Here is a 72,089-nt window from a genome sequence, read left to right as displayed (position 1 = left end):
GAAAGCCCATGTTTCTTTGATAGCAGTCTTCAGCTCATCTGCATTCTTGGGTCTGGTGTCTCTCATGTTCCTTTTGGTCAGGCGAGTTTGCTGGCCAATCAAGCACAGTGATACTGTTGTTTTTAAACAGGTGCTGCTAGAGAATGAAATTTCCATCTCCAAAAAGCTTTTCGGCAGAGGGAAGCATGAAGTGCTCTAAAATTTCCTGGTAGACGGCTGTGCTGACTTTGGTCTTGATAAAACACAGTGGACCTACACCAGCAGATGACATGGCTCCCCAAACCATCACTGATTGTGGAAACTTCACACTAGACCTCAAGCAGCTTGGATTTCGTGCCTCTCCACTCTTCCTCCAGACTCTGGGACCTTGATTTCCAAATGAAAATTGGAACTCTGGGACCTTGTGGAGTGTGTCAATGACTGCCTTCTGGACATCTGTCAAGTCAGCAGTCTTCCCCATGACTGTGGAGCCTACTGAAATAGACTAAGGGACCTTTTTAAATGCTTAGGAAGCCTTTGCAGGTGTTTTTTGTTAATTATTTTAATTTACTGAGATAATGACTTTTGTGTTTTCATTGGCTGTACGCCATAATCATCAACATTAACAGAAATAAACACTTGAAATAGATCACTCTGTTTGTAATGACTCTATATAATATATGAGTTTCACTTTTTGTATTGAAGAACTGAAATAAATTAACTTTTTGATGATATTCGAATTTAGTGAGATGCACCAGTAGGAGACAGCCTAGGGATCTCAGTAAAAATGAATCAAAACTAGACAAGAATTAACCACATAGCTCTCTGAATTAATGGCAACAAAAGTCCTAGGAATAAAACAGGACTGTCGCTGTTACACGTTGCCCGCAACAAAGGTGCGGCGTCACCCAGTGGCTGAAGCTGAAACAGAAGAGTCACGAACTAGCACAGATGTGCCAGGAGAAAATGAACTTATTTTTTCCCGGGTGCTTACAGATGCCATGAGCGGTGACTGTAGCCATACCATATACACCTCCATTACTGAAAGCCGGCAGCTCCTTGGAGGAAATAAGTCGATTTTCTCCCAGTAGCTGCACTTTTAGTAAGGCGGCCAGGAAGCATTGTAACACTATGTACCTGCAGATTAACCCTATATCTTAAGGTAAATAGCATTTTCCAAGGTGGCAGGTATTCTGTAACATGCATGTATTCGGGCCTTTAGTCTTCCTACGTGGGTTGTGGGTCTGTGAATCCAGTGACTGATCTTGTAACTTATTCTGACTCTTCCCTATATGTTGTGTCTGGAGGCACACATCAGTCAATGCACGGCTTGTGATGCAGTACTGGAGTGAACATTGCTTACAATTGTGGATTTGACAAGCTGTAGCATTAAGAATAATATTCATCGTCATGTTAACAAAAGAAAGAGAATGGGTTGGGGCCAAATTGGGCGTCAGGGATTCTGCAGCTTCTGTCTAAATAAAGCTCAGTAGGGAAGGGTGAGAAAACCTTCACATGTTAAGTAACCAGTTACTTTTATAAGGGCAGAGAAAACTAGTGGCAGCCTCAGTGATATGGTCCGTGCAGACGGCTGTAGTTTCAGTCCGAGTGCGATCTGTGAAAACATCGGATCGCACTTGGACCAGATGTTCGATTTTTTTCCTTCAACTGAGTGGTCTAAGCTATAGAATCACAGCAGCACGATTTCCCTCTGATGGCTCTCGACCATTCAAGTCTATGAGTCCTTGGAAAACTTTGGGCCGCACTCAGATTTTTGAGGACAGACTGAATGGAGAAGATGGAGAAACTTTTTTTTTTTTAATTTTCCACATCCAAGAAATATGGATCTCATTTTGATCAAACTCTGATCAGTGTGATTAGAATAATCTGACCGAGAGAACATACGGTCGTCTGCACCTGCATCTTGGCTTACAAATACCGAGCTAAAAAACTCACCAAATACTCAACATGTGCACGTGACCTTTGGCTTCCTATACCCAAGATTTTTTTTTCATTGATTTTTCTTCAGCTTTTTAAGGCACCATGAATTTCATACTTTTTTTTAAGTGGTTTTTAGATGGCCTTTTTATTCAGACATATTTTTCTTGTCTTTTTAAACTCTTATAAAACACATGAAAAAATGCCATACCCAGAACCACATCATGTTTTTTTCTTTATTTTTTGAAAATAGCAATAAAAATACCATGAAATGTCACCTTTACAAAAAAAAAAAAGCAGCATATTGTATCAGTTGTTAAAATATTTAGAAAATCATGTTGGTCCATTCAGGATTTTCATTGCTATTTTTTAGGATTTTTTTTTCCTTTCGTTAATATTTTGGATACTCCTGCTGTCCAAATATGTTGATCTGAAAAAAAGAAAAGAAAGGAGCACAGAAGCCAACGGATACAGAGCCATCTGTTAGCAGAATGGAATGGACATAAGATGTGTACATGTGTAACAAGTTAATACGATCTATATGCGATAATAATGGAAGAATCTCAGCAGAATTCACTATGGATTTAGATTAGATCAGTTTTATGCAAAAGTGGAGAATTTTTAGAGGCTTATTCCTGCTGTCAAATTTTAATTCTATTAAATTGCTAGTAATATCAATGATACCACATATGGAGAAAGACATGTCCAGCTTCATTTTCACATGTAACCTGATTTACTGTATTGGTTACTTTTTTCAGCAATAATCATCTATTCATATGATAAAAGGGGGTCACTCTGTACTGAAATGGGCAAAAAGGGGTCCAGAGTATAAAAGGACAGAAAACAAAATTACATGGCTATAGAATTGAGCTCCCAAATTTTTAATTATTTCCAGAATCAACGTTTATTCCCTATCATGAGGAATGAAGATAACTTACTAATTGCTGAGGGACTATCTGCTAGAACCAGTTAGTTAACCATCAGTTTAATAGCCTGGAGCGACCAGCATGCTGGCTCAGTGGTTAGCAATGTTCCCTTGCAGTTCTGGGGTCCTGTGGGTTCAAATCCCACCAAGGACAACATCTGCAAGAAGTTTGTATGTTCGCTGTGGGTTTCCTCTGGGTTCTCTGGTTTCCTCCCACACTCCAGTTACTGATAGGGAATTCAGATTATGGACCCCAATTGGGACAGTGATGATAATGTCAGTGTGATATGAAGGTGCTATACAGGCAAGCGTAATAAATAAATGTGGCTCTAGTTTCCACTAAATTAAAATCCACTTTTGAAATAGATTGTACCATAATAATGATATGTAGCCTCCATGCTTCCTGGATGAGTGGTGAAAATATCATTACAGGGGTTGTTCAAAATGCTATGTTTCCCCTTGTAAAATCAAAACTCCTTATACTCACGCTTACCCTCAAAGCACTCCATGCTTCAGCACCCCCCTACATCTCCTCCCTTGTTTCAGCCTACCATCCTACCCGTGACCTCCATTCAGCCAATGACTTAAAACTAAAATCCTCCATAATCCGAATTTCCCACTCTCATCTCCAAGATTTCTCACATGCTGCGCCAATTCTTTGGAATGCACTACCCAGGACAGTTCAATTAATTCCCAATACCCACAGTTTCAATCGGACCCTAAAAACCCATTTCTTTAGACTGGCGTATCGCCTCCACACACTATCTGTCCGTCCCAGTTTTGGCCCATATTAAAATCTTCTTCAATTTCAGGTTCATACCATCCACGTACTTAATAGCCTCGGTCAGGACTGTACACATACTGGCAGGTGACCAGTCCATGTATTATTTATCCTATTTAGTATATCAAGGCTGCATTATACACTATATGTACACTTTACCTTTTGTGTCTCCCCCATTTCCTCATAGACTGTAAGCTTGTGAGCAGGGCCCTCACTCCTTTCGATATGAGATATTCTTATTCTGTATTGTCTGTATAAGTCCCCCCCCTAAAATTGTAAAGTGCTGCGGAATATGTTGGCGCTATAAAAATAAAAAAATATTATTACTCATCTCTCCGGTATTGATGCCGGCACCCTATCTCCCAAGGATTGTGTGACATTGTTATGCCACGTGAGCCCTGCAGCCATTCAGCGGCCACTATTGAAATGCTGTGCTCTCACTTTCATTGGACCAACCTCAAATGTCCGGGGAAGGTATGAGAGTTGCAGCCCATTAGTAGCAGGTGTGCTCACGATGCATTTTAAAGTCATGCTAGTCTCGGGAGACAGGGTGCCGACATCGCTGGAATGGCGTCGTTGTGGGAGAAATGAGTACAGAGTGTTTTTATTTAATAAGGGGGAATATAATATTTAAGAAGGAATTGTCCTGGGAGTGAACAATCTCTTTATAGGGAATCTGTCAGCAGGTGTTTGCTATGTAATATGACAGTAGCTGGATGTAGGGACTGAGAGCCTGATTCCAACATGTCACTTCCTAGGCTGTGTGTTGTTGTTTCAATAAAATCAGTGTTTTATCAGCAGGAGATTATCTACAGGACTAGGTCTTTCGTGCCTCCTTGTCAATTGGTTATACAGCTCTCCGCATTTAGAGAACTGCTATATATTCAGCAGAAAAAAACTGTATATCAAAGTGACAGCATGCAGAACAGTTAGAGACACATCACTGGAATTGGGGTCTCAACTCCTACATCATGCTGCTCTCCGATTACATAGTAAAAACCTTCTGCCGGATTCCCTTTAATGTTGGATCCTACATTTGTATGTATTAGACCAGGCATCTATAATTATTAGGTATTGTACAGCAATGAAATAACAAACCAAGAGTTTCTTTTCTTCTACAATCATCTCAGCAAACATTTACCTGAAACTGAAGAGTAATGAAGTTGAGCTCATTTAGCACTTCTGTCATCTGACCAGCACTCTACGAAGGTACTGACATATCTCAAGGCACATGGGGCTAAGGTCACTTCCTGGCAAAGCCGTATCACTTGTCGACACATTCCAAACAAGTTATTAAAACCCCCAGATAGCATCCGCAGCCAGGAGCCCACCAGCCAGTGGCCACAGACGGTACGTATTGAAGGTGCTTGTGCTTTACACTGATTTTCTTTTGTGATGTCGCTTTTCTGTTGTCCATCATGTGGAGTCATTATGTGCTGGTCAGTTAGGAGTATTTATATGACTCGGTAATGAGCGGCATCAATGTATAACGTGATAAAAGTGTCCAGATTAGGGGGGACAAAAATAAGACGGTAGCAGCGAGGCTTTTACTTTCCCTTGAGGCTTTTTAATGCCTGTCCATGGCAGGCAGTACTTAATAAATCAGCAAGAAATTGAAGATTCGGAAGATAAACATCGGAGGGTCCATGTCGCTTTAGTTCCAGGCTGTATAATATATCAGAAAGGGCACAGTTAGAAGTTACAAAACTTCTTAAGAGAAATAATCAAATGATTCTCGTCAGTTTCCTCTCCCCGGACGCGGATGGCTTTGTGCAGCAATTTAATCAGAGTTATATGGCTAGGACAGCTTGCAAACAAGATCCTGAAGGGTTTCAGCTTCCTTCCACTGATATCATTATTCCCGTCTCCAGACTGTCTTCTCCGCTCGGATTTTCTACAATATTTTCTACAATAAACAGAACAAACTGTTTCCTATTTCTCGCACTGCAATTGATAGAAATGTATTCTGACTATTCAGATACTGATCAGAACAAAGGACGGGAATATGTGTAGAATTATCTCAGTCTATTAAAGGGGATCTGCAGTTTGGGCAATGTCATCCTTAATTACGGGTTGTCCACTAAGTCATATGCCCAAATTGTCTAAGGGTGTGCTCCCTTTTAACACTGATCTTCGTCACCCTCATCGATTTTGAGAGACAGGAGCCCTGGCTGAATGGCGCAGAGATCGATCATGTGCAATGCCTCTCCATTCATTCTAATAGGAGTGCCGAAGATCAGCAGAGCGCTGCACTTGTCAGTCTCCGATGCTCCCATTAAGAATGAATGGAGTGGTAGTGCTCATGATCGACCTCCGCTCCACTCATCCGGGGTTCTTCAGAGCCCCAGTTCTCAGGATCGGGGGGCCATGGTGGTCGGACCCCTAGCAATTGGAAGGCTAGCCCTCATTCTGTAGATATTGGTGAATAAGGCTATGATGAGGTGTTGGTGAGTTTTTGATGTTGCAGATTTTCTGCATAATTTCTGCAGCCATTAAGTAAAATAGGTTACTTGAATTTTTTCTAAAATACACAGCGTAAAAAACTCATCATGGGAACGTAGCCTAAAGCAATTGGTATCCTTTACACCCTGATGTGCTGCTGTCTGACGGGATTACTGGGCCAAGACCTCTGGGGCCGCACCAGGTCTCACTGCTTCCTTTTCTATATTGTATATTCATAGACACAGTCACAAGACTAATCTCATGGTTTCCAGTGTCTTGTTGGGTGGGTTCTGGAAAACATTATTTAACACGTCTATGGGTAGCTGTCTTCATATCATTACAGAAGCATAGTTATGTGTTTAATTAAAAATCTGCTATTTCTGGAAAAATTCTTGTCCTGTTTGGATGAAGCTTCTCTACCCCACGGCGATCAGCTTATCGCAGGGTGAAACTGTGTATATGCCGCTGCTGGGAAAGGAAGCATTTCGTGCCCACCATTCCCAACCACTGGGACGCACTGCTAATTCTATTAACCCCATCCGTTGCCCTATATAATTTCTAACTACTTTTTCTTTACGTTAGTTTTTTAAAGATCTATTCCAAAAATGTAAGTTATTCCCAGGGATCCTGAAAACGGGATTCTGCAACGCACTTTCTTCAATGGAGTAGAGGTGGGCACGCTCAACCTCCACTCTATTCATTGTATTTTGGACTCCAGAAGAAAGAGTGTGCGCACCTCTACTCCATTCAAGGCAGGACAGTAATACTGCAGCTTACAATGCAGCGGAGGCACTGTGGCTGGTATGATGGCCGTCACACTGAGGCTTACACTATAATGGAGGCACTGTAGCTGGTATGATGGCCGTCACACTGAGGCTTACAATGTAGTGGAGGCACTGTAGCTGGTATGATGGCCGTCACACAGAGGCTTACACTATAATGGAGGCACTGTAGCTGGTATGATGGCCGTCACACTGAGGCTTACACTATAATGGAGGCACTGTAGCTGGTATGATGGCCATCACACTGAGGCTTACAATGTAGTGGAGGCACTGTAGCTGGTATGATGGCCATCACACTGAGGCTTACACTATAATGGAGGCACTGTAGCTGGTATGATGGCCGTCACACTGAGGCTTACACTATAATGGAGGCACTGTAGCTGGTATGATGGCCGTCAAACTGAGGCTAACACTATAATGGAGGCACTGTAGCTGGTATGATGGCCGTCACACTGAGGCTTACACTATAATGGAGGCACTGTGGCTGGTATGATGGCCGTCACACTGAGTCTTACACTATAATGGAGGCACTGTAGCTGGTATGATGGCCGTCACACTGAGGCTTACAATGTAGTGGAGGCACTGTAGCTGGTATGATGGCCGTCACACTGAGGCTTACACTACAATGGAGGCACTGTAGCTGGTATGATGGCCGTCACACTGAGGCTTACACTATAATGGAGGCACTGTAGCTGGTATGATGGCCGTCACACTCAGGCTTACAATGTAGTGGAGGCACTGTAGCTGGTATGATGGCCGTCACACTGAGGCTTACACTATAATGGAGGCACTGTAGCTGGTATGATGGCCGTCACACTGAGGCTTACAATGTAGTGGAGGCACTGTAGCTGGTATGATGGCCATCACACTGAGGCTTACACTATAATGGAGGCACTGTGGCTGCTATGATGGCCGTCACACAGAGGCTTACACTATAATGGAGGCACTGTAGCTGGTATGATGGCCGTCACACTGAGGCTTACACTATAATGGAGGCACTGTGGCTGGTATGATGGCCATCACACTGAGGCTTACAATGTAGTGGAGGCACTGTAGCTGGTATGATGGCCATCACACTGAGGCTTACATTATAATGGAGGCACTGTAGCTGGTATGATGGCCGTCACACTGAGGCTTACACTATAATGGAGGCACTGTAGCTGGTATGATGGCCGTCACACTGAGGCTTACACTATAATGGAGGCACTGTAGCTGGTATGATGGCCGTCAAACTGAGGCTAACACTATAATGGAGGCACTGTAGCTGGTATGATGGCCGTCACACTGAGGCTTACACTATAATGGAGGCACTGTGGCTGGTATGATGGCCGTCACACTGAGTCTTACACTATAATGGAGGCACTGTAGCTGATATGATGGCCGTCACACTGAGGCTTACAATGTAGTGGAGGCACTGTGGCTGGTACGATGGCCGTCACACTGAGGCTTACAATGTAGTGGAGGCACTGTGGCTGGTACGATGGCCGTCACACTGAGGCTTACAATGTAGTGGAGGCACTGTGGCTGGTACGATGGCCGTCACACAGAGGCTTACACTATAATGGAGGCACTGTAGCTGGTATGATGGCCGTCACACTGAGGCTTACACTATAATGGAGGCACTGTGGCTGGTATGATGGCCGTCACACTGAGGCTTACAATGTAGTGGAGGCACTGTAGCTGGTATGATGGCCGTCACACTGAGGCTTACACTACAATGGAGGCACTGTAGCTGGTATGATGGCCGTCACACTGAGGCTTACACTATAATGGAGGCACTGTAGCTGGTATGATGGCCGTCACACTGATGCTTACACTATAATGGAGGCACTGTAGCTGGTATGATGGCCGTCACACTGAGGCTTACACTATAATGGAGGCACTGTAGCTGGTATGATGGCCGTCACACTGAGGCTTACAATGTAGTGGAGGCACTGTGGCTGGTACGATGGCCGTCACACTGAGGCTTACAATGTAGTGGAGGCACTGTGGCTGATATGATGGCCGTCACACTGAGGCTTACAATGTAGTGGAGGCACTGTGGCTGGTACGATGGCCGTCACACTGAGGCTTACAATGTAGTGGAGGCACTGTGGCTGGTACGATGGCCGTCACACTGAGGCTTACAATGTAGTGGAGGCACTGTGGCTGGTACGATGGCCGTCACACTGAGGCTTACAATGTAGTGGAGGCACTGTAGCTGGTATGATGGCCGTCACACTGAGGCTTACACTATAATGGAGGCACTGTAGCTGGTACGATGGCCGTCACACTGAGGCTTACACTATAATGGAGGCACTGTAGCTGGTATGATGGCCATCACACTGAGGCTTACACTATAATGGAGGCACTGTAGCCGGTATGATGGCCATCACACTGAGTCTTACTCTGTAATGGAGGCACTGTAAGGATATGTTCATATGACATGCAGATTGAGTAGATGCTACACCTAAATCTATGTGAAATCGCAAGTTTCTGCAACCCGTTCACATACACAGGTTCACATGTTGTACTTCGCTCTGTATTTCTCATTGAATCTTCATGGAAAAAGCAAGTTATGGCACCATTGTAATTCAAGCCTCATGTAGATCTTTGTTGGTGAAAATTGCAATGTACAGCACAAACAAATGGTCAGCATCAGATTTATGCAGAGAGAAATACATGTTGGATTTTATTCTGTTGTGTGAACATACCCTAATGGGGACATGGTGGCTGTAACTATAGTGATATTGTCACGCCACTGTTACTGGCCCACTGTGGCGGCACTGTTACTGGCCCACTGTGGCGGCACTGTTACTGGCCCACTGTGGCAGTACTGTTACTGGCTGACTGTGGCGGCACTGTTACTGGCCCACTGTGGCGGCACTGTTACTGGCCCACTGTGGCAGCACTGTTACTGGCCCACTGTGGCAGCACTGTTACTGGCTGACTGTGGCGGCACTGTTACTGGCCCACTGTGGCAGCACTGTTACTGGCCCACTGTGGCTAAACTGTTACTGGCCCACTGTTGTGACACTGTTACTGGCTGACTGTGGTGGCACTGTTACTGACCCAATTTGGCGGCACTGTTACTGACCCAATGTGGCGGCATTGTTACTGGACCACTGTGTGCAGACCTGTTACTGACCCACTGTTGTGACACTGTTACTGACCCACTGTGGCGGCACTGTTACTGACCCACTGTGGCTAAACTGTTACTGGCTGACTGTGGCGGCATTGTTACTGACCTACTGTGGCGGCAATGTTACTAGTCCACTGTGGCAGCACTGTTACTGGCCCACTGTGGCAGCACTGTTAGTGACCCACTGTGGCAGCACTATTACTGGCCCACTGTGTTGGCACGGTTACTGATCCACTGTGGCATCACTGTTACGGGCCACTGTTGGTGGCCTGTTACTGGCCCACTGTGATGGCACTGCAACTGACCCACTGTGGCGACACTGTTACTGACCCACTGAATAGGCACTGTTACTAGCCCACTGTTGTGGCACTGTTACTGGCCGACTGTGGTAGCACTGTTACTGACCCAATGTGTGGCACTCTTACTGACCCAATATGGCAGCACTGTTACTGACCCACTGTGGCGGCACTATTATTGAATCACTGTGGCGGCACTATTACTGGCCCACTGTTGTGGCACTGTTACTGGCCCACTGTGGCGGCATTGTTACTGGCCCACTGTGGCTTAATCACACTAAAAACATCAGACTTCAGTATACTGGCAGCTGTGGAGTTGTTTGATAATGAAGCACATAACAATCAGCGCGTTAATACATTATACACACCAGTAATTACCGTCCCAAGAGGTAAAGCCCCAGTTATACACAGATGACTGGTATTCTGGGATGGTAATGTAACCCAGTACAGAAGCCGAGTTACCGGACCCCCTATTTCAAGGATAATAATCCCCTCTTCCCCTATAGTCGTTCACTATCCGAGGTGCAGGCTACATTTGCACTTCAGGGGGCTGCTTGGTGTACTATTTCTGCATACCTCTCAACATTTTGGATGTCCAGAGGGACTGTGAAGTTTTGATGTGTAAAACACCTGCTTTTCCATGCAATACCACACCGCAGCTCGCCCTTCAGCAGCCCTTCACTACACACCCCATAAAAGCCTGCTATTCTGCAGAGGAGAGGCGCCGGGCAGACAACTAGTTACTGATGTGTGAGTACAGGTTTACTAACCAGACCCAAGAACCCCGGAGAACAATGGCGCTGAAATCACACACGTAATTCCATGTCCCCAGCCAGTTGTTATGGCAAATTATTAAAAATAAATCTGCATACACTGTTTTTATATTGAAGTTTTATTTTTTTCCCATTTTTCTCATAGTTCCCTCTATAGGAATTGAACTATGCCGGAAATAATTGTACATTTTAATATTCTATGCATTTAAAATGTAATATTTAATAAAAAAAAACCTTACCAAAAATGATTGCTAAAAATTGAGATGAAAAATTCAGTGGCGGTGCTTTGAAAATGCTGAAGGAGCTGTGAGATGACGGGGTCCATACTAATACAGCCATATGAGATGACGGAGCCCATACTAATACAGCCATATGAGATGACGGAGCCCATACTAATACCGCCATATGAGATGACGGAGCCCATACTAATACCGCCATATGAGATGACGGAGCCCATACTAATACCGCCATATGAGATGACAGAGCCCATGCTAATACCGCCATATGAGATGACAGAGCCCATGCTAATACCGCCATATGAGATGACGGAGCCCATACTAATACAGCCATATGAGATGACAGAGCCCATGCTAATACAGCCATATGAGATGACGGAGCCCATACTAATACCGCCATATGAGATGACGGAGCCCATACTAATACCGCCATATGAGATGACGGAGCCCATACTAATACCGCCATATGAGATGACGGAGCCCATACTAATACAGCCATATGAGATGACGGAGCCCATACTAATACCGCCATATGAGATGACAGAGCCCATGCTAATACCGCCATATGAGATGACGGAGCCCATACTAATACAGCCATATGAGATGACAGAGCCCATGCTAATACCGCCATATGAGATGACGGAGCCCATACTAATACCGCCATATGAGATGACAGAGCCCATACTAATACCGCCATATGAGATGACGGAGCCCATACTAATACCGACATATGAGATGACGGGGCCCATACTAATACCGACATATGAGATGACAGAGCCCTTACTAAAACCGCCATATGAGATGACGGAGCCCATACTAATACCGCCATATGAGATGACGGAGGCCATACTAATACAGCCATATGAGATGACGGAGCCCATACTAATACCGCCATATGAGATGACAGAGCCCTTACTAATACCGCCATATGAGATGACAGAGCCCATGCTAATACCGCCATATGAGATGACGGAGCCCATACTAATACAGCCATATGAGATGACAGAGCCCATACTAATACCGCCATATGAGATGACAGAGCCCATGCTAATACCGCCATATGAGATGACGGAGCCCATACTAATACCGCCATATGAGATGACAGAGCCCATACTAATACCGCCATATCAGATGACGGAGCCCATACTAATACCGACATATGAGATGACGGGGCCCATACTAATACCGACATATGAGATGACAGAGCCCTTACTAAAACCGCCATATGAGATGACGGAGCCCATACTAATACCGCCATATGAGATGACGGAGCCCATACTAATACAGCCATATGAGATGACGGAGCCCATACTAATACCGCCATATGAGATGACAGAGCCCTTACTAATACCGCCATATGAGATGACAGAGCCCATGCTAATACCGCCATATGAGATGACGGAGCCCATACTAATACAGCCATATGAGATGACAGAGCCCATGCTAACACCGCCATATGAGATGACGGAGCCCATACTAATACCGCCATATGAGATGACAGAGCCCATACTAATACCGACATATGAGATGACAGAGCCCTTACTAATACCGCCATATGAGATGACAGAGCCCATGCTAATACCGCCATATGAGATGACGGAGCCCATACTAATACCGCCATATGAGATGACAGAGCCCTTACTAATACCGCCATATGAGATGATGGAGCCCATACTAATACCGGCATATGAGATGACGGGGCCCATACTAATACCGCCATATGAGATGACAGAGCCCTTACTAATACCACCATATGAGATGAAGGAGCCCATACTAATAAAGGCATATGAGATGACGGGGCCCATACTAATACCGACATATGAGATGACAGAGCCCTTACTAAAACCGCCATATGAGATGACGGAGCCCATACTAATACCACCATATGAGATGACGGAGCCCATACTAATACCGCCATATGAGATGACGGAGCCCATACTAATACCGGCATATGAGATGACGGGGCCCTCACTAATACCGCCATATGAGATGACGGAGCCCATACTAATACAGCCATATGAGATGACGGAGCCCATACTAATACCGCCATACGAGATGACGGGGCCCATACTAATACCGCCATATGAGATGACGGAGCCCATACTAATACCGGCATATGAGATGATGGGGCCCACACTAATACTGCCATATGAGATGACGGAGCCCATACTAATACCGCCATATCAGATGACGGAGCCCATACTAATACTGCCATATGAGCTGACGGGGTTCTTAGTAATACCGCCATATGAGATGCCGGAGCCCTAACTAATACCACCATGTGAGATGGCGGGGCCCTTTACCAATACCGCCATATGAGATGACGGGGCCCTTACTTATACCGCCATATGAGATGACGGAGCCCATACTAATACCGCCATATCAGATGACGGGGCACTTACTTATACCGCCATGTGAGATGACGGGGCCCTTACTACAGTACAGACGAAAAGTTTGGACACACCTTCTCATTTAAAGATTTTTCTGTATTTTCATGACTATGAAAATTGTACATTCACACTGAAGGCATCAAAACTATGAATTAACATATGTGGAATTATATACTTAACAAAAAAGTGCGAAACAACTGAAAATATGTCTTATATTCTAGGTTCTTCAAAGTAGCCACCTTTTGCTTTGATGACTGCTTTGCACACTCTTGGCATTCTCTTGATGAGCTTCAAGAGGTAGTCACCGGAAATGGTTTTCACTTCACAGGTGTGCCCTGTCAGGTTTAATAAGTGGGATTTCTTGCCTTATAAATGGGGTTGGGACCATCAGTTGTGTTGTGCAGAAGTCTAGTGGATATACAGCTGATAGTCCTACTGAATAGACTGTTAGAATTTGAATTATGGCAAGAAAAAAGCAGCTAAGTAAAGAAAAACGAGTTGTCATCATTACTTTAAGAAATGAAGGTCAGTCAGTCCGAAAAATTGGGAAAACTTTGAAAGTGTCCCTAAGTGCAGTTGCAAAAACCATCAAGCGCTACAAAGAAACTGGCTCACATGAGGACCGCCCCAGGAAAGGAAGACCAAGAGTCACCTCTGCTTCTGAGGATAAGTTTATCCGAGTCACCAGCCTCAGAAATCGCAGGTTAACAGCAGCTCAGATTAGAGACCAGGTCAATGCCACACAGAGTTCTAGCAGCAGACCCATCTCTACAACAACTGTTAAGAGGAGACTTTGTGCAGCAGGCCTTCATGGTAAAGTAGCTGCTAGGAAACCACTGCTAAGGACAGGCAACAAGCAGAAGAGACTTGTTTGGGCTAAAGAACACAAGGAATGGACATTAGGCCAGTGGAAATCTGTGCTTTGGTCTGATGAGTCCAAATTTGAGATCTTTGGTTCCATCCACCGTGTCTTTGTGCGACGCAGAAAAGGTGAACGGATGGACTCTACATGCCTGGTTCCCACCGTGAAGCATGGAGGAGGAGGTGTGATGGTGTGGGGGTGCTTTGCTGGTGACACTGTTGGGGATTTATTCAAAATTGAAGGCATACTGAACCAGCATGGCTACCACAGCATCTTGCAGCACCATGCTATTCCATCCGGTTTGCGTTTAGTTGGACCATCATTTATTTTTCAACAGGACAATGACCCCAAACACACCTCCAGGCTGTGTAAGGGCTATTTGACCAAGAAGGAGAGTGATGGGGTGCTACGCCAGATGACCTGGCCTCCACAGTCACCAGACCTGAACCCAATCGAGATGGTTTGGGGTGAGCTGGACTGCAGAGTGAAGGCAAAAGGGCCAACAAGTGCTAAGCATCTCTGGGAACTCCTTCAAGATTGTGGGAAGACCATTTCCGGTGACTACCTCTTGAAGCTCATCAAGAGACTGCCAAGAGTGTGCAAAGCAGTCATCAAAGCAAAAGGTGGCTACTTTGAAGAACCTAGAATATAAGACATATTTTCAGTTGTTTGACACTTTTTTGTTAACTATATAATTCCACATGTGTTAATTCATAGTTTTGATGCCTTCAGTGTGAATGTACAATTTTCAAAGTCATGAAAATACAGAAAAATCTTTAAATGAGAAGGTGTGTCCAAACTTTTGGTCTGTACTGTATAAGTATTTGTTGGATAGGAATTACCAAGTTTATGCCCTTTTAATAATGATAATAAAGGTATAATTTTTAATAATATTGATTTATTCACCTCGAAAAATATTTAGATTTGAGAGTCCTCAGTGACTGATACCTTTTAATGGCTAACTGAAAAGATGGTAACAAGTGGCAAGCTTTCGAGACTAATCAGGTCTCTTCATCAGACATAGTATAACCCAAAATCTGAAGAGTCACATATTTATACACAATGGGACACAGAAATATGCAATAGATGAGACAGGTGATGGAAAGCGCAGAGCTATTACTATGGGAGAGATAAACAGTTCTGGCAGTAAATATTTACACCTCGTTAGAAATCCAACATACTGTATGGTCAAATGAATGGTGTCTGTCAAAACTACAACTTATCCCGCACAACCAAGCCCTCATATATCTGTGTGGAGAGAAAAAAGTTATGGCTCTGGGAAGAAAAAGATGAAAGCACAAAAACAGAAAATGGCTCAATGTACAAAGATTTACATGTGTTTTCCCAAGAGCGTCGTCCATCGCATGTGCCCCAGACGGGACAGCTGCTACAGTAATGTGAGCGACTGGTGGACATAATGGATTGCTCTGCTTGCCTATACCCGTCAGTCCTGCACACACCTGGGACCACTTACCTATCTCCGTTCGTCCTGCACACACCTGGGACCATTTGCCTATCCCCGTCAGTCTTGCTCACATCTGGGACCACTTGCCTATCCCCATCAGTCCTGCACACATCTGGGACCACTTGCCTACCCCATCAGTCCTACACACCTGGGACTACTTGCCTATCCCCGTCAGTCCTGCACACACCTGGGACCAGTTGCCTATCCCCATCAGTCCTGCACACACCTGGGACCACTTGCCTATCCCCGTCAGTCATGCACACACCTGGGACCACTTGCCTATCCCCGTCAGTCCTGCACACACCTTGAGACAACTTGCCTATCCCCATCAGTCCTGCACACACCTGGGACCACTTGCCTACCCCTATCAGTCCTACACACCTGGGACTACTTGCCTATCCATGTCAGTCCTGCACACACACCTGGGACCACTTGCCTATCCCCGTCAGTCCTGCACACACCTGGGACCACTTGCCTATCCCCGTCAGTCCTGCACACACCTGGGACCACTTGCCTATCCCCGTCAGTCCTGCACACACCTGGGACCACTTGCCTATCCCGTCAGTATTGTACACACCTAGGACCACTTGCCTACCCCATCAGTCCTACACACCAGGGACTACTTGCCTATCCCCTTCAGACCTGCACACACCTGGGACCACTTGCCTATCCCCATCAGTCCTGCACACACCTGGGACCATTTGCCTATCCTCATCAGTCCTGCAAACAACTGGAAGCACTTGCCTACCCCATCAGTCCTGCACACACCTGGGACCACTTGCCTATCCCCATCAATCCTGCACACACCTGGGACCACTTGCCTATCCCCGTAAGTCCTGCACACACCTGGGACCACTTGCCTATCCCCGTCAGTCCTGCACACACCTGGGACCACTTGCCTATCCCCGTCAGTCCTGCACACACCTTGGACCACTTGCCTATCCTCATCAGTCCTGCAAACAACTGGGAGCACTTGCCTACCCCATCAGTCCTGCACACACCTGGGACCACTTGCCTATCCCCATCAATCCTGCACACACCTGGGACCACTTGCCTATCCCCGTAAGTCCTGCACACACCTGGGACCACTTGCCTATCCCCGTCAGTCCTGCACACACCTGGGACCACTTGCCTATCCCCGTCAGTCCTGCACACACCTTGGACCACTTGCCTATCCTCATCAGTCCTGCAAACAACTGGGAGCACTTACCTATCCCATCAGTCCTGCACACACCTGGGACCACTTGCTTATCTCCATCAGTCCTGCACACACCTGGGACCACTTGCCTATCCCCGTCAGTCCTGCACACACCTGGGACTACTTGCCTATCCCCGTCAGTCCTGTACACACCTGGGACCACTTGCCTACCCCATCAGTCCTACACACCTGGGACTACTTGCCTATCCCCGTCAGTCCTGCACACACCTGGGACCACTTGCCTGTCCCCGTCAGTCCTGCACACACCTGGGACCACTTGCCTATCCTCATCAGTCCTGCAAACAACTGGGAGCACTTGCCTATCCCCGTCAGTCCTGTAGACACCTGGGACCACTTGCCTATCCCCATCAGTCTTGCACACACCTGGGACCACTCGCCTATCCCCGTCAGTCCTGCACACACCTGGGACCACTTGCCTATCCTCATCAGTCCTGCAAACAACTGGGAGCACTTGCCTATCCCCGTCAGTCCTGCACACACCTGGGACTACTTGCCTATCCCCGTCAGTCCTGCACACACCTGGGACCACTTGCCTATCCCCGTCAGTCCTGCACACACCTGGGACCACTTGCCTATCCCCGTCAGTCCTGCACACACCTGGGACCACTTGCCTATCCTCATCAGTCCTGCAAACAACTGGGAGCACTTGCCTATCCCCGTCAGTCCTGCACACACCTGGGACCACTTGCCTATCTCCATCAGTCCTGCACACACCTGGGACCACTTGGCTATCCCCGTCAGTCCTGTACACACCTGGGACCACTTGCCTATCCCCGTCAGTCCTGCACACACCTGGGACCACTTGCCTATCCCCGTCAGTCCTGCACACACCTGGGACCACTTGCCTATCCTCATCAGTCCTGCAAACAACTGGGAGCACTTGCCTATCCCCGTCAGTCCTGCACACACCTGGGACCACTTGCCTATCTCCATCAGTCCTGCACACACCTGGGACCACTTGGCTATCCCTGTCAGTCCTGCACACACCTGGGACCACTTGCCTATCCCCGTCAGTCCTGCACACACCTGGGACCACTTGCCTATCCTCATCAGTCCTGCAAACAACTGCGAGCACTTGCCTATCCCCGTCAGTCCTGCACACACCTGGGACCACTTGCCTATCCCCGTCAGTCCTGCACACACCTGGATCTTGTGCTGTGGGATCAAAAACGACAATTTCATTATTACCAACTCTCACTTTTGGGACAGTCTTGGTAGGGGATCATTTACTATTTTGGGATTAACCCTTTAACTCTGACTTTTGAATGTGGTTTTCCTAAGCCTGCCCAGTTTTCAGTGAATTTACAGTAAAATGTTGCACATGCGGATTTTGCAGTGCACTTCTCACAGTTTTGTGACTGAAATATACAGTGAATGTGAACAGGCCCTTATAGATTAGATAATGATAATAATCCATAGGTGAGCAGAGTCCAGGCCGGCGCCCTAGCTCACACACATATAGTGAGTCCACATTTCCTACCACCTTGCACCTTCATCCTTACTGCTCTGCTCTTTCAGCCTTTGCATCTGTTTCAATAAAGTTGCAATTGTTTGACAGTTTTCCACCTTGCCGCGGGGGTCGCTGGGAGTTGTAGTCTTTGTCTCCCAGTCCTGCTCCTCCTCTCATGGCCGGCTCTGTGGGGCCGAACGGAGCAGCGGACTGGGTCGGTGACGGAGGCTGGAAAGGGCCGGGTACTAGAAGGCACAATAATCCGTGCGGCCAGTTATGAGGTGAGGAAGGAGCCGGCACCGGGGAAGTTCTCGCTGGGCCTTTGTTGTGGGGTAGGCCGGGGTGCGGACGCTGCATGGGAGAGGCCCTGTGAGAAGGCTTTGTGGTGGTCCGGAGGCCCGGGGACTGTGCAGGCAGGATGATGGGGCTCCGTGCGGCTGTATACTCCACACTGACGGTATACAGGGCCGGGGGCCGCACTGTGTGTGCCAGCTGTCAGGGGCATCCTGGGCACAGACTGTCTCTACTCCCTCGTCCTCGCCACTTGTTGCTGCTACTTCCTTGTAGTAATGTGGCTCTAGGAGCCTAGTGCAGGACCTAAAGGGGCACTCTGCTATCAGTGACTGGCGCCTGACGGGAAGGGGCGCTCTGCTATCAGTGACTGGCGCCTGACGGGAAGGGGCGCTCTGCTATCAGTGACTGGCGCCTGACGGGAAGGGACGCTCTGCTATCAGTGACTGGCGCCTGACGGGAAGGGGCGCTCTGCTATCAGTGACTGGCGCCTGACGGGAAGGGGCGCTCTGCTATCAGTGACTGGCGCCTGACGGGAAGGGGCGCTCTGCTATCAGTGACTGGCGCCTGACGGGAAGGGGCGCTCTGCTATCAGTGACTGGCGCCTGACGGGAAGGGGCGCTCTGCTATCAGTGACTGGCGCCTGACGGGAAGGGGCGCTCTGCTATCAGTGACTGGCGCCTGACGGGAAGGGGCGCTCTGCTATCAGTGACTGGCGCCTGACGGGAAGGGGCGCTCTGCTATCAGTGACTGGCGCCTGACGGGAAGGGGCGCTCTGCTATCAGTGACTGGCGCCTGACGGGAAGGGGCGCTCTGCTATCAGTGACTGGCGCCTGACGGGAAGGGGCGCTCTGCTATCAGTGCCTGGCGGGAAGGGGCACTCTGCTATCAGTGCCTGGCGGGAAGGGGCGCTCTGCTATCAGTGACTGGTGCCTGGCGGGAAGGGGCGCTCTGCTATCAGTGACTGGCGCCTGACGGGAAGGGTCGCTCTGGCGCCTGACGGGAAGGGTCGCTCTGGCGCCTGACGGGAAGGGTCGCTCTGGCGCCTGACGGGAAGGGTCGCTCTGGCGCCTGACGGGAAGGGTCGCTCTGGCGCCTGACGGGAAGGGTCGCTCTGGCGCCTGACGGGAAGGGTCGCTCTGGCGCCTGACGGGAAGGGTCGCTCTGGCGCCTGACGGGAAGGGTCGCTCTGGCGCCTGACGGGAAGGGTCGCTCTGGCACCGGTGACTGGCGGGTAGGGTCGCTCTGGCGCCTGACGGGAAGGGTCGCTCTGGCACCGGTGACTGGCGGGTAGGGGCGCTCTGGCGCCTGGCGGGTAGGGGCTCTGGCGTCGGTGCCTGGCGGGTAGGGGCGCTCTGGCGCCTGGCGGGTAGGGGCGCTCTGGCGTCAGTGCCTGGTGGCTGGCGGGTAGGGGCGCTCTGGCGCCTGACGTGTTAGTTGCTCATTGTGGAGATCACTGCTTGCAGTCACTGACTGTGTATAATGCCACCACTGTTCTCGGTTATAGCTGTAGTGCTGCCCCATCACTGACAGACCCTATTGCCTATAATGAGGCCCGTCCGTGTCCGTCCTGTGTATTTGTGGCCTGCTGTGTGACGGAGACCGCAGTGCTGATGTGACTAGAGCCTTCAGGTGGCAATCGCTCATCTGGCTAATAGCCGCCTCTCCCGACTCCTCCGTGGATCTAAACGCTGCACTCGGCTTTGTGTTGTCAGGGAGGGAGCAGAGTAAGCCGCAGCCACACTCCTCTGGTGCGGGCATGCCTAGTGGGCGACATGAAGAATCCTCCTCTCCACCAACATCATATGTCCAAATCGCCAGTTTCAGGTGACTTTTTAAGAGTGTTTTCACATGGAGTTCTATCTATGTAAATCACATATCTGCGTCAGATATACTGTTTTTCCGACAAAGTTTTGACAACCTCGCTGGGGGATATGTCATGTTACTTCTTTGAGGCGAATTCCTCTAAGGATCTGGTCCATATTTGATGGATTATTGAGCCTCATTTTTGCGTAACTTGTGAGCATTGTTGCAGGAACCCCATTAACATTGGGGGGCATGGCCGTGCATAGTTTAGAGCACATACCCTGTCATTCCATATAGCTGTCTCTTGCAGAGTCTTTAGGATATGTGCACACATTTAGTATTTGCAGTAGATTTTTCTGCTGCAAACCCCAGATTGTTGGCAGGAAAAACGCTGCTTAAAATGTGGTATTAGAGATGTTACCCATAGCAACCAGTCCCATCCCAGCTCTAATGCTTTGCAAATATAATGGTTGCTATGGGCAACACCTCCACTCTTCTTGTGCACCAGTCTTACTGCATCTCCCCCAATAGTTGGGTTGTGTGACAGCGGTGTTTTCTCCCTTTGTCAGGTCACTGATGGGTTATTCGTGCACTCCATCACGTGTGAGCAGGGTCAGACCCTCTGGGCTGTGGTTACTGTGTGGCTGCGGTGGTGATTGTGGCTGTAGCTCCAGGCTTCCTCAGCGCTTCTTCTTTCTTACCCTTTAAGGGCCTGGTCCTCAGTGTGTGGCATTATCCTGTCTTCCCCCTACGAAGACATATGGGCAGGGCCCATCTTGGTTCTGCTGTGGGTTTCCAGTAATCGTGGTTACAGTTTCTGTTGAAGAAACTGTTCAAAGGAAATCCTCTCACATCTTCCAAAGCAAACTGCGTCACGGAGAGCGACAGCACTGCAGTCAGGGTTGATGAGGATTGTAACGTAACCTGTCTCCAGATTTTCTGTATGTAAACTGTAAACCTTTCTGACTTCTAAAATGCAAATTGACTCTTCAGAGAGGAAGATGACTAGAACTCTAGCGCCACCTATAGGAAGTAGCAATCCTAAGGCTGTGTGCCCACTATGCGTTTTCCAAGCGTTTATGCTGCGGAATTTCCGCAGCGTAAATGCTTGAGAAACGCTTGGTAATCCGCCCCCCCATGGTCCCCAATGACAAGCCGCAATGTCAATGCCCATGCTGCGGATTTTTCTGCAGCGTTTATGCTGCGCTCAAAAATCCGCAGCATGTCCATTCATTTTACGGACACGCAGCGTAATCTCTGCCATTGACTTGCATTGGAACGCTTGGATTCCGCATCACTGCATCTGTACATGTGGAATCCAAACGTTTCAATGTGCGGATGGTACCTGGGTGTGGAGGACAGGAGACTCTCCTCTGGACCCGGGTACTATAGAACCTGTAAAAAAAAAAAATAAAAAAAAAAGAATAAAATAAAAAATAAATAATATACTCCCCTTCCGACTCCTTCTCTGTGCTTGCTGGCAGATCGCGGTGGACTGTAGGACCTGCGCTGACGTTAGTCATGTGACGGCAGGCCCTAGTGCAGTGTACCGCGATCTGCCGGTAGCCGGGACGGAGCGAAGCAAGACACCAGGGGCCATCGGAAGGTAAGTATATATTTATTTTTTTATTTTTAACCATTCTTACGGTCACACTATATAAATCCATGCCGGTTGCATGGATTTATATAGTGTGACCAAGTTGTCAAGCACTTTCCAAGTGATGCTAAAATCGCTTGGAAAGCGCTTGACAACCCGCATGCGGAAATGCATGTGAAGAACGCTTCACATCCGCATGTCCCTGGCAGGAAAAATGCATGTACAATCTGCATGTACAATCCGCATGCGTTTTTTTCTGCCAGGGAGATGCAGAAACGCTCAGGAAAAAATCCGGAGCATTTCTGCATCGTGGGCACATAGTCTAAAAGTCAATATCGACTCTCTAATAAGCCTTGTCACATGATTTAGAATTGTAGCCAGAATCTCAATTTGCAGACAATGTGTTTCGGGGTACTGCCCCTTGTCAGTGCAAATTGTGAGATCTGGTTTGGCTGGGTGAGAGGCGTCTGAACGAGATCCAAGGGGTAACATTTCTCTTTGCGGAGAGTGACAAGTTGAGGGGAGTACCCCGAAACACAGTATCTGCAAATTGAAATTTTGGTTTTGGCTATTATCCTAAGCTCGTTAGAGAGTCGATATTGACTTTTAGGATTGCTACTTCCTATAGATGGCACTAGAGTTCTAGTCCTCTTCCTCTCTGAAGAGACCATTTTGCATTGCGCCTTAAAAGTCTCCTCACCTTGGCATGTCAGGTTTGATATGTCAGTCTCTGCAAGGAGAACTGTTATCCCTTGACTTCTAGAATAGTATTCCTGCAAACTCTTTCTAAGGTCACAACTGCCCTGCAAACAAATGAAAATGCATTAATTGTCCCACGTCGTATGCTGATTGCCGCTGAGCCGCCCGATGCTCGGCGCCTCTTCTGTCCCTCACCATCTTTCCAGCCTTGATGGATGTGGCAGACGTCTCCTATGTTATCCAGAGTCTGTACAACTCTTGCACCTGCTCAGTGGGGGACAATAGCTGCTCAGTAACAGCAGGCCGTATGTTACACGTCAATTATGGTTGGAGAGATAGTGACAGACCAGGTGCCCACTGGACCAGAGATTATCATACAACATGGGACAGTAATAAAAGGCATCTTCTTAGGTAAATGGGGCAGCTGTAGAAGTACTATTAAAGAAAGAGTAATGGATACAGTTTATATAGAGAAGACCTAGTAACAGGTCACCTTTAAAGGGAATCTGTCGCCTCCTGGGAGTATATAACCTATTAATATGGGCATACAGGTGATAGAAATGTATATCTATTCGTACCTGCATGCCTCATATTAATGGTTTTGATGTTGTGAAATCTTATATTATACCTTTTATGGTAATGATTGTTCCATGCCCGGGACCCATAAGGAATCCCCGCCTCCTCTTTTTATTATAATAGCACCAACCTCCTCTGCACATCAGTATCCTGTGACTTGACGTGCAGTTGCAGTGCTGTAATCTCTCGCCTGCGCTTTGAACTATCTCCTCGATCCTCCCTCCTTCACATGAGTCTCTGTGACTCACTGGCGCCTGCGCAGAAGATCCCAGACTAGTGTATTCCGTCATCTGCGCAGGTGCGTCGCTGCCGGCGGCATCTTCTGCGCAGGTGCGTCGCTGCCGACGGCATCTTCTGCGCAGGTGCGTCGCTGCCGACGGCATCTTCTGCGCAGGTGCGTCGCTGCCGGCGGCATCTTCTGCGCGTCGCTGCCGGCGGCATCTTCTGCGCGTCGCTGCCGGCGGCATCTTCTGCGCGTCGCTGCCGGCGGCATCTTCTGCGCGTCGCTGCCGGCGTCTGTGCAGAATATCACGGAATACACTAGTCTGCGATCTTCTGCGCAGGCGCCGGTGAGTCACGGAGGATCGTGGAGATAGTTCAGCATGCCGGTTCGAGATTACAGTGCCGCAACTACACGTCACAGGACACTGTGCAGGGGAGGGGGTACTATAATAATAAAGAGAGGAGGTGGGGATTTTTACGGCTTGGGGCCTGGAGCAATCATTACCATAAATATAGAATATAAAATTTCAAAACCGTTAATATGAGGCATACAGCTATGAATAGATTTACATTTCTATCACCTGTATGCACATTTTAATAGGTTCTATACGTCCCAGGGGGTGACAGATTCCCTTTAAGTCCTTTTTACATGATGCGATTGTAGAAACGAGAATTGAAGCTCATGAATGGACTTGAGTGATGTTCACATGGCGTTTTACGCTACGTTCAATGGCTGTGTCAGTCTTGCATCCAAGCCTCTGCCGTGATGTGAACATTCTTATATCAGGTCCCATTGACTTGCTGTAATGTAGCCTGGCTTTCCTTGAAGACACTTTATGGTCCCATATGAAAAGACCCTTAAGTGTTAGTTATTCTGCTATTAAATCTACTTCTAATGTCATACCCCATTCACTGAGAAATCCCTATATAATAATGACTGCTGTGGTTTTATTCTGGGGCTACAGTGAAGTGACTTTGCCTTTTAGGCCTTGTTCACATGCTGCAGCCATAAAGCACCGCTGAGCTGCTGCCATCTTATCACTACTTCTTATACAATCACTTAATTTTGCAGGAAAACCGCGGTTTCGTCCTTTAAAACTGCAAGGCTGTAATATTTTAGCTGCTTCCTAGCAAAAGTCTAGGGCATCTACCAGATTTCACAATACAAAATGTGTATATTATTAAATGAGGCTGGTGTGCTTACTTTGCAAACTGGTGTTAGAAAATCTGAACAAATCTTTTGTGACAACTTCCCTACATGATATTGAAATAAGCATTTTGATTTGAAGACTATATACCCATTTTGACATAAATTTTTAAAATGAGTACACTGGCTTCATCAAGCCTGAGAACTATTTAATATTGTATGTGGTTTGTATTGTGAAATCTGGTGACAGGTTGGCTTTAAGTCATTGTTTAAAGGGGGTAATCTCATCTTAATTAAAGAATAAAATGCAAAATGTAAAATCAAGTAACTTTGTGTATTACCTCTTATTACAAACCCTCTCCATTATCATGAACACAGGGAGTTTACTAGTATACTTCACTGCACGTTGCCTAGGTTACTGGCCGCTGCTGCAGACTATCAGGTGCCTGGTTTCTTAGGCAAGGAGCACACTCTTGCAGGCTTTGTGCTTGAGAGCCTGCAGCCTATGTGTTGACGCTGGCTGCACCACTGGATCCGGCGAGCTTCAGTGCCGCTCTGCTCCTCGGATCCCGATCAGGCAAAACGGCCTCTGATTGTAGCATGGAAGAGCACCGTTCAGACCAGAAGCTCATCCTTGCCACTGGCCCAAACTCAATTTTCATGGACACACCACCCCTCGGCAAGCAGAAAGTTGTGTGTGGGAAGTGATGATCCCCTGAAGAAAGAAAATGATAAAATCCGTTACAGGAGCAGTTAATAAAATTATTGTTCTGTGCACATAGAACATCGTGTTCTCGGCAGCACTTATACACAGGCTGATGTGCTGCTAGTAGCAATCATCTATAAGCCAGCTTAAATATCAACGCACCCTATGAATGAACATTTTACTCATTTGAGCCTTTCTAAGAACGCTGGTTCCCTGATTATTGGCCTATCTATGGGTGATTTTACATTGTGTGATGCTCCGGGTTACACATCTGCCAATCGCCAATAGGTTTGCCGATTGGTGATCATTTAATAGGCCGCCCTCACTACAGGTGGACACCGGGTGATCTGTAAGCGTTCACTGCACATAGGTGGCCATTCATCTCGGAAGCGCAGATCCTGATTTGCAAACCCAAAAGATAATTTCACCCAAGGAACAAACGTTTTGCTCGTTCATTGGGTGATCGGATGCCTGTTTAGACTGCATGATCATTCACTAGTATTCCTAGGAACGCTCGTTCCACAATAATCGTGTGGAGTAAATGCACTCTTAGTGGGCTTTAAGGGTTGGTGGCAGTAATTTCTTATCTTTCAGAAGGTTGTCCCCGTCTTTAGCTGAGCTCTAGTGTAATTATGAGGACAGTCATATAATATAGAGAAAGGTATATTCTACTCCTAAATGGTGCCAACTGGGTGCAAAATGGTAGTACACAAATTAGAATAGCACCTAGGCACAAAATAAAGTCCGTATTCAATAATTAATGAAGTTTCTAAATTTAATGCCAAAATATTAGACAGATTTCAAACCAACATTTCAGCTATTCAGGCCTTTATCAAGGTTATCTGCATATAACAAATTATTAAGTGTTAGTATATAAGTCAAAGAGGAAAAACAAAAATGATTACAAAAAAATGAAAGAAAGATGCATCCATCTTAATATAATTGGCACAATATATATACCAAATCAAACAACACATGTTGTAATAACAAGTATACATAAACGCAAAAGAAATATTGACGGAACAGGTAAGATCTAGGAGCCATCCTATCCAGGTGAGCGCCGCTCTACAAAAGGATCAGGAAATACAAATGAGGAGGTAAAGGTAAGTTATCAGGTCCAGAGGTCCTTTGGTATTAAAAAAAGAGCAGAAAACAAAGAAGAAGAAAAGAAAAATAGAAAAAGGGGGGGGGGGGGAATTAAGGAACGAAGAGAGAGAAGAGAAAAATAAAAGAAAATGAAATAAAAGGACAATAGATAAATGAAATAACATGAGATGGGAATGAAAACAAAAAAACTCAGGTGAAATAAAATAGAATGAAATGAAAAAGTAAATGATAGTAACATCAACATAAGACAGGAGAGAAAGAGAAAAATGGGCCAATGGTCATGGGTAATAGTATGAGAATAACCAAAAAAGAATAATTACCTGTCCAAATAGGCTGAAGATAAGTAAAGATATCTATAAAAATATAGTGCGTGTGATTAAATGTCTATATCAATAGATTCCCAAACTAACAGGGTAGATAGTGTATAAGAGGGATATGACAATACCTGGTAAATGCTGCGTGATCCACATGGGAGATAGTAGCCGGTTACGGGCGGTGTGTGATCACTCATTCATATAGCCGGATTATGTAATGCCAAAGACGGAAGTTTGTGCCCGGCAATGAGAGTCGCAGGGGCCGGAAAAAGCCGAGCGAGCCCGAAGAAGGAAGAAAAAAAGCCAGAGAGGGGGGAGGACATAACAGAGCATGCGCAAAGGGCTGCAGGCGATAGATTAAAGTAAATGTGAGGAAAAGAGGGGAAAGCAAAGAAAAAGGGAACACAAGGAATGGATAAAAAGAAAGGAAAGTAAAGACAGCCTGAGATAAAAATGATAAAAGTGCCAAAAGGGTAAGAAAAAGAAGAAAGCAAAAAACTAGACAGGAGAGGTCAATAAAACAACAGATAAACATGAAAATGAAAATAAAAATAAAAACATATAAATAGAATAAAAATAAATATGAATATAATAGGAAAGTAGAGAAAAGGTGGGAAAATAGAAAAGGCAAAAGGAGCCGAAAGAAAAACAGAAAGAGAGGGGGGAAGGGGAAATAGGGAACAAAGGAAAGGGGGGGAGGGGAAAGAAAAGGCAAGGAAAGAAAGGGAGGAGCAAAAAAGGACATAATACTTGAGAGACCACTAGTTGACCTGTAAGACAGAAAAAATGTATATATTCATTTAGGTCTTTAGGTATATCATGGCTTAGTTGGTGTACGTAGCATAGGGTACAGTCCAAATATAAAGGTAAATCAATAGATTTCATATTCCCTATTTAAGCCATAGGGTTCAAGTGTATTTAGTCTATAAATCCAATATGACTTTCAGTCTGAGAATCCGATTTCCACCCCGCCTAGGTAGAGGAATATGTTCTAGAACTTGGAAACGAAGCTGCGAAATGTCATGACCACTTGAAATAAAGTGTGCCGGTATGGGTAACATTGTTCTTTTACACCGTATCGTAGATTTGTGTTGAGAGATGAGGACAGTCCGTATCTCCATGCTTCAGGAAGTGGTCATTTTTCTCATTCCTGTGCTAATTGCTTGTTCCCTGCTTATCATTCTCCTGTTTATGCTTTTCTGTGGGCAATAAATTACCTTACCTACCTGCATACAGCCATGTTAATTACATGCCAGGCTCCGGATGGAAGAACTGTGCCTGGCAACTGTTACCACTTGTGATTCATCCTCCCTAATCACATGACACTGAAGCATTGCACCCATCATTTACATTCCTAGCTACCAAGTAATGATACCTTGGAGACCACTTCCGAACATGCGTGGCCACTGGTGGCTTCCTACGTTCTCTCCTGGTTTGTATTGTAGGTAACCTCATCCACAAGGCTGGTATTGGGATACAATGCGGGATTGGGAAATCCTCAGTATATCCAACCTGTTCATACATCGCTTTATGCTGAATGGTCAATGTAAATTTAGATCAGTCTGAAACAGTATAGAAATGTAGCTAGAAGGCTAACATAGACCGTAGAGGTGAGTGCTCCTCAGTGGGGAATCTCAAACTGGTTTGTGGTTGTGCCAGGTACAGTGTTTGCCTGCACGTATCGCCAGTCGGAGTAAGGAAGTGAGCAGGGCTGTGGAGTCGGAGTCGGTCCTCATTTTGGTGGAGTCGGTATAAAATGGACTGACTCCGAGTCCTAAAATATATAATAAATAGGGTACAGTAGTTCAATGCAGAATGTGCTGAATATTTTTTCATAGGAATTTGGGAAAGTTATGAAATGTCCTATAAATGGCTGTTCTATTCCTGATCTAAGGCTACATTCACACACAGCATTTTTGCTGCGTTTTTTGATGATACGTTTTTCAGCTGCAAAAGCAGATCAGCTTTTTAAAAAAAACGCATCATCTGAAAGGTATTTGAGCTCATAGATAATGTTTTCAATAGCAAAAGCAGATTAGAAAAAAGCTGCACAAACTGACGTGCTCATTCTTTGTGAGGATCCGTTTTTGAGCCCAAAAACGGATCCTCACAGAACGATGTGTCTGAATGTCATATCTTGAAACCCATTGACTTTGCTGGGATGCCCAGAGTCACTGCATTTTACTGCTAAAAACGGATCTCCGCAAAAACGCTGTGTGTGAATCATGGTCGTAGCCAGTGAGGAGCAGGGGATGCAGCTGCCCCCCCTTAGAAGCAGGGGCGCGCACCTATCAAAACTCACTTGTATGCTGCAGTGCTCCCCTTTCTGCATCGGCTCCAGACTGTTGGGGGCAATCTCCCCTCCTCTGTCCTGTCTTCTGCTGTCTTCACCAGAGAGAGGAGGGGGAGGGGTGCCTGCCCTGCACAGGATCCGATTCCTGGGCCCTGACAGTGCTACTGCTGCCATATCTTCATCTTCATCCTCATCAGATGAGGAGTTTGACTTTGACAAGTATTTGGATGACATGGAGCAGGCAAAGCCTTGCCGCTAGGAAAAAGATTTCACACCGTCTCCTATAGCAAGCAGATTGACCAGATTTCAACAAAATGTTTCACTTGCTCTCAAAGAAATAGAAAAATTAAACCGTTCATCAAAACTGACTGTGCATGAGGCAATTCCTTTATACCTGGAAATTGTTAGAGATGTTGCCCATGTGGTTATGGCTTTGCCTCCAACCCAGGTTAGTGTAGAGAGGTTGTTCTCTAGCCTTAAAATTATTGGGTCAGATTTGAGGTCATCTATGAAGGAGGATCTGATGGAGGCAACTCTATTTCTTAGAAAAAATTCATAGACTGCACAAATGTTATTTAGTATGTTTTTTGTTGAAAACTGTTTTTTGCCACTTACATAGTTTATTACATAGTGAGATATATACAGTACAGACCAAAAGTTTGGACACACCTTCTAATTTATAGATTTTTCTGTATTTTCATGACGTTGAAAATTGTACATTCACACTGAAGGCATCAAAACTATGAATTAACACGTGGAATTATATACTTAACAAAAAAGTGTGAAACAACTGAAAATATGTCTTATATTCTAGGTTCTTCAAAGTAGCCACCTTTTGCTTTGATGACTACTTTGCACACTCTTGGCATTCTCTTGATGAGCTTCAAGAGGTAGTCACCAGAAATGGTCTTCCAACAATCTTGAAGGAGTTCCCAGAGATGCTTAGCACTTGTTGGCCCTTTTGCCTTCACTCTGTGGTCCAGCTCACCCCAAACCATCTCGATTGGGTTCAGGTCTGGTGACTGTGGAGGCCAGGTCATCTGGCGTAGCACCCCATATCTCTCCTCCTTGGTCAAATAGCCCTTACACAGCCTGGGGGTGTGTTTGGGGTCATTGTCCTGTTGAAAAATAAATGATGGTCCAACTAAACGCAAACCGGATGGAATAGCATGCCACTGCAAGATGCTGTGGTAGCCATGCTGGTTCAGTATGCCTTCAATTTTGAATAAATCCCCAACAGTGTCTCCAGCAAAGCACCCCCACACCATCACACCTCATCCTCTATGCTTAACGGTGGGAACCAGGCATGTAGAGTCCATCCGTTCACCTTTTCTGCGTCGCACAAAGACATGGTGGTTGGAACCAAAGATCTCAAATTTGGACTCATCAGACCAAAGCACAGATTTCCACTGGTTTAATGTCCATTCCTTGTGTTCTTTAGGCCAAAGAAGTCTCTTCTGCTTGTTGCCTGTCCTTAGCAGTGGTTTCCTAGCAGCTATTTTACCATGAAGGCCTGCTGCACAAAGTCTCCTCTTAACAGTTGTTGAAGAGATGTCTGCTGCTAGAACTCTGTGTGGCATTAACCTGGTCTCTAATCTGAGCTGCTGTTAACCTGTGATTTCTGAGGCTGGTGACTCTGATAAACTTATCCTCAGAAGCAGAGGTGACTCTTGGTCTTCCTTTCCTGGGACGGTCCTCAATTGAGCCAGTTTCTTTGTAGCGCTTGATGGTTTTTGCAACTGCACTTGGGGACACTTTCAAAGTTTTCCCAATTTTTCGCACTGACTGACCTTCATTTCTTAAAGTAATGATGGCCACTCGTTTTTCTTTACTTAGCTGCTTTTTTCTTGCCATAATACAAATTCTAACAGTCTATTCAGTAGGACTATCAGCTGTGTATCCACCTGACTTCTGCACAACACAACTGATGGTCCCATCCCCATTTATAAGGCAAGAAATCCCACTTATTAAACCTGACAGGGCACAACTGTGAAGTGAAAACCATTTCCGGTGACTACCTCTTGAAACTCATCAAGAGAATGCCAAGAGTGTGCAAAGCAGTCATCAAAGCAAAAGGTGGCTACTTTGAAGAACCTAGAATATAAGACATATTTTCAGTTGTTTCACACTTTTTTGTTAAGTATATAATTCCACATGTGTTAATTCATAGTTTTGATGCCTTCTGTGTGAATGTACAATTTTCATAGTCATGAAAATACAGAAAAATCTTTAAATGAGAAGGTGTGTCCAAACTTTTGGTCTGTACTGTGTGTATGTGTATATATGTGTGTATGTGTATATATATATATATATATATATAATTTTTTTTTCGAAATTACATATTTACAATTTATTACAGTTTTTTGTGTTCTAAAGTTGTATTCCAATAAATATATATTATGTTCTATCTAAATATCTTGATTATTGTATCATAAAAATGATTAAACGTCTGATGTTCACATTGTACTACAATAAATTTTTTACTTAAATATAAGCAATATATGTTTGAGTCTGTGTAAGGGAAATTGAGGACTTGGAGTCGCAGGTTTGACTTACCGACTCCACAGCCCTGGAAGTGAGCCAGCGAATGCACGGTTACTGGGCACGGTGGCCTCTGTAGGACTGTATGTCTATGGCTAGATATGTAGTGAGTCATGTAGTTACATGAAGTGTCCTATGTACTCCTCCAGAAATAGTGCAGCTTCTGATTAATTATTAACTTGTCCGACTAAACATTGTTTCTCACACTGTAAAGCATTTTTTTTTCTATTTTGTTTCTGGTTGCCAATGTTTTCTCTCCAGTGCCGAAAGTACCAGTGTATAGAAGTGAAATTATGTATGTATGGTGTTTTTTTTTTTTTAGTTTTAGGCCTCATTCAGACATCTGTTTTTTACATATACGTGTTTTAAAATTCACTTCTCAAAAAAAGTTAGGGATATTTGGCTTTTAGGTGAAATTTCAGGTTGACCCTAAAATGCATTTTAACTTTTTGACAGCTTTGATACATTTGAGGAATGTCTGCTTCTTACACTTTCCTCATATGTATTAAAGCTGTCAAAAAGTCGCAAATCATGCACACGGGAGTGATTCAAACATATCTCTGAGCACGCTATAAATACTCGGTGCGCGCCCGAGTATACTCGGTGAAAGGGTTAAGAAAACATACTCGCTCATCACTAATTTTAACCTTTTCAGGTGAACTTAGTGTGACAGTCTCTAATATTTTAAATGTCCAACTGTTTCAGTACTTTTTGCACAACTTGCTGTTCTCTAACCAGGAGTTTATTATCAAAATTCACAACATGTGTTTAGTCCATGAATCGGCCAATAAATTTTGGGATTCAATTAGAATCAGTGTTAAACAGTCCTCCTCATCATGCTGTTCACCTTTTGACATCATGAGACTGAGACAACACCTAACAATAGATCAACAGTATCTCGCCATTGCGAGGCTTCAAGCGGGAAGTTCTTTGACGGAAGTGGCCACTGAGCTTAGAGTGTCAGTCGTCAGCAGGTTGCAACAAAGGTATAGAGAGACTGGAAGAGTCACAGAAAGGCAGAGAAATGGACGTCATTTGGCCACGTCCCACACTGATGACCGCTTCATTGTGAGCAATGCCCTTTAGAACCTGATGATAAATGCCACACAACTCCAGAAACATTTAAGGGAGGTGACAGGCACCCAAGTGTCATCTCAGACCATTCTAAACCTTTTACATCAGCGTGGATAGACGACCTGCAAGGGTACCTGACCACACCACCAGGCACAGGGGTCATCATCTTGCATGGGCCAAGGAGCATCTACGCTGGATGAGGGACCAGTGGGCCTCAGTGCTGTTCAGTGATGAATTTTATTCACCCTGAGCAGAAATGATGGTCGCCAACGATGTTGGAGACGTCAAGGAGAGCGCTACGCATCAGCCACTGTTATCACCAGATGAGCCTTTGGTGGTGGTGATGTTAGTGGGGACAGGTGTGTAATCAGTACAGAACTGCCCTACACTTTGACTGGTACAGTGACAAGCCCCTACTACTAGAATAACATCATTTATCCAGTCATTGTGCCTCTTCATGAACATCACAGGCCTAATTTGATCTTCATGGACTGCAATGCTCCAGCTCATCGAGGTCACATTAGGGAACATCTGCTGGGGAGACTGGGGTACCTCAAATGGATTGGCCTGCACTTTCTCCAGACCTGAATGCCATAGAAACCTATAGGATCAGCAGAGTCGCCGTGTAGAGGCTCGTAGCTCTACTCCAGTACCTTTATGACCCGAGGGTCGTCCTTCAAGAAGAGTGGGATGCCATGTCTCAGCTGACAATAGCTCCACTTGACTTGATTGTCAAGCTGTAATTGATGCTCTTGGCCACATGACAAGCTATTGAAACATTGACATTTTTGGAGGGGATGTTCCCACCCCTGTTGTTGGCTTTTCATTCAATAAATTGTTTGAGATGAGGCAATCACGATTGCATGTACTTTAAATGCCCCACTTTCATGATAAAATATCACTGCAGCTTGAACTTTTTACGTTTTGCATAAATTTCACCCGAAAGCCAAATATCCTGAACTTTTTGTGAGTAGTGTATCGCGAGACAACAACATGTGTGCATCTTGTCTGTGACTTGCTGTCACACGATTTATTTTAGAGCTCTGATTTATAAAATAAAACAGCCAAGTTACACATTGCTTGTGACTTGCATTGAAGTGAATCACTTGCCATGTGTTTCAGGATGTCACAGGTCACAAGGCAACATCATAGGAAGTGATTATATCTAATGTGTTGGAAGAAATTTTTTTTTTATGGACCCATAGACTTGCATTGCTGATTGTCCTTTTGCCCCCACTAATGTGGCTGTATGAGGCTTTGTTTTATGTTTGAGAAATTATTTTATTTTACATTTTCAGTGCTTTCTTTCGTGGTTGAAGTAAGCTACATTGTAATTTGCATTGTATTTTTTTTTTTTTTTTGTGACACAGACAAAGAAAAAAGTCATTGTTTTGGTATGTCTTTACAGCAATGCAAGTCTATGGGTCCATGAAAAAAAATTCTTCCAACACATTGCTACTAGGCATGGTGATGGTGACATTGCGTCTAATCCTTCCTAATGAGGCAGATAGCGGCACCGTGGATGCCTTCTGGCCTGTGATCCCACGGTCTGTCTTTTTATTAGGCGTGCATAATGTGGTCACAGATTCATCTTAGCTCAAAGTCTAGACCCTTAGATCAGGAATAGGACAGACATTTATAGGACATTTCATAACTTTCCCAAATTCTTATGAAAAAATATTTCCCACAAACTGCATTGAACTACTGTACCCAATTTATTGTGTATTTTAAGAGTTGGAGTCAGTCCATTTTATACCGACTCCACCAAAATGGGCTCCGACTCCACAGCCCTGGCTAACCATTGAGCCAACGTATACAGCCCTCTTCAGGTTAACCCACAAATTTTCAACTGGATTCAGGCTGTGCTCTGGCTGGGCCTTTCCTTAACTTTGATATTCTTGTGTGAAACCATTCTTTTGTTGATTGGGAGGTATGCTTAGGGTCGTTGTTGTGATAAAAGGTGAAATTCCACTTTATATTGAGCTTTTTAGCAAACTTCTGAAGGTTTTGTTGCAAAATTGACTCATACTTGGAACTGTTCATAATTCCCTCCACCTTGACTAAAGCCCCAGTTCTAGCTACTGCAAAATAGTGCCAAAGCATAATTCTTCCTTCACCATGCTTCACTATGCTATGTATGGTGTTCTGTTCATGATATGCAGTGTTGGTTTTCCACCTAACTTGCCTTTTGGTATTATGGCAAAGAAGTTCAACCATAACAAGTTTTCCCAAATTCGTTTAGCAAAATATAGCTGGACTTGGATGTTTTTTCTTTGTAAGAAAAGGCTTCTGTCTTGCCACCCCACCCCACAGGTCATACATAAAAAGAAAAAGGGAGAATGTTGTCACAAGCAGTAAACAACCAGTACTTGCCAGAAATTCCTGCAGCTCCATTAATGTTGCTGCAGGCTTCTTGGCAGTCTCACGGATCAATTTTCTTTTGATATTTTTCATTTTATTTTTTAGGGACATCCAGTTCTAGATAATGTCACTGTTGTGAAAAAAGTAAGCCACTTCTTGATGACTGTCTAAAGTGTTCCATGGTATATCTCATGGCTTTGAATTTTTTTTGTAGCCTTTTCCTGATTGAAAACTTTCAACAGAAGGAAAATTCTACTAGAACAGCTGAACGTAATACGGGGTTAATCAGAATCACTGTAAGTGATTGTGTACGGACTACCATTTACCATAAGTTTAACTATGATTGGCCAATTCTGAACACAACCACATCTTCTATTAGTGTTCTCCTTATGCAACCAGATTATTTTAGGTTTGTCATTTTCATTTTCTCCTTCAGTTTCCAATGGATTCGTATAGATGATTAAAAGTTGAGCAAGTTCTGAAATATTATTATTTTTTTTTTACATAACAAAAGCCAGGCACTTTAATGGGGGGTAAACTTTTTATATCCACTGTATACACTGGAGGAACAGGGCTTGCTGCTCCTCACCAGGCAGCGGCAGTACACTCCAAACCCTATGAATAGATGTAGTGTCATAGCAATACTGTGCAGCGCTCCGCATCTCTTCCGGCTTCACGGTATTTATAATACAAATATATACCCATGGGCTTATTAAAAGGCATGTATTTTATTGAGCATCCACCTTTAATCAGATTTCTGCATCCCGAAGGGTTCCTGGACAATACGCTGATCTTTGGGTCTCCTGATGCTGGAAGCCCTAGAAATCAGCTGTAATCTGTGGGTTTGGGAGTCTTTTGCAGTCTCTTCCAATCAGTTTTTTTGGACTTGTTAATCCATCATCAAACTGGGCTTTACAGTGTTATAAAAAAACAAAGAAACCTGTGTTCCCATTGTATTATTACCTCGCTATAAATCTCTGGTGAGGCTACATCTAGAATATGGGATCCAGTTTTCGGCTCCACATCTTAAAATAAATATTGCAAAGATAGTAATTTCAGAGGTGGACAACTAGATTATTACATGGGATGGAAGGCCTCTCATATGATGAGAGGTTGGAAAATGTCGGCTTCTTTAGCTTAGAAAAAAGATGGAGATGATATCTAATTTATATGAATAGTATAAATACATTTATGGTCAATACAAAGGACTGGCACATGACTTATTCCTCCTAAGGCTCTTACAAAGGAACAGTGGACATTCATTATGTGTGTAGGAAAAGCGATTCTGGCAGCTAAATAGGAAAGGGTTCTTTACAGTCAGAGCAGTCTGACTGTGGAATTCCGACCACAAGAGGTAGTGATGGCCTACACTGTAACTGGTTTTAACAAATGGTATTGTGGGTTATAAATAATCGAATAATGGGCAAGAAAGGTTGAACTTGATGGAACTGTATGTTTCGGATTTGTCTTTTGTTTGTTCGATGTTTAGATTTTACCTTACAATAACGACTGCCTTTGTTGCCGCATATATCTGACGTATCGCTGCAGCAGAATGCTCAGGAGAACCCGCTCACCGTTGAGGACCTGGTAAAACATTGAAAGGAAACTAATTATGTGCCTTTTTCCTTTTGTGCTTTTAGGTGATGTTCACAGAAGCTAAATGACGCCATTTAAAAAAAGAAGTGAAGCAGTGATTGATGGCGGTGTTCTAGGGCCAATCCACTGGAGGAGTCCAACAGCAAGAGGACTTGGTCACTTGCCATAATGAAGAAAATCAGTCTGAAAACCTTTCGCAAATCTTTTAACTTGAACAAAAGCAAAGAAGAAAATGATTTTGTAATGGTACAGCAGCCTTCAATTACCAATAACTTTGTGAAAGACGACTCTCTGTTTGGTAGCTGCTATGGCAAAGACTTAACAGGATGTGAAATCAACAGCGAAGATGAGAAAGGTGGCAAAAATAGGCCAAAAAGCGAGAGCCTAATGGGGACATTAAAGAGGCGCCTTTCAGCAAAGCAGAAGCAAAAAGGAAAGGGAAGCACATCAGTTAACTCGGCGGAAGAAGACACATTTTCTTCATCTTCTGCCCCTATTACTTTTAAAGACGTGAGATCTCAGAGGCCATTAAGGTCGACATCCCTTCGAACTCACCACTACAGCCCAACGCCATGGCCCTTGCGTCCTACAAACTCTGAAGAGACATGTATAAAGATGGAAGTGAAAGTGAAAGCATTAGTCCACTCCACCAGTCCCAGCCCTGCGCTTAATGGGGTTCGAAAGGACTTTCATGAGCTGCAGACAGATAATGTTTATCAGGAACAAGGTAACACGTTGAAAAGTACAGAATCTCATAATGGAGATCTCCACCTGCATATTAATGAACATGTGCCTGTAGTTATAGGACTTGTGCCTCAGGACTATATTCAGTATACTGTGCCTTTAGATGAGGGAATGTATCCTTTGGAAGGACCACGTACTTACTGTTTGGACAGCTCATCCCCGATGGAAATTTCTGCTGTACCTTCCCACATAGGAAGTAATGGCTTTCACGAAGAGGAAAGTCAAGTTGCTCCGGATGTAGTAGTGGCTTCGGACATCTTTGTGGACCATACTGTGAATGGTCTGCTACATAGTACCAATGGAGTTCTTTTTCAAAACTCCAGGGTAAGTCATAATGACGTCCCTCCACTGTCACCATTGCTACCTCCAGTCCAGAACAGTCTAATCCAAAGGAACTTTGCAGGACTTAATAGCACAGAAGCACACATGGCAGAAAACATGCGATGCCATTTGAATTTCGACCCAAACACTGCTCCTGGTGTAGGCCGAGTATATGACGCTGTACAAAGCAGTGGACCTATGGTAGTCACCAGTCTTACAGAGGAACTTAAAAAACTTGCAAGACAAGGATGGTACTGGGGACCCATCACACGCTGGGAAGCAGAAGAAAAATTGGCTAATGTGCAAGATGGCTCCTTTTTGGTCCGCGACAGTTCTGATGACCGTTATCTCTTAAGCCTAAGTTTTCGTTCCCATAGTAAAACACTTCATACTAGAATCGAACATTCAAATGGTAGGTTTAGCTTTTATGAACAGCCAGATGTGGAAGGACATACCTCCATAGTGGACCTTATAGAGCATTCCATCAGGGACTCGGAGAATGGAGCCTTTTGTTACTCCCGATCTCGAGTTCCCGGATCAGCTACTTATCCAGTTAGACTAACCAACCCAGTGTCTCGGTTTATGCAGGTGCGGTCTTTGCAGTACCTGTGTCGTTTTGTGATACGCCAGTACACCAGAATAGACCTGATTCAGAAACTGCCTTTGCCAAACAAAATGAAGGATTATTTACAGGAAAAGCACTACTGAACTTGTGGGAATTTTGCAATTTGCACTTTGGGATCAAAAAAGAGATTTAAATACAGTTTACAAACTTTCATTGCTATATGAATATTTTGCTGCCATATTTTAGTTTTGAGAAACAAGTGTAATGCATTATTCTTTTTTTTTTCTTCATAGTAAAACCATAAAACATCTGATGTGTGAAATCACCATCTTTTCTCAACTTACAAAATCACAATGTGAAATATTAGATTTTCCTATTTTTTTCAAGTTTTTAGCTGCTATCCACTGTGACTATTATGCATTGAAAGCACACCTTTCATGTGTCTTTACCACCGCTGACATTAAATTGAACCTGTAGATTTGCGCTTTTGTTACCTGTTTGTTTTTAAAGTAGGAACCTGCATACTTGTATATTTCTATACACACATCTAGAGCTTGAAGGGCCCATCCAGCCGATGAAAATTACTTTTTAAAGGACCAGGCAGTAGTGACCAGCTGGATCTGGGTAGGCCTTGGATCTGGAACTGTGGGGAATCCGAAAGCTAGGGCCTTAAAAACTAGGACAGGCTTATTGGAAGCGATCTCAGTTTACACTGCCTAAAAATTTGTCTTAAAATTGTGCCAAATTTATTAGACTGTTTAGCCCAAGTTTACACAACCTATTAGTTGGCTTATTTTGTGTCAAAATGTTTTAACGCCCAGCGTAGGCGATTATGCCACAACCCTTTCCCCATAAATCTGATAGGATTTTTTTTGGGGGGGGGAGGGGGGGGAGCACATTTAGCATGGTGAAACTCCCATTGTCCCTGGATGAATACTACTTTTTAAAGAGAACCTGTCATCAGATACATGCCTCCCGAACCATGAGCTTTATGAATTATATACTGGCTGTGCGATTGCTGCAAGGTAGAACTTACTCTGAAACATACTTTTAAAACCCAGCAGGGAATAAGGGCCTGGTTCATTGTTGCATTTGCACCAGTGTTTTGGTTTTTTTTGTTTCATTTTTGGATTTTGGCGTTTTCGCCTGTTTTAATTTACACCTTTTTTTTTTTTTTTTTTTTTTTTAAAGGCTACTTTAGTTGTTTGCCTGTTTTTTTCAGTTTTTAAATTCTGCATTTGTGGGTTAAGTTAAGGTTTTTTGGATGTGTTCAGCTTATTTCACATGCGAGTTTTCAAAATTTTATGCAGGAACTTTGGCTCAATTTTGCAAAACGTGTCACTGTGTGCTAAGAAGTCTAAAAAAAGACCAAACAATTTTGAAGTATGAAACACTAAAAACTGCACCAAATTCTACAAAAGAAAATAAAAAAAGGGAGTTAAAAGCGCAAACCACTAATTTGAGGCAAAACACCAGCCGACTTCTTTCCGGCTTGTCTCCTTAAACTGACAGGTCTCTTTTTTTTTTTTTGGTGGGGGGGTGTTTACGTAAGCAGAAACCGGTCAGTCAAATGGATCGAAGTGGGGAGAAGCCGGCTTGTGCCCTGCCTCGGCTGAGTCTGCTGAGATAGTCACCGATTGGCCTTGCAAAATTAGTTTACTCTTTAATGCTTCGCATGGTACAGGTAGCATGAATATCATGACAGGTTCTCTTTAAATTTAGTCAGCACTACAGAAAATACAGAATACAGCGATAAGACACAATTCCAGGCAAAAAATGCAATAATTACATCTAATGGCAGACATCTCTAATGGTTCTTCCACAACTTGTCATCTGTGGATATTGCCCTCAATCACTAGTAGTGCTCACACAAACTGAGTGCACAAAAATGGACCTATTAGGTGGTGTGCCACTAACCACGTCCAATCACCCCCAACCTCCATTGGCAGACCACTGGCAAAATAATTTAATTATCCAACGCCGATGATCTCAACCTAGAACTGCAGGAGTAGCCGTCCTGATTTATGCTCATTCTGGCAGCACAATGATAGGGTGAGGAGTGTGGGTAAAGCTCCAAATGGTACTCGTCACCAGTGCTGTGGAGTCGGTAAGCCACCCGACTCGGACTCCTCAATTTCCCCGGCTACCAACTCCACAGCCCTGCCTCACTACTGAGCATGTACATAAAGTGCAGCACAGATTCATCTCCACTAAAAGCCGAGATCCTTAGATCAGGAACAGAAAAGGCATTTATAGGACATTTCATAACTTTCCCAAATTCTTATGAGAACATTTACAGCTCATACTGCATTGTACTACTGTACCCAATTTATTATATATTTTATGAGCAGGAGTCGGTCCATTTTCTACCGACTCAGACTCTACCAAGATGGACTCCGACACCACAGCCCTCCTTGGTATGCAATCTACTTGGAACCCTGTTAACAATTGACCTGTCACTAACCACGGCTTCAAATTAGATAATGTACAGATCTATGAACATCTCTAAAATAGCGTGAAGGATAGTCCAACAGCAGAGATAATACAGAGCTGAGACTGACCCTGTAACTATATATCACCTGCTCATCATTTCTGTGTATATCGCATTAAAAACATGGCCTGGACCTAATCCTATAGATGATAAATTTATGATTGGTGTGGGTCTGGCTGTTGAGACCCCTCACTCACCCCAAGCCCATAAGCCACTCCGATAAACAGTGTAATGAGTGGTTGCACATGATTACTACCATTCCATTCGCACAGCAACAATGAGACCCTTGATCATACATTTATCATCTACCCTATGGAAAGGTAATATATGTTGTTGACAGAACAACCCTATAAATTCATTATTGGAACACTTACCATGAATGTTTTTACAATGTTTCAGTGGTTATACAGAGTAATAGGAGAGTATGAGGTTTTCAAAAGAGAAATCCTCCAGTGTACACCTCTCCCGGCAATGTTCTCAATGGCAAAATATATTAAAATTCTTGTTGGATCGGGGTCAAATAATAGTGTATGACAAGTAATAGTATTATGACAAATGCTCTTAAAGAGGTTGTCCTATAAACATTTATCATCTATCTATATATATTTAAGAGCATTTCATTTTACCATTATTGTTTGCATTAAATCTATAGAACCTGCTCATTTTCTTACCAACGCATCCTTTTGTTTGCTGTGTCTACATGGACTAACATGGTCATTTTTGAGAAATCAGTAGGTCAATCGGAGTCTCTGATAAGTTGCCGTCACGAGATCGTTATGACTCTGTTTTCTTACCTGTAAGAGCAGTGTACAGGCCAGCAAGGCAGTGAGTGCATAACTGGACATTGATTTAGCTCAGGGGTCTCAAACTTGGCCAAGATAATGAGACACACACAGAAAAAATTTGAAGGTGACAGGCACATTTGTTGTGGGACTAGATGTAGTTTTCAGCAATTTTTTTTTTTTTTTACATTTTTTTGTTTTTTCCATGACTTTTTTTAAAAAAATTTTTTTTGCGTGTCAGTATAATGAAAAAAATAAATTTTTGGAGTTAAGTATGCGGCGAAATCAAACATACTATACTTTTTTCTTTTTTAGAACTTATCTAGTTAGTCTCTATGTGGGACATTAACTGTTACTTACCTGATCGCTGATCCAATATTCTACAATACTTCTGAACTGCAGGATATTCGATCCATCAGTTTTACACGGTCACGTTGCCTGTTAGACCCTTGAGTGCCGTACACGCTGCAGTAGCTGGATGAACTGAAGAACATTAATTGGCCCTGCATTGCCATGGCAACTATCAGCACCCCTTGATCGCTCGATGCGGCTTAAAGGGGGAGCACACTCCCTCAAATAACCATCTAGATAACACTGTCCCTTGTGACAGTGATATCTAAGAGGTTAAATGGTTGTGATCGAGGCTAATACTAATCGTTGCCATTGCAGTGGGGTGTCAGCTACGATTATAGTGCCGGCTCTACTTGTGAGCTGGTGTCGTCATCATTGAAGCCTAATAGTGCTTGTGGGAAGTTGCTTCCCGGTGCGCCATAAATGCATGCCAGATGTTGGGAAGAGGTTAAAAAAACAACATTTCCATGATCACCTACTGTCAGTGATCCAGCTGGAAACAGCCACTTCCTCTCCCACACACTGGACTCTGACACTGCGCTGGTGTGATGTCATTAGAGGGTGCTAGCGCACTCCTCCTCTGTCTCATCTGCTGTCACAATGATGTCTCACAGGACCTCTGATACCTTGCGGTCCACAGAATGCAGGCTTAGGGGCCGCATGTAGCCATTGGCGCTTAAGAGACCCCTGATCTAGCCAATACTTATTGCTCCTTGAAAACCCAACCTAACCCTGGCCTCGCACGTACATTTGGCCCGTATCCGACAAGCATTTCAATATATTTCATATAGGTAAAGTGGCATACAAAAGAATTCCCAGGAAATGCAGGATTTTCTTCATGTGATCATATAATTGGTTTGGAAAAATCTTGTTATGACGACATCTTATAACTTCTAATTAATAAAAATTACACTATATACAGGTGCATCTCACTAAATTAAAATATCATCAAAAAGTTAATTTATTTCAGTTCTTCAATATGAAAAGTGAAACTCATATATTATATAGAGTTATTACAGACAGAGTGATCTATTTAAAGTGTTTATTTCTGTTAATGTTGATGATTATGGCTTACAGCCAATGAAAACACACAAGTCATTATCTCAGTAAATTTAGAATAATTGACAAAAAACACTGGCAAAGGCTTCCTAAGCATTTAAAAAGGTCCCTTACTCTGTTTCAGTAGGCTCCACAATCCTGGGGAAGACTGCTGACTTGACAGATGTCCAGAAGGCAGTCATTGACACACTCCACAAGGTCCCAGAGTTCCAATTTTCATTTGGAAATCAAGGTCCCAGAGCCTGGAGGAAGAGTGGAGAGGTCACAATCCAAGCTGCTTGAGGTCTAGTGTGAAGTTTCCACAATCAGTGATGGTTTGGGGAGCCATGTCATCTGCTGGCGTAGGTCCACTGTGTTTTATCAAGACCAAAGTCAGCGCAGCCATCTACCAGGAAATTTTAGAGCACTTCATGCTTCTCTCTGCCGACAAGCTTTTTGGAGATGGAAATTTCATTATCCAGCAGGACTTGGCACCTGTCCACACTGCCAAAAGTACCAATACCTGGTTTAAAAACAACAGTATCACTGGCCAGCAAACTCGCCTGACCTTAACCCCATAGAGAATCTATAGGGTATTGTCAAGAGGAAGATGAGACACCAGACCCAACAATGCAGACGAGCTGAAGGCTGCTTTCAAAGAAACCTGGGCTTCCATAACACCTCAGCAGTGCCACAGGCTGATCGCCTCCATGCCACGCCACATTGATGCAGTAATTGATGCAAAAGGAGCCCCGACCAAGTATTGAGTGCATTTACTGAACATACATTTCAGTAGGCCAACATTTTGGATTTTAAAATCATTTTTCATGCTGTTATAAAGTATTCTAATTTACTGAGATAATGACTTTTGTGTTTTCATTGGCTGTAAGCCATAATCATCAACATTAACAGAAATAAACACTTGAAATAGATCGCTCTGTAATGACTCTATATAATGAGTTTCACTTTTTGTATTGAAGAAGTGAAATAAATGAACTTTTTGATGATCTAATTTAGTGTGATGCACCTATAAATATTAGGATCCATTTTTCCAATGTACATCTACTGTCTATGCTCATCTGTCTCCTTCAAACCAGTGACTTAAAATTTCAAGCTAGGTGGACAAGCTTACTCACAGACCAGGGCTGGAGAATTCAAGATCCTGGCAATCCCAAGATCCGCATAGGCAGCAAGAAAGCAGTTGAATTTTTAAGATGTTATTTTTGCATACATTTTAGGCGCACACAGTAAATTTGATAAGGATTTTCGGCATATGTTAAATGTGGATTTTGTTGCTGACTTTTTGTTCTTGTAGTGGATTTCGCATTATACATTGCAAAGTGTGAAATCTGCAACAAGAAAGCTGTAGAAAGAACTGATACGCTAAATTCACGCCATAATATATGTCAGTCTTTGCAAATTTCTGCAACATGTACATGAGATTTTTTGAAATGTCATCTAATTGCCTGATTCTGTCTTATATTGCTGATTTTCCATCCACAAATCTGCATGGAAAAAAATGGGCTCTGTGCATGTCCATTATGTGGTTCATACAGTTACCTAAATCACATTATGCATACTTGCTATGGATGTCACTAGATATCTTTTGTACAATTCCCAATTTGGGATTTTTTTATGCAAAAAATGTTTTTATAAATATTTTTCAATGACTTTGTATAAATGGTTCTTTTGTATTTATTTCAATATACAGTTATTACGTTTATTTCAGTGATCATGATGACTTAAAGGGAACCTGTCGCGTCATTTTTAGTAACTAAACTCAAAACGGCGCTGTAATCATCTCCCAAAATAACTTTGTATAGGTATATAGTACCTTCTCTTTCAGTCATAGGGGCGGCGCTTCATTTTCTTTCAGTCACTGGCTCGTCATATTGTCACACTGATTGATCTGCGGTGCGCCGTCGTCACGGGAATCTGCTCCAAAATTCCGCGCTTGCACAGTGTTGAGCGGCTCCCCGCGCATGCGCACTGAATCTAGGTGTATGTACCTAGCTTCATTGACTGTACATGTTCCGGAGCCGCTACGAGTCACGGGCTATGTGACCATGTAGTTGTGAGCGTGTGCTGGAGCATTCGCTCTACCGTCTTCCCTTCCCACCAATCAGACTATCTCCTCAACGCTGCCAGCAGTAAAAATAAGAATGCGGCTCCGCCACATGTGCTCACAGTCAGTGCAGCTGGGTACATACACCTAGATTCAGTGCGCATGCGCAGGGAACCGCTCGACACTGCGCAAGCGCGGAATTTTAGAGCGGATTCCCTTGACGATGGCGCACCCCAGAACATCAGAGTGCGTGGGCGTCGACAATATGATGAACCCGTGACTGAAAGAAAATGAAGCGCCACCCCTATGACGGAAAGAGAAGGTACTATATAAATATACAAAGGGATTTTTGGAGATGATTACAGCGCCGTTTTGTTGGAAAACAACGTGTTACTGATGCACATTGCATCACTAACACGCTGGGGGCCGTTTAGTTGCTAAAAATGAGGTGACAGATTCCCTTTTAACCCTAAGCATCCTTTGTTAGATATACATTTTTTAAAGCAACATTCATTATTCCATCTTAACTGAATTTTAACCAATTCAAGGCTGTGCCATTTTTCCTCCACTAATAATCAGGAACAGTTTTGTTTTTTTTCCAAAAGTGGTTTGACTCATTTTTATGTAAGTATTTTTCAAACTATGTTTAAATGATGCTCCTCTTTCATTTACAATAATTTTTTCTGTATGTGTGTATTGGACGTATGTATTTTTTGTTCTGTTATGATCGGTAGGACAGGAGGAGATGATGTTTCTGAACTGTCCATACTGCACTTGCTTATATACAGTGATCAGGAAGGTAGAGACTGTAATAATCTCTGTTTTCTCAATGCGGAGTCTGACAGCAGGCTCCTGCAACTGCACAACTTTCTTGAAGCTCCTGCCTTTGCGAGGATGATCTGAAATCCCTAGTCCTATGCGGACCCGCCAAACATTTTAAAATGTTGCATTGTTAGTCAATTATTTAACTTATGAACAAAAATGATGGAATAGTAAGAAAGGTGTAATTTAAGAGTTGGTATAACTTCTTAAGGGCCAAACTATTTTTCGTTTTTTGCGCTTTAATTTTTCCCTTTCTTCCAAGAGCTGTAACTTTTTTTTTTTTTTTTTCAAGGAAGAGCTTTTTTTGAGGAACTAATTGTATTTTTGAGACGCCATCCATTTTATTATACGGTGTGCTGGAAAATGGGAAACAAAATTCCAAGTAATGTGAAATTGCAAAAAAAAAAAACCTGCAGTTGGACTACTGTTATTTTTTTTACATTCATTCTATAGTAAAAATGACCTGGAAACATTATTGTCTAGGTCAGGTTGATTACAACGATACCGAAGGAGTAATTAGAATTTTTAGATCTTTTATTTATTTTTTTACATTTTTAAAAACTTTTTTTTTTTCTTTACTTGTTACTTAATTTGTTAGGGGACTTGAACCTGCGATTGTATAATCGCTTGTACTATATAGAGCAATACCTTTTGTATATAGTAAAAATCACTGTCTTTTATGACACCCAGCCACATATCACATCACAGGCACGGGGGACTGGCTCCCTACTGTCATAGCAACTCATTGGCTGATGGCCGCCCAAAGTAACATCTTGGCCTCTTCACGGCTAGTGCCGCTGTCTGCAACCTACAGGGGTATTTAAGAGATTAACAGCAGCCATTGGTGGGCGTGCCGATCACTGCTGGTAGAGGCAGATGCCAGGGTATAAAATATAGCTGGCATGTTCCTTGTGTGTAGTGGGTTCTGCTTCTGGGCCTGCTCTAAAGTCCCTGACACACTCCATGACTGATATATCCGTCATAAGGGGTTAAGATTAAAGAAAGATGCAACTGAAGAAACTTAACCACTATGTTATGCTTAATGCAGTGCCAGTGGTGAGGATGCATGTTATGCCGGGGTCACACGGCCGTCGATTTCTCTCATGTGAGAGAATCGGGCCGATAATGCAAATGACACTCGGCTCAAACTCTATCAGAGTTTGAGCCGGGTGTCATTTTACTATGCTCTGATTCTTTTGCATGAGAGAATCGCCGCACAGGTGCAGAGAAGATGGAGAACTTAATTTCTCCCTCTTCTTCACGGTCTATGTGCGTGTATGTCGGACTGCACTCGGATGACATCTGAGTGCAGTCAGATGTTTCACTCGCACCAATAGACTTGTATGGGTGTGTGTGATCTGATTATCGGATGCAGTTGCAGTATGCAGTGATTGTTTTCTCTTGTTAAATCGATATGAGAAAAAAAAATCTCATATCTGCACTGCCCCATAGTATAACATTGGGCCGAGTACTATCGGATAATAAAACTCTTCAGTGTCCTTCCTCCCTGCTGATGCTGAAATCTCACATTGCTCAGTACAATCTGCAGCTGTCTGTCAGACTAGGTGGGTGGGCAGAGACTAAATACACTTGGACTTATGAGCTATTTAATCTTTTTTTTTATCTGAAGTCACAATTTCATTACCAGGATTATTCAGACAGTCTGATGTGCATTTTTAAAGTAAGTACACCAGTCAAATCATGTCTAGGGGATATATTTGAAAATGTATGCAGAATGTAAGCCTTGTTTTTCATCCACTTTCCAATATGTCACGCTCACTTGTAGAGCATGTCTTATGTGTCTTGAAACACTAAATACAGTGCAAGGCAAAAAAATCCGTATTGCTGGAGCAGGGAGGTTAGTAAATCAGTCATGGTGTATATATTCTGCCCGCTGTGTCCCGATCACTATAAACATAGCTGCTTCTGGACCCGTGTCTGTATAGATCTACAGTTGAAACTAGAAGTTTACATTCACTATATAAAAAGACACATATGCATGTTTTTCTCAATATCTGACATGAAATCAGAATAAACCTTTCCCGTTTTAGGTCAGTTATGATTACCATAATTTTTAATATTTGCCAAATGCCAGAATAATGAGAGATGGAGAATGTTTTAAGGCATTTTTATTACTTACTGCAAAGTCAAAAGTTTACATACACTAAGAGTACTATGTCTTTAAACAATTCTGGACTGCCCATATGATGATGTTATGTGGTTGGAAGCTTCGGATAGTTTTTTGGCAACATCTGAGTTAATTAGAGACACCCCTGTGGATGTATTCTAATGCACACCTGAAACAGGCTGAATGTAAACTTCTGGTTTCTACTGTACATGTGTAAATGGAAATGTCTGAGCAGCTTGCTCCTGAGACTTCTGAGACTCCTGCTCTTAGTGTTCTGTGTTCTGAATATGGTGAGCTACACAAGACCAATTTGGAACAGGGCTTACTACTTTATGGGGTGCAATAAAGTTCTGTATTTCACACTTCTATAGCCCAAAATGAATGTGCAAAAACTTACAACTTATTTACTTCCTGTGGCCAACAATTGATGAAATGAAGAATGCTCAAATATTTCAAAGTGGACAAAAAGTTGTAAAACAATGTAATGTAGTATACAAGTCTGATATCATTAGAAAGTAATTAAAAAAACGTAAAATCATACACAATTACATCTAGCGGCCCCCGTCTTCGTGGATTATCCTTCCATAACTTGTCTGTGCATTGCCCTCCAGGAGAAGAATCATTCCATCTTGGTACATGGATGTAAGTTCCTGACTCCATTACTCAGCAGTCACAAAGAAATTGGTGATCTATTTGCCTCCTTGCTACTCTTTTAGGGAAAAGGCCAAATGTTTCACAATTCCAACATTCATGATTTAAGTATGAACCCGCAATGTGTGCACCAGCCTCAGGTCTCCTAATCCAAACGCTACAGTCATATAGGCTGTAGACTTTCATTTGAGGAGACCAATGGCTCTTCCGAACTTCATGTATTTGCACTAGAAATCACCCCAGAAATTGTTTCAAGAACGCTTTAAAAATTCTTCCTATTCCTGATTGAATCCACTCCAAACTGGGAATTGTGAAATCAAAAGGCTGTAAAAAATGCATTCTCTTTAAAATTGCTCCAGGAAAATAAGAATTAAAAACATTAATGTAAGCTACTTCATTGACTTTACATATGCTTCCTGTTTGAACGCACCCTTTTGATTCAAAAAACTGAAGCAAAGTGCAGATCAAAATATGCATAAGCATAGTATTCAATGTTTATATCTATGTAAGCAAAATAGCTCAACTAGAAAAGAAAGTAAGTGTCCCTCCACTGACATCTATGCACTGGTACATTATAAATCAGTGCCCAACTGACTTTGAAACACGAGTTGGTTAACAGAAACGGCATTTGTGTTTCTGGGTTGTTGCCTGTCAATCTACATACATAAATCACCTGGCGTACTGTCTTACCAGATACATTTGTTCTTTGTGTAGATCCAGCTAATTGAGAGCCTTTTAGGAAAAGAACAAGTGTTCTTCCTTATACATTTCAAAAAGTGGTAAGATGGATTCCGGTTTGTTGTGGTGCAGCAGGGGGAGGAGATGACTAGAAGAAATAGTAAAATCTGTCACAGCTGCTCTTTGACAGTGGCGTACCGCCAATGGCAGCAGGCCACGCAATTATTATGGGGCCCGATGGGTGAGGGGGCCCGGTGTGGTCTGGCAGCTGCGGTGTGTGCCTTTGATTAAATGTCAGCGCCGCCGTGTACCTACTCGCTGCCGTGTACCTCCTCGCTCCTAGTCCACTGAACTCCTGTTCTGCTGCCGGCTCCACTCTCTGAGAAGAGCTGTACACAGGGCCGGAAGCCATTAGTTGCAATTTTCACATGTGATGAATGGGGAGCGCTGCCTGTGGAGACGCAAGACTGTGAGCTGGGCATGGCGGTGGTACTAAAATTAACTTGATTTTTTTTAATGTGTCCCCTTGCCATCTCCCTACATTTTTTTTGTGTTCCAAAAGAATGTTGATCCAGCTACTTGGGAGAGGGAGATAAATATTCTGGATGCACAGTTTGCACATTATGGGGGGAGGGAGGATAAATATCGGGATGCAATTTGTGCACATTGTCCCCCTCCCCCTTGTAATGTGTAAACTGTGCATCCAGATTTTTATCCCCCCTCCCCCCTGTAATGTGCATCCAGCTATTTACGAGATGGGATAATGAGCAAAGATGCATCCAGCTATTGCTGTATTTTATATTTGTAAACCCTCTTCACACGTACAGCACTCTGAAATTAAAGGGGTAGTCCGGTCTTAAGCTAGAAGTCTGCAATGACTCTATGTGACTGAAGACTTGTGAATCCTCACATCATGCGCACTGCGTGCTGTGTGGAATCTCTGGGACTGGGCGGGCACGTGTCTGCAAGTATCACAAGTTGACTAGTTGGATGAGGCCTTACTTAATACAAATTTTTTTTTTTGGGGGGAGGGAGGGTCATTCAGATTTTTGCTATTGGGTCCCATGATTTCTGTGTATGCCGCTGCTCTTTGATCTGTCTTTTGTGTGCTCTGTATGTAGTTAAAGAAATAGATTAACCATGTAGAAGCAGACATGTCCTCTTCTAAATGACTAAACTTTTATTAGTAACTATTTATTTTTTGCTCTAGTAGAATAATCCTGCAGAAGCAGCCATGTCCTCCTTTAGTAGACTAACCTTTTACAAGCATGTATTTCCTCTTCTATCAAAATAACCCTTTAAAAGCAGCCTTTATTTGCAGCTTTTAGAAGCAACTGTATACTCTTTCTTTATGTAGGCTATATAACACAAAGGAACATATTTTTTTCATGGCTGATTGTTTCTATTAATCTATATGAAGTCAAGCTCTGGGTCTTGGATGTAGGTGAGGAAAATCTTTACCTGACTTGCATTTTTCTGCCTCACTGACCATTGTTATACACTGGTGAATTAATTTATCACATTTATAGTTCCTTTTTGACAAACTTATGAAAAAAATAAATGAATTGACTTTATTATATCCTGTGGACTATACTGTGCTATACTTATATAGTGCCTTGCAAAAGTATTCCGACAACCTTGGTGTTTTTTCTGCTGTTATGTCGCATTGTAACCTGGAATTAAAATTGATTTTTGTGGGTTTGTACCATTTTATGTGCGTAACATGTCTTCCACTTTGAAGGTGTAAAATATAACGCAAACATCAATTAAGACAACAAACACAAAGAACTTTAATATGCACAAATGCTCAACCTCTGAAAGTCAATACTTTGTGGAGCCACCTTATAACTGCAATTATAGACGGAAGTCAATTGGGGTATGTCTTTATTAGCTTGGCACATTAGGATAGATAAATATAAAAATTCCACAGTCTATTAATCTGGACAAAACTGCTCCATCTACTTTGAGTTAGATTGTGTTGGTGTATGGCAGGCTTCAAGTCATAAGGGAATTCTTAATTTGATTGATGTCTTGACATTAACTAGGCTATCACAAGACATCTCAATGTTTCCCCTTAAATCACTTCATGGTAGCTCTATCAGAATTATTTGGGTTTCTGATGATGAACCTCCAAATTAGTCTCAAATCTTTGGCAGACTGAAAGAGATTTTTCTCCAGAATTGTCCTATATTTACTGCTCCATCTTTCTTTTTGTTCCTGAATCCTGACCAATTTTCAAATCTGCCCCCCCACCCCAAAAAAAAAATGCCAACACATCATGAAGCTACCACCTCGAGTCACCATAGAAATGTTGTTGGTGGTGTGATGTCAAAAGTGTTTGCCATTCCCTGTCCAAAAAGTTCAAGTGTAGTCTCATCTAAACGGAGAACTTTCTGCAGTCTAAATGTATGAGTCTGTATAATCATGTCTGTGAGTTAAGAGGTTTGCCACAACAAAGACAAGTATCTCAGTGTGAGGCTATGTGCCCACGATGCAGAAATGCTGCATATTTTTTATGCTTCTCCCTGGCAGGAAAAACGCATGCGGATTTTACATGCGGTTTTCCCGCCAGGTAGAAGCGTTTGTCAAGCGTTTTTTCATGCATTTCTGCATGCGGGTTATCAAGCACTTTTGCAAGCGATTTTAGCATCACTAAGAAAAGTGCTTGACAACTGGGTCACACTATATAAATCCATGCAACCGGCATGGATTTATGTAGTGTAACCAAGTAATAGTTTAAAAACAAGAATGAGAATGGTAAAAAATAAAGATTATACTCTCCTTCCGATGGCCCTCCTCCGCTCCGTTCGGTCTCCCCGGTGTCTCGCGATGGTATGAAGGACCTGCGATGACGTCAGTCATGTGACAGGTCACGCGACCGCCGACATCAGCGGTCGCGTGACCTGTCACATGACTCAATGACATCATGTCAGGTCCTCACACCACCGCGAGCCGCCCAACACATCGCTGAGGAGGCTGGTGGCCATCGGAAGGTAAGTATAATCTTTTATTTTTTATTTTAAATTCTTTTTTTTACAGGAACTATGGTACCCAGGCCCGGAGGAGAGTCTCCTCTTCTCCAGACCTGGGTACCATCCGCACATTGAACCGTGTGATATCTGCATGTGCAGATGCAGTGATGCGGATGTCACGCGGTCCAATGCAAGTCAATGGCGGCGATTATGCTGCGTGTCCGCAAAATTAATGGACATGCTGCGGATTGTTCCGCAATGATGATCTGCAGCGGAAATTTCCGCAGCATGTGCACAGCACATGCGGATTATCATTGGGGACCATAGGGCACGTATTACCAAGCGTTTTGTAAACGTTTTCGCTGCGGAAATTCCACGGCAGAAACGCTTGAAAAACGCATAGTGGGGGCACAGCCTGAGGGACTGATATGAGATAAATGTGTGAGTAGGCCAGAGGAGTGTGGAATACTGCTAAACTACAGCAGTGCATTGCTGTCAAGAGTGGAGACCAATAGAGGAGGCTGGTACTTTTTGGTACCATTCACTAATCTGAGGTTGCCTATTTTAATTGATAAGAGTGGGCAGGCCCAGGTGGGTTATTTTTCTAATTATCTATTAGCAAAAGCACTCAGAAGGGTCCCTAATGTCCTTTCAAATTTGACCGACTTTCTAGCAAAAGTCGGGCCCGATCTTCCAGGTTGTGGGATCTTATGCAGAGGAGGATCCCACAACTCTCAATGCAGTGAATCTTGTAAGATCTCACTCTTTGTGCTAACAGAGTGCTGCCACATACTTTACTAAGCTGATACCAAACAGTAAGGGTATGTGCACATTGTGCGTTTTTGATGCGTTTTCGTAGAGTTTTTCCCGAGTGGAAATGCACCAAAAGCGCTAGGTAATCCGTGTGCCAGCTAATGCAATGACAATCCTGATGTGCTGTGCACATGATCCGGAATTTTCTGCTCAGGATTGTCATTGCATTTAAATCTGCAGCATGTCCATTCTTTGTACCGTTTCTGCAGCGTTTCCCGCCCATTGACTTCAATTGAACCGCAGCAAACCCGCAAGTATAAATATATTTGCGGATTTTCTGTGGTTGTTTGCTACGTATTTGACGGACTCAATTGAAGTCAATGAGTCAAATACACCGCAAAAACACACAAAGTCGTCTTCCCCGGCCCAGATACCATTCTATTTCTCCCATCATCTGACCGTCGTTCCCGCTGATAACAGCGGGAGCAGGCACGGCTAAGGCTGAGTCTCACAGCTGAGCCGGCATTTGTGTACAGTGTAAAAAAAAAAAAAAGTGAAAATCTATATTAAAATTAAAAAATACCATATTCTCATCTGTCTGTCGTCCTGAAGTCCCACCGTTGACCCGATCACCCAGCGGCTGGCAGTACACTGACGGGAGCGCGCTCGCTCCCGGCAGTGTACATCACTGCTGCCGGGACGAAGTTCAATGGAGTTCATCAGCTGGAGATTAGCTGACGAGCTCCGGGACCTCACTTTACGACACCGGTGCTGCTGGGAATATTCTCATAAATTTTCCCACCAACACTGATGCAGTAAATGAGGTCACCGGAGCTTATCAGCTGATCTTCAGCTGATGAACTCAGGTGAACTCAGCCTGCAGCACAGTGATGTACACTGACAGGAGTGATTACACTCCTGTCAGTGTATAGTGCTGCCTTCTACAGCAGTCGCATCAATGATTGATGTGGCTGCTGTAGAAGTGACCCGGATCGCCGTGGAACACTCAGATTACATCATGACGGCAGAGGGATATAGTTGTTTTTTATTTTTGTTTTTTTCACAGGATACGAGGGATTTGGGGATTAGGAGAATAATAAATTATAAAATCCGTGACTTTATTCTGGCAGTGTCTTTATTGAAAAAGCGTCGTAAACCTTACTATGGAATAAGTAATGGGGACGTCTTATAGACTCCTCTCCATTACTAACCTGGGCTTCATGTCAGCCGCCAATACAAGGCTGACATGAACCCCAAACTTGTTACCCCACTCACCACCGCTACATGGCAGTTGGAAGAGTGAGGCTAAGCTCCAAATTCGGCGCATCTTATGAATGTGCCATTTCTGGGGCTGCTGAGAGCTGATATTATTATCCACGGAGGGGGCCAGGATCCTTGGCCCCTTCCCTGGCTATTAATATCAGCCTGCAGCTGTCTATTCAGCCTTTTCTGGTTAGACTTTATAGGGGGACCCTACGTCAGATTTTTTCTGGAATCCCCCTGTAATCTAGCCAGTAAAGGCTAAGCAAACAGCTGTGAGCTGTTATTAATAGCCAGGGAACATTTTTGGCTAATGGTCCCTTCCCCAGCTCCCATTGGTCAGCTTTACCTCTGCTGGTTATGAAAAGGACGCGGGAGCCCATGCCATTTTTTTTATTTTAAGGCTATGTGCCCATGATCCGAGTGTAACAGCGATTTGGACGCAGCATATTTTTGCTGCATCCAAAATGCTACATTCTATTGAATGCAGGTAAATCCGCATGTGTTCACTGAGCCATGCATATTTACCACATTCAATACATTCTAGTGGTCAAATTTCTGTTGTGGAGACTAGCGACTCCGCAAGAGAATTTGACATGCTGTGGTCCTGAAAGACGCACCGCTTGTCAGTGTCCACTGGTGATCCGCAGCCTTAGATGCACGCAATGTGGACATGGGATTTCTAGAAATCCCATCCACTATGCTGTAACATCTCGCTGTATAAACACGCAGATTCAAACCTGCAGCGGCTCCTGATTTTAGGCACGTACCCAAACTCACCCGCAGCATGTCAATTTCCGTAGCGGACACGCTAGTTTCCGCTGCAGATATTGACTGATTGAAATGTCATTATATGCCGGGGATCTGCATGTACTGACAACCAAAGTACAGCATTAGAACACAGCATTTTGGACACAGCAAAAAGTCCAAAGCGCTACTGTTTGATTAGCCACTACGTAACCTCGATCAGCAGACAGCTGTGAGCTGTTATTAATAGCCAGGGAACATGTTTGCTTAATGGCACCTTCTTAGGCAAAAAATAGCAGCTCTCAACTGCCCCAGAAATTACTTGAATAGAAATACTAATGAGATTGGGTTTATTGGATTAGCTAACACCTAGCCCTTTTGTTTAGTGATGACAAGGTGTCAAACACACACAGAGTAAAACACTTTAAAGAATGTGTCTGTTGTATTTCAAATAATCATTTAAATTAACCAATATACTCACCCCAGGTCTGATGGTAATCCAAGGGTTACTAAAGCGATGTCCCACGTTTCTTTTTTCAAATATTTTTATTTAGCTCCAAAAAGCATTCATAGATGTACAAAAATGCATAAAAATTGCGGCAACACGTGCGTTTGTTCTGCAGTGTTTTTCCTGCCAAGGAATGCAGAAACGCTGCAGAAATTTCTGCAATCAAATCCTGAACGTGCGCACATATCCTAACATCATTAGAGCGGTTACCGGTCTGTAACAGCGTAGTAAAGTACGCTGGAATGCTGGGTTAGTGCATTGACTTATATCTCACGACATCTTGCTCTTTCACTGCGATATCAGCCGTGGAGGGTTGTGAGATTATCCCGTTTGCCATGATCCCACACCCCAGAAATTCGGGCCTGACTTTTGCTTGAATGTCTTGAATCTTTTGGGGGACATTAGGGGTCCTCCTAAGTGCTTTTTTTTTAGAGATAATATTTAAAATCACCAACTAGGGCAGCCCACTCTTATATTAAATAAAAAGGGCACCAGCAGACTGATGATAGCTACTTTGGAGGCTGGTGGAGAGATTATGCTGTGACATATTGAAAGTGACACCGATACTGTCCTAGAGTGGAGATGAAGCTGCTAAGGTTATTGTCTGCAGGCTGTATAGGTTTCACTAGTGCAAGCCAACTTTTCATGTGTATAACAGCTAAAGGATTGCAAAGAGCAAGCAGATAATACACATTTGAATTTATGTACAGTGTTCATACTCCTGACCATCCACATCATGGATAATGTGTCTCTGCTGACTAGATTGGATTGACCAATCGGAACAGAATCGAAAAAAACAAAAACAAAAAAAAAACCTATAAATAAACATCCGACAGGAAGGCCATATGTATTCAATAAAAAATACCTTTATTGGAACAAGTAGAGTACATAGTGACACAGAAAAAAGAGCATACACATAATAAAAATGCTCATAACCCAATATCATGCCAATTCTGAGATGACACGTAAATGTGTAGAAAAATCATGGGCAATTTTATTGGCCGATCCAATTTTGGCTAAATATCTCGGACAAAAACCAAGTTTTACTTTTAGACGGGCAAATAATTTACGAGACACACTGGTGAAAAGCCACTACGTTAATGATAAGACTACATTTCTAGATGCCAAAAAACCTCCCTGGGGATGTACACCCTGCGGCAAATGCGTTGCGTGCCCCAATATTGTTCGTGCCAAAACTTTCCATAACAGTGCAAATACTAAAACATTTAATGTAACACACAAAATCACATGCACCACCACAGCTGTCATCTACTTTGCCACATGTCCCTGCAATAAAATTTATGTAGGCCTAACAACTCGCCAATTGAGAGTGAGGGAACACATTAATGGGATAAATGCGGCTAAGGAGAATGAAGATCCACTCACGTTAAAAACAATCCCTAGGCACTTTAAGATTTATCACAACTGTGATGCCTCTGGATTTAAAGTGAGAGGGATTGACAGGATTATCTCAAACATACGAGGTGGGAATGTGAGTAATCGTCTCGCTAGATTAGAAGCAAAATGGATATGGGCCCTTGACACTGTTTATCCCCTGGGTCTCAATGAGAGTTTGTGTTTTACCCCATTTTTGTGAAGCTGTTCCACCATATTGTTTATATAATGTTTAGATGATTTGTCCTATTTTCTATTTTTATGGTTTTTAATTTTTTATGGTCTTTTTATTCGTAGCTGTCATATATCTTATGCTTTGCATCTGGTTAAGAGACTTTCATCTCCGTACATATGCATATTGGTCGGTTGGGCCGGACAAATGTGAAATACTTCTACATATTTGTTACCCCATGATGAAGATGTTGGAAGGCCTTATGTGAAGTTATGAAATTATATGAGTATTATGTGCTTATTTTATTGGGGGTATGCCTAAATATGTATTATGTATTATGTGCCTTGTAATTTTTTAGTAATTTTTTGTTTAATTTTCATTTTTTGTTATATTTTATTGGTATGTTTAACTATATCATGTATTATGTGCCCTGCATCACCACATTTAATCATATATTATTTGTTGTAATTTTTGTGTATTTTTTCACTTTATGCATGTTAATTATTGTTAATTGTGTTGGTGTGTATATATATTTTTTATTCACCATTTATATTATGGTCACTATATTAATTTATGCATTGGTTGGCATGATATATGTGCCAATAGGTATTGATAATTATATTTATTTTAATTAATTGTGGGTAATATATGCATGTTTATGCTGTCCATGTATATATATATATGTATGTGTATGTATGCAGGTGCATGTGTATATATATGTATATGTGTATTCTTTGCACTATACATTTTTAGCACTTTATTGCACTCTTTTGCACATTTTTATATTATTATTGCTGCCATCCAGTTCTTTGTACTGCTGGATTTTCACAAATTAATTCATATATATGTAATTTATGTATATATTTCTTTGCACTTTTTGCACTTTATTGCATTACTTATGCTGCTATTTAGTGCCTTGTATTTGCAGGGTTCTTGTAGGTTATGTATGTATAGGCAGCCCATGTATATGTATATATATGTATTTTCATATTTTCACATTTTTTTGCACTTTTACCCTAGTAGGAATGTTGCCAACTAAATACTGTGTATCGCAGATTTATTATAGTGTTGGGACCACAGCACTGTACATCCATCATAGTACACATATATTCTCTCACCACTGTGTAGATGAGCAGCGACGCGCGGGTTTCCTTGCAGCGCTCCGGGGTCTGGCGTTGCCGGCTTCTTGATGCAGCGCAGGACCTGCGGTCACGTGATCTCACGTGACCGTGTTTCCAGGGAGACGGAGCATGTGACTCCTCACGTGCTCTGGTCTCCTTAGCTGCATGACGCCGGGCGCGTGCGGACCCCGGCTATTGGTGGGAGTGACTCGCGCGACACACCCCCTTCTGACTCATCTCCATTGGCTGACAGCCTCTTTTTAAACCACACACCTGGAGTCTGACGTCACCGCCTGAGGAAGGACGCACCGAAACGCGCGTCGGGGTGGGCTTCACACATGCAGCAGGAATAGCCACCGCTATATTTGGACACTCCAACCAGCAGGTATGAGGACATATAATATTCATATATGTTTATATTGCTGAATATGTACTACAATACAGCAAAAATTAGTGGACATGGAAACATGGTTAAACAATTAAGTCCATATACCGCTGGTTACATTTTGGATGGTGCTCTAATGCAGTACAAGTTACATTGCCATTGATACTGACATATTGACAATGCAGCAGGTCAGATGTAGCAGTGTTGGTTATATTTAAGTGCAGTGGCAGTATTACTTTGATTTCCTGCGTGCATATTATTACCTATTCTAATGTGTATAAGAACTGTCTAGCTCTTTTCAAGCCTTTTGTCTCTTGCAAGAACATCTCAAAAGGCAACTACCTGCTGTTTAACAGACATTGTAACTGTCAAATTTGCTACTAGTTCAAAAGTAAAGTTGTTCCTGAACTGTCACATGTGTATGTCTGTATTGCTTCCATCATCCCTAAATGGGAAAACTACCCTACCATCAAGGTTAGGTTCACACGACTGATGTTTCCACATCTGAGAAAAACGGTCAGATTATTCTGATCAGAGAGTAATCAGAGTGGCATCAGTTTTTCTCGGATGTGGAGAGAGAAAAAAAAAACAGTTTCTCCACCTTCTCCATTCTATCATCATACTGATGTCATCTGAGTGTGGTCCGATGTTTTTCACGGAACCATACGCTTGCATTGCTGATTTTGATCCAACACTTAGATCAAACTTTGACATGTTTTCAATTATTTCCGCATACCACTCCATACGAGGAATGAATTGGACATGTCCACAGCCCCATAGAATATCATAGGTATGAGTGAAAACCATGGATAGCATTCGTACGAAAAAATCTGGGCCACTATTATCTATTCTTAAAGGGGTACACTCTCACCCAACATAACACTTTCACCTTATCATTAGGAGCCTCATATCAAATAATTACCTTTGAACCCCAGCACCTTCTGTCCCACCTCACTAAAGTCCAAACATATTGTAACTATGTGCGCTCATAGGAAAATTCTGTAATGGTTGTCCCCCATTAGCAATGTTCCCTGCTGAAACCTTATTTTGTGTTTCATTTTAATGAAATAATTAAACATGACCTCTTCAGACAAGCCCATAGAAAATGTGTTTACATCTATATATGGCCATTGTGGCATACAGTAACCAGAAAAACAATACTCCTTTTCCTCCTACATGTCTACATATGTATAAAATGTCCATTTTTCCAGAAAACAAACGGATGTTCATTGAGTCAAATGCAGCATTTGCAGAATATATTTACATGAAGCAGAAAAGCGCTGGTCACAGGGGAGTGAATAAAGCCGTATAAAAAAAAAAATAGACATTTTAAATTGGGCATCAAAGATTGAACATTTAAGCATTTCCTTCACATCTGCTCTTTTCTTAAGTCTTGTGGTTAATTTGACTAGCCTTAATAGTTTAAGAACAGCAGGGGGCTGCATTACTGGGAGACTGTTATTTGACAATAATGTGGAATAAACTGGCTGAAATTAGATGTCATATGATAAAATGAAGCTCATTACTGAGAATCACCAAACTTATTACTCATGTATATGAATATATGCCACATCAGCTTTCCAAACTGCTCGTCTTGCTAACCCTGAAATCAAATTACCTTTTGTGATTGAAATGCATGCAGTGTGCGTTATTGAATAAAAAGAGGGCGAAATATAAGGCCTGAAAATATTCAATTCTTCTTTGTTCATATCTTGTTTACCCTGTAGTGCGGCTTTCTCACTTGTGATTACCTTTTATTAAATAGAAGAAAGACTCCAGACTCGCTGTAAATATTTCTGCTTAAACAAAGGTCATTTGTGCATTTTGTATACATTTTTGTGATCGATATAGAACTTGTATATTGTAATAAACCCATCGTGGAGTGGTTACCTTTTATAGACTATTACTCTATATATTTTGATCTATTCTTTTCTTCACAGTAAAACAAGTGTTAATTAATAAGAACTAAGTATATTGTTGTAAATGGTATACAATGTTCTATAATGGTATCAGCTCCATTGCTCCTTAGCAAGAACACCTTTTTGTCTTTCTAAATTGCAAACTATCGCAACATATACAGTTGAAATCAGAAGTTTACATTCACTATATAAAAAGACACATATGTATGTTTTTCTCAATATCTGACATGAAATCAGAATAAACCTTTCCCGTTTTAGGTCAATTAGGATTACCATAATGTGTAATATTTGAGAAATGCCAGAATAATGATAGAGAGAATGTTTTAAGGCATTTTTATTATATACTGCAAAGTCAAAAGTTTACATACTCTAAGATTACTATATCTTTAAGCAATTCTGGACTGCCCATATGATGATGTCATGTGTTTGGAAGCTTCTGAGTTAATTAGAGACACACCTGTGGATGTATTTTAATGCACACCTGAAACACACTGCTTCTTTGTGTAGCATCATGGGAAAGTCTAAAGAAATCAGCCAAGATATTAGGAATTGCGGGGTTGCACAAGTCTGGCTCATCCTTGGGTACAATTCAAGATACCTGAAAGTGCCTCGTTCATTTGTATAAACAATATGGGAATGTCCAGCCATCATACCGCTCAGGAAGGAGACAGATTCTGTGTCCCAGAGATGAATGTGCTTTGGTCCAACATGTGCATATCAACCCAAGGACAAAAGCAAAAGACCTTGTGAAGATGATGGCGGAAGCGGACAAGATTGTGTCAATAACCACAGTGAAACGAGTGCTGTATCAACATGGGCTGAAAGGCCACTCTGCCAGGAAGAAGCCATTACTCCAAAAGAAGCATAAAAAAGCCAGATTAATGTTTGCAAATGCACACAGGAACAAAAACTTTAATTTTTGGAGACATGTCCTGTGGTCTGCTGAAACTAAAATTGAACTTTTTGGGCATAATGACCATCGTTACGTTTGGAGGAAAAAGGGAGACGCTTGGAAGCCTAAGAACACCATCCCAACTGTGAAACACGGGGCTGGCAGAATCATGTTGTGGGGTTGCTTTGCTGCAGGAGGGACTGGTGCACTTCACAAAATAGATGGCATCATGAGAAAAGATTATTATGTGGCAATACTGAAGCAACATCTCAAGACATCAGCCAGGAAGTTAAAGTTTGGGCGTAAATGGTTCTTCCAAATGGACAATGGCCCGAAGCATACTGTCAAAATGGTAACAAAGTGGCTTAAGGATAAAAAAGTCAATGTTTTGGAGTGGCCATCACAAAGCCCTGATCTCAATCCTATTGAAAATTTATGGGCAAAGCTGAAAAGGCAGGTGCGAGCAAGGAGACCTACAAACCTGGATCAGTTACACCAGTTTTGTCAGGAGGAATGGGCCCAAATTTCGACCAACTATTGTGAGAAGCTTGTGGAAGGAGATCCCAAACGTTTGACCCAAATCATTCAGTTTAAGGGCAATGGTACCAAATACTAATCTTAGTTTATGGAAACTTTTGACTTTACAGTAAGTAATAAAAATACCTTTAAACATTCTCTCTGTCTCATTATTCAGGCATGTGGCAAATATTAAAAATTATGGTAATCCTAATTGACCTAAAACGGGAAATGCTTATTCTGATTTCATGTCAGATATTGAGAAAACATGCACATGTCTTTTTATATAGTATATGTAAACTTCTGGTTTCAACTGTATAACCACTTTGCATCTGGGCTATTTTAATTTCTTTGCTTTCAGTTTTTATTTCCCTTCTTTTTCCAAGAGCGATAACTGTTAGCGGGAAATGTTGTAGTTTTGAATGACACCATTCACTTTACCATATAAAGTACGAGAAAATGAGGAAAAAACAAAAGTGGTGTGAAATGGAGAATAAAACCAATTCCAACATTTTTTGGCTTTCGCTTTTACAGTGTTCATTGTGGCCTTGCAACATCATTCATCATGTCTCTACAATTTTGGGAATACAAAACTTACATGATGTTTCATTATATTTTAGCGAGTAAAAAATTCAGAATTTTTAAAAATATAAATATTTGGTTTGATTTTACCAGACCCGTAATTTTTCATTTTTTCCTTTCATAGCACTTTATAAGGACTTGTTTCTTGTGTAGCGAGCTGTAGTTTTTATAGGTACCATTTTGGAGTACATATGATATTTTGATCAATTTATTTACTGAATTTTTGGTAAAGATGCAATGACTGAAAAACTGAAGTTCTGACTATTGGATTCTTGTTTTTTTTATGCCATCTAAAGTACATGTTAATTGATTTTATATTTTCATAATTCAGACTCTTACAAACTCAGCAATACCAAATATGTTTATTTTGTTTATTTATTTTTGGTTGGAAAACGGGGAAATGTAATTAGAATTTTTGTGTTTTTTTTAATACACTTTTCAACATTGAATTTTTAACACCAAAATGGAAAAATCATGGAATTATGGAAATCACAGAAAGGACAGACATGTTAATAATATGGAAATAATGAAAAAATAGAAACAAAATTTTCAAAACATCTTGATTTATTTAGTATCGAGTATGATTTCCTTGCACAATCATATTAATGAGGTTATTCTGACAGACAACATGCATTTGGGGACTAAAATCATCTAGATCAGCTGCTGGCAGCTCCCTTTTCACTTGCCGACCAATGACATCCCAGGTATGCTTGATGGGAAGCAAGTCTGAAGATGTTATTGGTCAGCAGTCCGAAAGAGAGCTGCAGATCTTGGTGATTTGTGTGCCCAAGTGCATTTATCATGGCAGAACATTCTTCAGACAACCATTAATAATCTGATCGATAGGATGCCAAGACGTATAAGTGTGTGTATTTCTACATGTGACGATCATACTCGATACTGAATAAATTGAGATACTTTGACTACTCGGTTTCCATTTTTTCATCATATGCATACCATTAATATGTTTATCAATCCTGAAATGTTCATATTTCCATGACTATTGCTTTTTTGTTTTGCAAATTCAACATTGAGGAGTTTATTTTTTAAAACAAAGCAGATGGAAATATTTTTCATGGTTTTAAACTGAATTCATGAAAAAAATGTGTAATTTTACTTTGTACAATACTGTGCAAAAGTTTTAGGCAGGTGTGCAAAAAATGCTACAAAGTAAGACGTCTTTCAAACACAGAAGTGTTAATAGTTTTTTTTTAATCTTTAACAAACTGCTAAGCTGCTGATTAAAAAAAAAGTGTATAAAATCAATAATTGGTGTAACTACCATTTGCCTTCACAACAGTACCAATTCTCAAGTCAAGGATTTTGTAGGTTTATATTCTGGTGTATGAGCAACCAATTATACCAAATAGCTTATAATGATCATTTTCATATCTGTGGGTTGAAACACAGCCCAGCTAAAATAGAAACTGTAGGAGGCTTAAAACTGGGTGAAGAACAGACAGACTGCTGCAAAGGTGAGGTTGTGGAAGTCAGTTTCATGTCACAGATCAAACACCAAATACCCACGTGGTCAAAGTTGTTGGTACCCCTCGTTTAATGAAAGTAAAACCCACAATGGTCACAGAAATAACTTGAATCTGACAAAAGTAATAATAAATTAAAAATCTTTGAAAATGAACAAATGAAAGTCAGACATTGCTTTTCAACCCTGCTTCCACAGAACTTTTTAACCCCTTAAGCCCCGAGGGTGGTTTGCACGTTAATGACCAGGCCAATTTTTACAATTCTGACCACTGTCACTTTATGAGGTAATTACTCTGGAACGCTTCAACGGATCCCCCTGATTCTGAGATTGTTTTTTCGTGACATATTGTACTTCATGATTGTGGTAAAATTTCTTCGATATCACTTGCGTTTATTTGTGAAAAAAACAGAAATTTGGCGAAAATTTTGAAAATTTTGCAATTTTCAAAATTTGAATTTTTATGCCCTTAAATCAGAGAGATATGTCACACAAAAGAGTTAATAAATAACATTTCCCACATGTCTACTTTACATCAGCACAATTTTGGAACCAAAAATTTTTTTGTTAGGGAGCTATAAGGGTTAAAAGTTGACCAGCGATTTCTCATTTTTCCAACAAAATTTACAAAACCATTTTTTTAGGGACCACATCACATTTGAAGTCACTTTGAGAGGTCTTTATGACAGAAAATACCCAAAAGTGACACCATTCTAAAAACTGCACCCCTCAAGGTGCTGAAAACCACATTCAAGAACTTTATTAACCCTTCAGGTGCTTCACAGGAATTTTTTGAATGTGGAAGAAAAAAATGAACATTTAACTTTTTTCACAAAAATGTTACTTTAGACCCATTTTTTTTTATTTTCACAGAGGTAACAAGAAAAAATGGACCACAAAATTTGTTGTACAATTTCCCCTGGGCACGCAGATACCCAGTATGTGGGGAAAAAACACTGTTTGGGCGCACGACAGGGCTCGGAAGGGAAGGAGCGCCATTTGAGCCGACAATTTGTTAGCGGATACCATGTTGCATTTGGAGAGTCCCTGTGTGGCCAAACATTGGAGCTCCCCCACAAGTGACCCCATTTTGGAAACTAGACCCCCAAGGCACCTATCTAGATGCATAGTGAGCACTTGGAACCCCCAGGTGTTTCCCAAATTGATTCATAAATATGAAAAAGTGTTTTTTTTTCACTTTTTCATTTTTACGAATCAATTTGTGAAGCACCTGGGGGTTCCAAGTGCTCACTATGCATCTAGATAGGTGCCTTGGGGGGTCTAGTTTCCAAAATGGGGTCACTTGTGCGGGAGCTCAAATGTTTGTGCACGCAGTAGCTCTCCAAACGCAACATGGCGTCCGCTAACAATTTGAGCCGATTTTCCATTCAATTTGTTAGCGGACACCATGTCGCGTTTGGAGAGCCCGTGATGTGCCTAAACAGTGGAGCTCCCCCACAAGCGACCCCATTTTGGAAACTATACCCCTCAAGGATTTTATTAAGGTGTATAGTGAACATTTTGAACCCAGAGGTACGACACAGAATTTGTTTACATTAGGTCATCATATTGAATAAGTTGTCATTAGTCTTGAGCGCAAGTGCTCGCTACTTGAGTTTGCATCGGGTACTCAGGTATGCATTGAGTATCGTGGGTATTTGAGTGACATGCTCGAGTCTCTGCCCCATATGCTTCGCGGCCAAAAAAACTTTACGGGGATTGCCTCAATGCATACCAGAGCACCCGATGCAAACTCAAGTAGCGAGCACTTGCGCTCAACACTAGTCGCCATATCGTCATCTTTTTTCTTACTTTTGAAAAAAATCCCAACCCCATCACAACCCTAACCCCAACCCCAGCCCTAACCGTAGCACAACCCTAACCCTAGCACAACCCTAACCCTAGCACAACCCTAACCCTAGCACAACCCTAACCCCAAACCCCAAACCCTAACCCAGCCCTAACCCTAGCCCAATCCTAACCCAAGAGTTTATTTTTGACGCCGTTCCTCGTGCGGTATAAGTGATTAGACGACTTTATTCTTCGGGTTGGTGTAATTACAGCAATACCAGAATCATATGGAGTTTTTATGACTGACAGCTGTCACACACAAAAAGACGCATTTTTTGTAAAATCTAGTTTTTGCATCGCCATATTTTGAGAGCTATAATTTTTCCAGATTTTGTTTTTTTGCGGGACGAGATGACGTTTTCAGCGGTACCATTTTTATTTATATTTGTCTTTTTGATCGCGTGTTATTCCATTTTTTATTTGGCGGTATGGTGATAAAGCATTGTTTTTTGCTTCGTTTTTTTTTTTTTTTTTTTACCGTGTTCACTGAAGGGGTTAACTAGTGGGACAGTTTTATAGGTCAGGTTGTTCCAGACGCGGCGATACCAAATATGTGTACTTTTATTGTTTTTTTTGTTTTTTTTTTATAATAATATTTATTGATGGGTACATTATATTTTTATTTTTGGTGGATTATTTTATTTATTTATTTTTTATATTTTTGCAATTTTTTTTTTTTTTCACTTACTGACAGTTTTTATACTTTATTACTTTGTCCCACTATGGGACTTTCACTTTTTTTTCTCTGATCGCCTGCATGGCACAGGAATGCAGCACCATCCCTGTGTCATACAGGCTATGAGCGCTGCACAGTGAGAAGATTGTTTGGAGATGCACTGCGCATGTCCAAACAATCTTCCTGCTGTCTGGTGACCCGGATGTTGTCATGACGACATCGGGTCGTCATGGCAACACCCGGGAAGCCTTTGCAGACAGCGCTGGAAGCCGGAAGAGGAGGTGAGTATCTGCGATCACCTCCCCTTGCCCCCGCAATGCTGTGATCGACTTCGATCGCAGCATCGCAGAGGTTAATGTGCTGGGAGCGGTGCAGGACCACTCCCTGCACATAGTACCGGGTGTCAGCTGTGACAATCAGCTGACACCCGGCGGCGATCGCGCCCGCACAGCCTGTGTGCGCGCGCGATCGCGATGACGTACTAATACGGGTCTGGCTCTTAAGTCCCAGGGCACAGACGCGTATTAGTACGTCAGATGTTATTAAGGGGTTAAAAAATTAAACTCATGAAATAGGCCTGGACAGAAATCATGGTACCCTAAACTTAATATTTTGTTGAACAACCTTTTGAGGCAATCACTGCAATCAAACGTGTCCTGTAACTGTCAATGAGGCTTCTGCACCTCTCGACAGGTATTTTGGCCCACTCCTCATGAGCAAACTGCTCCAGTTGTCGCATGTTTGAAAGTTGCCTTTTCCAGACTGCATGTTTCAGCTCTTTCCAATAGGATTTAGGTCGGGGCTCATAGAAGGCCACTTCAGAATAGTCCAATGTTTTCCTTTTAGCTATTCTTGGGTGTTTTTAGCTGTGTTTTGGGTCATTATCCTGTTGCAAGACCCATGACCTGCGACTGAGACCAAGCTTTCTAACACTGGGCAGTACATTTCTCTCTAGAATCCCTTGATAGTCTTGAGATTTCATTGTACCCTGCACAGATTCAAGACACCCTGTGCAAGATGCAGCAAAGCAGCCCCGGAAAATAACAGAGCCTCCTCCATATTTCACAGTAGGGAGAGTGTGCTTTTCTTGATATGCTTCATTTTTCCGTCTGTGAACATAGAGCTGATGTGTCTTGCCAAAAACTTCCATTTTTGTCTCATCTGTCCATAGGACATTCTCCAAGAAGCTTTGTGGCTTGTCAACATGTAGTTTGGCAAATTCCAGTCTGGCTTTTTTATGATTTTTTTCAACAATGGTGCACTCCTTGGTCGTCTCCCATGAAGTCCACTTTGGATCAAACAACGATGGATGATGCGATCTGACATTGATGTTCCTTGAGCTTGAAGTTCACCTTTAATCTCTGTAGACGTTTTCCTGGGCTCTTTTGTTACCATTCGTATTATCCGTCTCTTTGATTTGTCATCAATTTTCCTCCTGCGGCCATGTCCAGGGAGGTTGGCTACAGTCCCATGGATCTTAAATTTCTGAAAAATATGTGCAACTTTGGTCACAGGAACAACAAGCTGCTTGGAGATGGTCTTATAACCTCTACCTTTAACATGCTTGTCTATAATTTTCTTTCTAATCTCCTGAGACAACTCTTTCCTTTGCTTCCTCTGGTCCATGTTGAGTGTGGTACACAACATGTCACCAAACAGCACAGTGAGTATCTGTTGCACTATATACATGCCCACTGACTGATTACAAGATTGTAGTCACCTGTGATGCTAATTAGTGGACACAACTCGATTTAACATGTCCCCTTTGTTACATTATTTTCAGGGGTAGCATCATTTCTGTCCAGGCCTATTTCATGAGTTTAATTTTTTTTTAAATTCTGTGGAAGCAGGGTTGAAAAGCAATGTCTGACTTTCATTTGATCATTTTCATAGAGTTTGAATTTATTATTACTTTTGTCAGATTCAAGTTATTTCTGTGACCATTGTGGGTTTTTCTTTCATTAAATGAGGGGTACCAGCAATTTTGACCACGTGTATATTCCATAACGCTCTCCTTCCTTCCCAGTAATGCACTTATTGGAGGCAAAGAAGGCCAAATATACCTTGCATTTGGTAGTACTAATGTCCAAATGGCTGCTGTCTGCAGTAGTGGTGCTTCTGCTGCTGCTACTGGCTTCCACATTTTTAGCTACACTAAAATTAACTTTTGACAAGCTTTTCAACCTTAATTACTTGGCTGTTGCAAAAAAGTAGACAACAAGAAGTGCTAGGTAGGCAGGTTTGATGCTAGTCACTACTCATGGACAATCCAAGAGGCTAGGTAATCAAAAGATCCGAGGTCAGAAGCCAGGAGGGTACTTCAAAGACAGATGGTTGACACAAAAAAATAGTCAGGTCAAAAGCCAGGAGAGTACGTCATAGACATAGGATGAGACAAAAGAGAAGTCAGGTTACGGTTCAGGGGTCAAAATACCAGGAAGACAGCAGATCAAGCAAAGGGTTAAAGAAAACGGATGGTCAGAATGAGGTCCAAGGTCAGGTAGCAGTAGATCAGAGTACAGAACGCAGAGCAACAAGGCAAACTTACACCAGTGAGCAGAAGCTACAATTGGCACTAGTTTGAAGCAGAGAGTTGGCTATATAGCCAAGTAATTATCTGAACAGGAGACATATGCATGAAGCTCAAGCAATACCCTACTCCGATTGAACGGCTAAACTGTCAATCAAGACACTGACAGCTCAGCACGCCCTAGCATCCGATTGGGCAGCTGAGTTGTCCATCAAATACTGACAGCTCAGCATGCTCCTGTTCTAGATTGAACGGCAGACAATTAATTCACTGCATGCAGACACAGAAAGGTGGAATCGTGACAGCAGGTACATGCACAGAAAGGAAAATGTGGCAGCAGGCTTCAGTATAAGTGTGGTGTGTGCAGTTGTCAAATTGTACAATTCAAGCAGATGTGCAAACATAGCCATGCATAGTTAAATGTCTACATTAATAAAAATATATATTTATATTGTTTTAAGAAAATTCAACCCTCTTCCCAAAAATAATAAAAAATTGCTAGGTAAGTACACATGTAAGAAACCGGTACTTGTACTGTCTTTTGACTAGTAAGTGCAAAAAAAAAATTGTTTACGATGTGCACATTTTGTGAGGGAGACAGTCACAGTTAAATATCTAGTTAGTTGATGAATTGATTAATGAGGTAAATTGGGCCTAGATCTTAGCAGATACTTGCTATATATTCAGATCTGGCTTAGGGAGAGCACATGTGCTGGGGGCATTTTACCAATATCTTTTTAAGTGCAATATTGTCACAGTGCATGTAGTTTAACATGGCACTTCGACAGGGCAGGAGACAAGTAAGCTATGCTAGATGATATTTAAACAAGTATGCTTCTTGTTTAGGTGAACTGCATTATTTATTGTCCATATCTCTTTGCTTCATCTATGTCCCAGCTGCTGCTTTCTTTCACATCAACTGCCCTTTTACACACTGTGCGCGATCTCTCCACATCATTCCCTCTCTCCTCCCCTCTCCCATGTACAACTCTCAAACTCTACTGACAATTCTCAAACATTCCAAACCATCCACTACCATCATAGAGAGCACAAAATGCTCACACAAATCATTAAACCACCTGCTCTTTCTCTTTATTCTCATTATAGTCGCTGGCGACATCTCCCCTAGCTCTGGCCCTCCTTCCACTAGTATATATAACTCTCTTCCTGCTTCACATAGAAACCCTGCTAATCTTATCAACATTCAGTGCATGCCTTCTCCTGTCTCTTTTAATTGCGCCCTCTGGAACTCACAGTCAGCGTGTAACACCGCCGCCGCTGCTGCTTTCTGATTTGGTGGGCTACAATTTTCACATACTCTCAAACCTCAGAGCTGACAAGGTGGAGGTGTTGGTATGCTCCTTTCATCACTATGGGCCTTCCAGATTATCCCTCCAGTGTCCACACTTATGTTTCCTTCCTTTTAAATCCACTGTTAGACTCTTCAAACCCTTCTCCCTGCAAGTGGCAGTTGTGTGTCGCCCTCTAAGCTAAACCAACCAATCCAGGATTCCTCAATTCCTATCCTGTGACATTCCCACTCTCATCATAGGGGACTTTAATATCCCCATTGATAATCCACTCTCCCCATCTGTCACTCATCTTCTTTCTCTAACCTCCTTCGGCCTTTCACAGCTTACTAACTCTCCTACACATGAGGATGGGAATACTCTTGACCTGGTCTTCTCCTGGCTCTGCTCATTGTATGACTGTAGTGGGCTGGGGGTGATGAAGATGTCGAGTTGAAGATGGGGTTAATAATTGTTTTATGTGTTGATTGTTATTTATGTGATAAAAGTGTTTCTTGTGTGAAATCCCTATGGCCGATTATTGTATGCCGGTACTCCTATAGGCTTTGCCTAAGGCCGTCCCTGGGATGCGGGAGGTCTGCCCAGAAGGAGGAACCATAAAATAGAGATAGTGATTTAGTACACTACACTGCTTCGACACTAGGTAGTTAATACAGGGGTTACATCATTAGCTGGGAGGAATTACAGCATCAGAGCAGTTTTATAGAAAATCATTTCCAGATTGCTGACAGTTGGGAGAGAGTGAGTAGTGAGAAACAGTAGGCAGAGTGAAACTGTCATTAGGGGATGCCTGTGTCAGGCCACCTCATACCTGGGTTCAAGACTCGATTTCACATGTCCAGTGTCGGTTCTGTCCCATGTACAGAGAGAGAGAGACGGAGTGTGGAGGAAGACTGAGCAGACAGGAAAACAGACTCCATTAGCAGTGTCATCAATGAAGAAGTGTTTTACTAGTGCAAGTTATCAGAACAGAATGAGGACACATTTGAGATGGAATCTGGACGCCAGCACAGTCTTAGGCTCATGGCCTGTCAGAGGTGCCCAAGGCGAGGCCACTGTTACGGGTCCGGATGGTGGAACCACTGTGCCGTGGTGCAAGGTGGAATCAGAGGGACGTAACTAAGTGCCTACCCGGACCGACCCTGGCTACACAGCAGCTTAGTCGACTCCATGAACCAAGGAGGGACTGGGAAGGTGAACCAGGTGCCACTCTGGGACTGACCTCGTGTGAGAGCAGGCGACTCCCACGGGGCTGATACCCGAAGCAGACTGGCACGACAGATGGGCAGACAGATGTGCACGGCGGGTAGGCAGGCAGACGGAGCTAACTGACGGACAGGCTTGGCTGGCAGGCTGATTGGCAGGCACGGCTAATAGACAGGCTGGTGGGCA

General features: G+C 42.9%; 1 protein-coding gene and 1 long non-coding RNA gene across 2 annotated transcripts; one reads left to right on the top strand and one right to left on the bottom strand.

The window, feature by feature from the left end:
- The first annotated feature begins 18,771 nt into the window (after positions 1-18,771).
- Positions 18,772-39,366, top strand: SOCS6 (suppressor of cytokine signaling 6). The gene is made up of 2 exons (XM_073676700.1): positions 18,772-18,940; positions 37,034-39,366. The coding sequence occupies exon 2, from the start codon at positions 37,158-37,160 to the stop codon at positions 38,760-38,762; it is 1,605 nt and encodes a 534-aa protein (XP_073532801.1). The 5' UTR covers positions 18,772-18,940; positions 37,034-37,157; the 3' UTR covers positions 38,763-39,366.
- Positions 25,313-32,105, bottom strand: LOC141264408 (uncharacterized). The gene is made up of 2 exons (XR_012319923.1): positions 31,974-32,105; positions 25,313-25,712 (listed from the first exon to the last, which is right to left on the bottom strand). It is a non-coding gene; the product is annotated as an uncharacterized lncRNA (long non-coding RNA).
- Positions 39,367-72,089: the final 32,723 nt, after the last annotated feature.

The sequence above is a fragment of the Phyllobates terribilis genome, unplaced genomic scaffold (genome assembly GCF_046119375.1).
Source record: "Phyllobates terribilis strain yellow unplaced genomic scaffold, ASM4611937v1 Scaffold_4__5_contigs__length_816908805, whole genome shotgun sequence".
Classification (NCBI taxonomy): domain Eukaryota; kingdom Metazoa; phylum Chordata; class Amphibia; order Anura; family Dendrobatidae; genus Phyllobates; species Phyllobates terribilis.
The sequence above is the reverse complement of the archived record's forward strand: the minus strand, read 5'-3'. Positions and strand labels throughout refer to the sequence as shown.

What these genes read in the sequence shown, in the direction of transcription:
- SOCS6 (XM_073676700.1), top strand. Translation starts at nt 37,158, where the DNA reads ATGAAGAAAATCAGTCTGAAAACCTTTCGCAAATCTTTTAACTTGAAC.